Raw genomic sequence first — 60,948 nt, forward strand, 5'->3', positions numbered from 1 at the left:
TCAGTACATGCAGACACGACATGAATAGCAAAAGCAGTAAAGTTGACAATATTAAATATCTTCTAAGCACACAGTGAATTTCAATTATATTTATCGAGCAGGACCATGCAGTTCCTCTATTGAACAGCACATTTGGAGCCCTCAAATTAATTGGCATTCTCTTTTAATGAAAGGACTCATACATTAGCCTCTGAGTGAATGTATTACAAACCACCTGGCAGACAAGCATGTGCTGATTGGGACTCAGTAAGGTGGAAGCTCCCATCCCAGTGAGTTACATCAGATGACATATGTAGGGGCAGATGGGATGGATAGTTCTTCCAGGTTTATTTATCAGGGATGGTGGCAGCATGTTGTACCAACTGATCAAGCCAGGTGCCAAATCAGATCGCAAGCTGATTGATGAGAACTGAAAACAAACACACGCCGGAATATGGAGCAGTGACAATCACAATGTGGTTGGCTACTTGACCCGAAACATTTTAGTACATTGTTGGAAACTGATAAACTCAAATGATGTGCTGAAAAACATATTCGATGCTTGCAGCTTATGGCCTTTATAAATTAACAATCTGTTAGTGTAGTGTTAGTTTCTAAATTACGAGACTGTACTGTAATCACAGATTTGCATCAAACATCTTGCTCGTACACGGCCACAATACTTGATGAGCTGAGAGCAAAAGTCCACTGGGACGCTGCTTGCTTCGTGTGGACTCCTAGACCATATGCTTCACTCTATTGCTTGCAATATTCATTCACTTCCCCTCCTTCATTCTCTCCGTCTCCCTCTCTATCAAGTGTTTACCTGGCACTCATCACAGAGTACACAACAGCCCTTAAAGAGTCGCTGGAGACTTCTCCTAACTCCTACTCCACTTCCCTTTCTTTCTAAATTTCATTCTTTCTCTCACCATCTCTCTGACATATACGCTTCAAAACCTCACACATCTTAGCTGCTCTCAAAATAGAACAACTGTTGGAAGGAACCAGAAGAGGTTGGTCCCAAGAGAAAAATGCTCCTTTACTTTTGATCTCCTTTAAAATGGGAGATCAAAATATAACAAAAAGAGTAAATCGGTTGAATTAAACGGTAATCGGTTGTCCTCCCTTGGGTCGTCAATACACAACCAGAATACAATATTGACAGTGTGTTGATAAAATTATGGTTTCAAAACTTCATCTGAAATTCTGTTTGTAGAGAAGTGTGATGAACCGCCAGTAAAGCAATACATGAAGAAAGTAGCATTTTAGAAAAGAAACAACCTTTTAAACACTGACAAACAATCCATTCTCTGTTGAGGCATTTTCAGTCCAAATTTCCTTTTTTAGATTTAATATTTGTATCATTCCCATCCGGAGCCTGCAGCGTTTTTAAGAAACCTTCAAAGCCATTGTTTCACTGCTTAATTTTTAGTAGAACATAAATAAGAAAGTAGAGATAACCCCAAAACCAGACGACTCCCCAGCAGGAAGAATTTGTTTTTGTCAACATCCCCAATAAGAGCAGAAATACAGTACGAGTTGTGTATAAAGATTGCAAAGGGTTGGACAATTTCCAAGAGAAGTTCAAATTCAAAAAGTATACTTTTGAATAATTAAAATACACACTACTGCACTGTCTGAGCCGAACAACTCTTTGCTTTGAAGTGAGTTCTGATTATATGACTGGGGTGAATATATTTTGTATTTTTTAGGATATTTCGGTGAACCAGAAGATAGTATCCAAAAGCAAAGTACACAGTTTCTAACTTGTTACGTTTTTTTTGCTGGCTTCCACCGCGGCTATTTTAAAAGCCTGACCGATGTGACATGTCACGCTGACCCCTCTGCCCTGATTCCCTTCCGTTGTTTAGCAGTTAGTCACCTACACCGCTCACTTTAAATCCAATCAGAGCTACAGTGATGAACAAGAAAGAAAAGCCCTCCCCACTCCATCATAACTGTCATCGTAGCAAGAGGCAAACATGTTCTTCACAACAAACAGCATACATCCATCACATATACAAAACTCTTGAATTAAATGTCAACCTTGCTTTTTTGTAGCTAATTTTAAAAACAAGTGAGCAGAATCATAAGTGCAAATTATGAGCGTTTTATATTGTATTATATATTTAATTATATGCATGTTCAACATGCATGCTGGGAGCACATTATGTAGACAGCGGAATATAGATGCCAGCGTTGTTTCAGCCTGGCTTCTTTCATGGGAAGCAGGACAAGATGCCATGAAGCAGAACAACAAACACTGGTTGATTATGCTAGTGAGGAGGTTGATTTTGGGATTGGCATGCAAATAAATCATTGTTTTGGCTGTTCAGGCAGTTGTCTGTTTTACTCTACAGGTACAATGAAAAAAAAAAAAAAGAAATTAAACAGTCAGGATATTTATTTCAGTAATGGTGTCACCACCTTGCTAAATTTATAACCCTTTTAATATGGCAGAAGATGGCAGGAAGGAAAGAGGAAAAGAGGGGGAGACGATTTTTATCTGAAAGAGGAAGAATGACAGTTCCATTACCTGAGAGTCGCAGATGCTGCCTGCAATTCACCAGGTAGACTTTTTTTCTCCCCAATGAGTGCTTATCAATACTGAAGGTGTGCCCTTTTGAACCATCAGCAGTGAAGGCTCTCATCGATCACACCCTGAAAAGTCAATCATGGTTTTCACTAATCAAAAGCCCCAAAGATTTGAGAGTGGGCTTTGGACTGCACTCACATGGAGCACTGTGTGAACCGTCACACTGGATCTAATAAAGTGAGTCTGCTCGAGGGCAGTGTCCATATTGATAATTACTCACTGCAGCGCATCCCAGCCCAGTGGTTTCAAAACAACCCCACACATACTGGAATATTGAGCCGTGCAATTGTTAGAGTATTGACAAATGTTTCACATTCCCTCACTTCAGTCCCTCTCACTTATTAATCTGATTATTTTGTACTGATTATTTGATTTGTTTGTTTTGTTCATATGTCCAGAAAGCCTGTGGAAGGTTCATACCTGTTACAGACAGTGTCTTCATACAAATACAAAATGTTTGTACTGTATCTAATCAACAATGACCAATTATTACTGCCAAGACAGCCACTCTGGCTCCCATTCTGTTGATGTCAAAGAGGCTAATGGTTCTCTAACGCCAATTAAACTTCAAATGTAGATCAGTTAAACACATGTAAGCAATCATCTTAGGGGCCGTCGGGGGCCCTAATCTAAAATCGCAGCCAAGCATGAATAATCAATAGCCAAATATTCTGCAGGAAAAGAATTCAGGGATCACACTGGCACACTTCATTTCACATATTATTTACCTCAACAGTGACCTCCTCTCATTTAGGTACCAGTATATAAATGTATCAACTGCAGCAGGTTCAAGTACTGAAGTATGTCTCGCACTAAAGAAATTCTTCAATTAAAGGGTGTAGAACTTATGAATCATAATTTCTTATTCCTATATAATTACAAACTCACATTCTAAAATGCATTGTATCCATTCAAAAATAAGCACATCAATGCATTTATTTTCCTTGTACTTTTTATTATTGTGAATGTGTTTGTTTAAAAAATAAATGTCCGATATTTAATTTCCAGATTTGTATTTCAAACATCCAGATGAATAAATGACTTAATCAGAAGTTAGGTTTGAATACTAAGCCAAACACAAATAGATTTTCATCCTGAGAAAAAACACTGGGTACAACTTAAGCACCAAGAGACAAAGACACCAAGTATCTCTGAACAGTTAAGCTAATATCATCTAATGTTAATGGCCTATATTTCAAAGCCGAACGACTGCATACCCAAGAGTCAGTGGGTTTAAACTTTAATATCTATGAATAATTAAAGCTCTGGGAGAGACCATTTAGCCAGCCAATAAAGATGAAGGGAACTGCCATGTTAAATGTTGAAATTTGCAATAGGCCTAGAATAACGTTCAATTGGAAACTATTACACTGATTCCCATTCTGGTCAACAAGGTTAAAAGCCATCAGACCACCTCTAACACCTCCCCCCCCCCCCCCCCCCCCCCGTATCTAACTAGTGCATAGACAACATGCGACTCCCAATTGTAAGCCACCTGCCCTACCTAATAATGTGTATTTAACTCATGAGCTTGTTAGGGGTTTGTTTGAGCTTTATAGAGCCTCTGTAGTACCAACAGGATTACACAGCTCCAGAATGAGAATGAGCCTGAAAGGCGATGCCTTTGCTGAGCAAGCTATCTCAGCAACTACAGAAGCCAAGCGTGTAAGAATGTCTGTGAGCGTGCGTGCATGCCTGAGTGTGTGTGTGCGTGAGTGACTTTGTGCCTGAATGTGTGTGTGTGTGTGTGTGTGTGTGTGTGTGTGTGTGTGTGTGTGTGTGTGTGTGTGTGTGTGTGTGTGTGTGCGCACACAGTCTGACAGGAAGAGAAGGATCATTGAGATAACTAAAGCCTTGGCAGAGTAAAGCTACACATTTTAAAAAGACTAAATAGTGAGAGATGAATTAAAAATCGCCTCATCATCGAGCGTTGATGCCAAGTGCCATTACACACAGCGGGAGGAGAGAATGGTGGGTCTTAAAGAAAACAAGCACCATCCACACTGTTGGCTTAATGCGAGTACTCCAAGTCATCATCTTCGCAAGCATTAATGACATTTGCCATCACTACTGGGCAAAAACTTCATTACACAGGCATGTATCCATAAAGACTCAAACTAGGGCCGCTGGGTAAAGCAAGGCTGGCTCTTTTTCCAATAGAATCCATAATGAGTTCTTTTAAAGTCATCGACTTTTGCTGGATACATTAAAACAGAGAAGAACTAATTTATGTTTTCAGATTACAAGATGTTATAGCTGCCATATAAAAAATGGTGCATACTGAGAATCTAGCAAACTTTGACCTCGAGCAGAAACTACAGTGTTGTGCTGATTGGCAGAAAGATTGTCATGGTATTTGTCAACACAAAGGAAGTACACCCAGCCTAGTCATGTCGTGGCAAACACTCCCGTTTTCTCTCAGTCACTTCCTGCCATCTTCGGCCCTCTCCGTCCTTCAGGCTGACATGGAGGGCAAACAGAATGAGCTCGGGTCGTCGACCGACCCGTGATGGATGGGTTTGGGCATGTCGGGTGTTGGGCCGCAAGACGCCACGCTCCAGATAAATGTCTGCGCTTAAAGTTTTTAAGCATTCTCTTCTCCTAATAAAGATGTCTATCATCTGTGATTAGTAACCTTGTCGACCCGCCAAGTCGGCACCGAGCAAAGGGGTGGAGGGCGAGATCAGCAAGCCGCAAATCAATCACGCATAAACAACACGACAAGATGAACTCGCCTCTGATAACAGTTCCGAGGGAATATTGCGGCATAAAAATGGATAATGAAAGGCAAGAAGCCATGCCAGTAATAGCATCAAGCTAATAAAAGAGATAAGCAATCAAATGGGAAGCTGACTTGCGGTAAAAGGAACAATATCAGTTCTCATTCTTTCTGATGGAACAGGGAGGGGGGCTTTTCATAGCTGAAGTAACCCAGATTAAAAGAAAGTCTTTTCAAAATATCAAACTTCAGACTAGAAGCTAATTAAAACCCAATAACATTGAGACAAAGACGCCTTGGCTAACAGGCAGACAGGTTGCTGCATTGTGTTGGTATTATTTATTAATATATGAAAGCCTTTTCAATAATATTAACTACATGCACTTCCGAAAGTTATGATTGCAATGTGGGGGTTTTTTTCTCATGTTTTGGAAAAGTGCATCCTTAACTTTCAATTTATTCCCGTCATGGCCAGACTTCAGAAGGTAAATGAGACATCGTTGGACATACAGTACGATGGCAGAAGTATTTACTGATGAGAAAATACATCAACATGTTAGGCACCTATGTACACATATCTAAATACCAACTTATTGTCAATGTGGTAAATGTTTCCTCATGTCCTTCTCCTTGTTATGCAAGCTCACAAACTATGCTGGGTAGACATCACTCCAATACATCTTTACATAACAAGTAGTTGTTTGCTGCTATATTAATGCTCTGAATGTCATATATTGCTCTTTTGATAAAATGTATAGTCAAATTGATCCTCTTTGTATAAATGACAAACATTGGGACATTCATTCACAACCTCTGGGAGTGTCCCAGGATCTCAACATGTTGGAGAAATGATCACCGAGGCAGAATGAGGATTTAGCCAAAATGGTGATGTGACAGTCATGTGCTATACAAGGTTATTTCAACATACACGGTGTTCCATTTTATTTATTTCAATATTATTTTTGTATTCATTTTTGTTTTCTCTGAGAATGTAAAGGGCACTATGTTGTTTAACTTCAAATGTAAAAAGGTACAAATCTGTTATATTCAACCGGTTATGTTCCCTCAGTTAAGAACCATTTTGAGCCAACACTAGGCACAGACCAGCCTGACAACAGCACCATGTTTACTCCGTATAGGAGGGGAACTGTCCAAACCAGGAGGGGTGAGAGAAAGGATCAGAGGAAGGGGGGTGAGCTGACAGAAGAAGAGGGAATTGGCAGAAAGGTACAGGACAGGAGCTATGCGACTGGAATCTGCGTCATCCTCCTCACTCCATCAACTCCAATACACACGCTCAGATGATGCATGAAAATCCATTTATGCTACAAGCCGGGAGGGAAGACGACGCAGAGGAAGAGGGAGAGAGATACCAAGGATGGATGGAAAGATAAATGCGTCTCTACTGGTTTTGTACAGCCAAAACCAATAGTACCGCCAAGCAAGTAAAATATCACAGTTAGTGTCAACAATTCATTTTTGGGTTCTCAATGGTAGATTAATCTGAGACGCTCTCAGACTTCATTACAAAGTGGAGGAGGCATGTAGATCACACACTCTCTTGATGATCGGTAAAACCTAAGCCATTAACAGATGGATGGCATAGTCTTGTGTTAAGATAGTTGAAATATTCTGTTATATTATTTTTTTCAGTTTGAAGTTGATCAACAGAAAAATGAGTAATTAATCGAGTGTCTAGATTCAGGCAAGTTCTTCAGTTGTTCGACTCGCTTGTCTGATGGAACTGATGCGCTTCTCTTCTAATCAATCAGCTGTCTGCACAGGCTACATCATAGCTGTCAATTTATTCACACTATGCACGGACAATATCTTCATACCGAAGAGAAGTTTTGTGCTATGCCTCCTGTGAAGATACGGTATTAGTCTACAAAATGTCAGAAAAATCGCATGGATTAGAGACAAAGACGACATCTTTCAAAGTGCTTTTTTATGAACAACGGCTCAAAACATAACTGTAAATTGCTTCAGCACTAATTACCACAACATTTCTGAAGTCACCTGTTACCTTGTGATTAAGGAGAGCGGAGACACTATGAATAAACGGAAATGTGTCAAATCCACAAATTTAGGATTGTGTTATGTGGGTTACATTCAAATTTAATCCAAACTATAAGTAATAAAATTACAACATGTCCAAGCAGTAATTATAGTCTGAAATTGAAATGTATTGTTGATAAAGGCATATGTAAATCAAGACTTACCTACGTTGATTTGAAAACATCTGTATATTCGGTTCGTTTCGACTGTTTCTAGAGCTAAATTAAAGCTATCAGAAACTTGATCCATAACCCTTATTTTATGATGCATACAATTTTTCTTTTTTGTAACTCCAAATATTGAGCCCAGTAAATGCTGTACGGTGTATACATTGAATGCATTAGGGGAGTGAGGGCCTGAGAACTGCTCTTTAGAAAGTGGACCTTACAAGAGATCACAAGGTGCTTGAGTAAAAATTGACTTGTATACACTTACCTGCTGCCAAGCCACATTAAGAGATGCATTCAGCAGGTCCATTCCAAAGCGGTCCGGTTGTCTTTTGTTCAACAACTTTCCTAAAAAAAAAAAAAAACAAGTGGTTGCTTGATTTTCATATTAAAATACAATAATACAATAAATTATGAATTATTTTTCATGGTCAATAATGGATGAGTGAAATGAAAAAGAAAATTCCATTTCGTGTAACAAAAAATAAAAACACCAGAAAACAATTGGAAAAAGACTGGATATGGATGTGGTCAGAAGGCAAGAATGCCGATGACGACTGCGTCAAAGAAAGTAAGCAATGTTACAATACCTGTGATACCTGCTACCAGTACTGCCACTGCTACAGAGATAATTTGTGGCCTCAACTTAATTAAAACGTCTCCAACTTTTGACTAATTTGTGCGCTCAAGAGAAGTGTATTTCCACAGAGAGCCAGTACAGCTCACCCTGCTGCAGTCTCTACCTGGAGTGATGTTGAATGCTGTTAAGATACAGTTACACACGCTTACATTTTGTGCAACCAGCATCAGACTGTGGTTCATCAAACGTGTTGTTTTGATCAATTGTTCTACAGAGTACTGTACATTCTGCACATCAACAGGCATGCTGTTGATGCCTCCAAAATTTCACAAAAAAACTTCGCTTGTAACTCCCTCAGGACGTCCGTTCTTGTACCAAGTCGCAGACAACAATACGTGTCCTCTGAGGAAAAGGCTCTACGAGATACCGAAACTGTCAGTGGGTCATGATGGGGAGAACTCTGGGGTTCATGACTTTGGCCTCTTTGGGTAGTTTTTTTTGATAATTGCATGCAGGCGTTAGCAGGATTCCCTGCATGGCTCCGTATTGCTCCATGTCAGCATATCACAGGTTAAAGTATCATGACATTACTTATTAACTTCGGCACCGTCCTCATAGGCTCTCTCGCCTTCTGACCCCATCCGATCTCAGGACTTTTTAGTGTTAGTTTTCTGGCGATTTCGTTTTTTGTTTTACAAAATAGAAATAAAATGCTTTGCATTTCAATCTTAACTTTTGTATTCTAAAATCAAATAATCCCTCCTTTTTTTAATGCCCGTTTCTGAATGGAAAATTCAAAAGACCAAAAGATACACAGACCCACAACAAACAGGACAATAGACAACAACTTTTTTTCTATTAATTCTAACTGTAGCGGTCCTGTGAAACTTCTGTTGCCTACACCTCTCTTCTCCCGATTGGGCCGATAGCCCTTTCATGACTGAAAAATGACATGGTCTGCTAGCTGTGCTTTGACTGAAGCATTCACTTTGTCACATTTTTCACATCGTATAATCTTTTGAACATGAAAAAAAGATCTTTGCATTTGAAGAGACTCGTCCCCCTTTTTAGTGAGAGAATTGACAGCCCCACTTCATAAAAAAATAGTGTTTCAACAGTGAAAATATGTTGGTGGTTTATTTCTGATAAATACCTCCTCCAAGTGTATGAAATATTTCCTGGAAGAGCACTCAAATTCATGAATAGTATGTCACTTGGGATGTTCTCAAGCTCCCATCTCACATGTGGACCCAGGTGTTGGACATCCTCACTAATTGCCCCCCATGGTTTGCCTGTCTGTAGCACACCTGGACTTCAACAAAGCACACCAACAGTTGTGACTGTCATGAAAGCAAGTCTGCACGGCTTGTCATGAAGAACAGATTTGTTTATGACAACCCCCAGAATTCTGTCAATGAACTATTTAATTGCTTTGAAAACATTATTTTTAGTGCCTTTTAGATAGTTGCTAGAGTGACATATACATTGATGTATAAAACAAGCGCAGTTGTGCATTTAATAATGTTTGAAACTTGAATTCTTTGTCCTTTCTGTGCTAGTGTAATCATGGTTTACCTAACATTTACCATAACCCATTTAAAGGCAGAGCTCTTTAATTGTTGAGACCTCAGAGATGGCCACATGATGGTTTCAGGGGATGGGAAAGTGCTTGTTTATCAAAGCTGGGCTAGTGTGTGATCTGACTGTGTCAAAAGTCCATTTATCTTGCTGAACAAGGTGGCAGAAGCCGGCCAGGATTAAAGAACTGGGTCTCTGGCCGACTCTCACCTTCAGCGCTCTCTCAACTCGGAATGAGAGTGCTCCATCATCCAGCGTGCTCTGTGACACCGGCTGGGAACACGGGGGGAAAGAGCAATGGGGTGTCGCGCTCTCCACAAGCACCTTCCTTGTTGCGCGACCGGGCTTGCTTTGGTTTCACCTCACGCATCAACTGCACATAAACAAAGAGGAAGCACCTTGGTGATCAAGGCCATTACCACTGTCCATAATAAACAAGCAGGAGTGTTTTTGTGCGTTGTTAAATTACCATGAAATTAATATAGGTCCATGCGCCAAGATATTGGAAGTTACACAGTGTGCATCAGGATAACCACTATATCAACATTATTTAACATAATTTCTCTTAAGTAACAAGACATTACTGCACCTGGTTCCTTGTTTAGCCTTAGAAAAGGCGAGCCCGCTGTCTGACTTTCTCTCCTTCAACTTGTTTTCTAACAAGAAAATGCTTGCCGTTGTTTGCATCACATTCATTTTAATTAGTGATTGCGGCCATCGTAAGACACACATGCATTTTAATTTAATCTAATTACCTGAAAAACAGGACTCTATCCATAACTGTCACTTTTTAATCATGAGGTTCTTCACAAGAGCAACTAAATGAGTGAAACTGGAGGACTTTCTCCTGACAGTATCACAACCTCTTGAGCAATATCATTTTGTGGATTTGTGAAAAAGAAAAAAAATGTATGAACCACATCATTTCCAGTCAGCAAGAGCCTTTAAATCCTTACTATTAATTGCCATGCATAGCATGTACGCACACCTTTTAAGATACAGAAAAATATGTATCTGGAATGCATGGGGAGTTCTTTCACATTTGCCCCCAAACAGTCATGCTGAAAATCTAAGGCAAATTTTCATTTTACGGCCCGTCAGCTCCCTGATACAGAGCAAATGAATGCAGCAGCAAACAAATCTATCAAATCCTACATCAAAACAACCGTGCTCTCTCTCCCTGTGACTTAAGGACACAGACATAGCAGAGGAGAGAAGTGAGGGAAGAGAAAGGAAAAAGGGAGGAGAACTGAATGTATGACCCAACCTGCTCACTCGAGGAAAGCCCTCAGCAAGGAAACCCTTTGGCTCCAATCCCAACAAAACTCCAAACTATCTGAGGACAGTTCCCCAGCCTCGCTAATGGTTCATAATTAGGACACCAGTTGGGTCGACACTACAATGGGACCTGTCTGTTGACCTTATGCGCGTCTCCCTCCCAGATCCTCCAACACGCTCCAGACAAACGCTTATTTTCGTTGCCGACTGGGAAAACAAAAAGATCGTTCAGAGGCCTTGGTGCGTGAATACGACGAATGAAGGTACAGGTTGGAACAGCTACAAGCGCACTGACGTATAGGGCAGTATCAGTGCAGTTCAATGCTTCTCCTGAGGCATTACGGTGGGTTGAAAATGTCAATTTCATGCCATATAGACTTTGATTAAAGAGCCTAATGGATACCTGTCGGGAACATGACAGGTTAATCAGTGTCTTTTCATAAAGCTTTTTGTCCACCTCTGCTTGAGCGTCCCTTGCCTTCAAAAGGAATGGCAAGAGAAGAAATGGAAAAGACATGCACAAGATGAGACATTAGAGCTATAATTAGAGGCACACGTTTGAGCCACGGTGTCTACCTCAGTGGATCCACTAAATGCATGCTGCATATTGATGTTCCTGAGAATGCTCCCAGGCACTCGGATTGTTCTTGGTCCTCGGAGCATAATGACATAACTGGACCTTTAATTTGAAAGGACATGGGTTGATTCAATAATGAGAAAGGTAGTCAGAGGTACACCTCACACATGTGTCGACAGAGAAATCAAAGCCAACACGTGCTCCCACGTCAATTTTATATGTTTGAATTATAATTTAGGGACATTTTCATTGCAAGCACAGATTAAAAACTACTAAACTTAGTCTCTCTTCAGAGTTTTTTTTTTGTTTTTTTTCTGCAAGTCACTGCACTTGAAATGATGACTTTGGAGAAATTAATGTGCTGCTGGTTACTTTCAAAAGGCTCAGTACTGTGAGGGGGAAATGCAATCAGTCATCAATTGCCATAAATTTCATTGCAGAGTGAAGAGAGACTGCCACAGTTGTGCTGACACTGTAAAATAGTTTGACAGAGCGCAGCCTGGTTTTACAGTTATTTTTTTTGCAATGAGCTTTTCCATTAGGAAAATATCTACTCTGAGTCTACACCGCCACAGAGGTGCTAAATGTGTGTGTATATACTCCATGTGTGTATGTGTGTGGATATGTATACGCCAATGTGTGTAGTGTGTGTAGTCACAGCAGCAAAAGAGAGGAAGCAGGCACAGTAGATGAGGTCATTTACAGTTAGACAAGTGCCACTGAAAACATTTAATTTAATAAGCCATAACTCATTGCGTCACCAGGACATCATACTTGGCAACCTGAGTGATGGATTGCACTTTAAAAGGCAAATGAATACTATCAGAACTCTTCTTTTTAATGAGCATGTGTACTAAATCACATCACCTGCCACCTTACAGACACCAATGGAGCACTGATGATCACGCCAAACTCTTTGACAGATTAACATGGAGTTACGACAAACAAACAACTGCATCATGGATGACAGACATGAAGGTAATATAAGCTGGAGGAGTAAACGGGGTGAACCAATTCTACCCATGATCAACCTTATTTTAATTAGGAATATATAACATTTTCTTTATTTCTGCTTTGGACAATATCTTTAGCATCATTTCAAGGTGCACTACCAAATCCCTATTGCAGTCATTGCTAAAACTGTGACCTATTTGGGTATCTGGGTTATGTTGATGTCTTCGCTCAATGGAGCTGCAGGTGTCTGCTCAATGTGACAGCTATCACTGGTAATGCCAACTACAGAGTTTTACAAATAGAAAACCTTCCATGCCAATTGCTTTCTGATGCAAATGTAGCCGGTGGTTAACCCAATGGTTTCATGCCATTTTTAAATCATTTCCTTGATATTTGAAAAACAAAAAATTATACTCGAGTGACAAAGGCAAACAACTCTGTCCACTTACATAGTTGTCTCATTTCCAAATCTAGGTGCGTAATGGTCTGTGCACGACATACGATTCAAATGAACATAGAAAAAAGCCATGGTCAGGTTATCTTGTATGCAAGTCTCATCTGTTTTCCCATTGTTATGGTTTGCTGTGGAACAAATGTGAACACCTTAATGCCTTTGGGTGGGGTCTGCATGAAAGGGTTAAGGCTCCTGTGTCCTACTGCAATTCAGATTATCAATATACACCTTAGAATTCTGAATCAATTCAGTGTTTTTAGTAGAGAGGCAACCTAAAAGGACATGTCTTCAGCTCTTAGGCTCTGACATTGTGAAAATATATATATATACATTTCTACAAAACTGTGTGCTATACATACATACATACATACATACATACATACATACATACATACATCAAGAATAATGTGTTGTGTATGGCCGAAATAACAATTGGGTGTTGAATTAGATTTTATTTTTGTGTGATGCCCTTTCCACTGTACACGACACATTTTCCTTGTACTTTACTGTTCTCATTACCACTAAGGAGGTTATGTTTACCGCTCGGTTTGTTTGTTTGTCTACAGGATAACAGAAAAACCACTCGCCCAATTTCCATTAAAACTTGGTTATAGTGTGTAGCATGGGCCAAGATAGTACCCATCAAATGTTGGAGTATTTTGGCCTTGGAGCTCTGCGTTCTCTGAGGGCCATTCTATTTCTAGTTATCTTTTTGTTTAGTTTTGCCACTGTACTAATTTCAGACAATTTTAACACATTTTGTGCATCTAAGTGAATTTAGCTGTCCACATCATTTAAGCTTCCCATTTCCATACTGCAAACCCACATTTGAAATGGCAGATTTTATAATCAGCACAGTATATTGCAAGCATCTGAAACTAAAAATGTATTTTTTCCAGAGAGCAGGTCAATGGTTAGAGGCAGGACAGCGACAGTATACAGAGTCCAATGCAGAAGCCTTTTTGCCACGGTCACACCACCCCACGCAAACACACACTTTAATCATTTAGATTCCCATTATCACAGCTTCCTCTTCTCATTACTCAACCTAGTTCTCCTCACTACTGAGCCATGAACCAAAATTAATTCATTACCTTGTCTTCACCAAAAGATTGCTATCTTAGCAGGATTTGAGTCCTCATTTCAAACTCAAACATTTGACGTTTTTGATATTTTCTCACAAAACCTTAGATTAATTAGAATAACTTGGATGAAACCGAAGATATGGGCAACAATATAACTGCTCAAGTGAATATGGCAAAGAAGAATAAGACTACAGACTGAGGCAATTTCATTGAGACAGCACAGTGTGACTGGGGGCTTCCCATCTACAGCAGGTTGTCAGTCACAGGAACCTGTGCCTAGCGGCTCTGAACACTGTGTGCGACCATGCTCGGCTTGTTCTTTTACTCTCCGCTTCACTCTGCCCCTCCCGCCACCCATTCTCCTCCTGCTTCAGCGCATTTCACATCTAAGGGAAAACAAACAAGCAATGTCATTCCTCTATTATTTGCCAGGAAGCCCACTACTCAAGTCTTGACACTTGCATAATGAGAAGTAGATGTACATGAAGTCCCTTCTCAGATGAGAGCTCTATTAAATGATCTCCATCACCAGCCCAAGGAGTTTCGTGAGTTTGTTGGATCGGGAAAAATACACAAGGGTAAAATGTATGGACATTTGCTCCAGCACAATGGCAAATATGTCCTCTGCAGCTGCATTTGATGTGCTCTTAAAATACTTTTCACAATATGTGTTGACAATCCATTTTTGGAAAATGTTTTTAGTTTTATTTTATCAGTTGTACATCTCTTTGCAGTGACCTGGTTGGATCCTCATTTTAGCATGCTAGCTACTAGTGATGGGGTCGGGTCGAGTTAGGGTGAGCTGACGAGAAAATGTTACGGGGTCGGGCGGGCTGGTCGAAAAGTGACAAAGCAGCATTCCAAGTAAGTTAGCAATAAATTACAGAAACATCGCGTGCAGTATCCCTTCCCCTCCGTCTTCAACACACACGATGAGCCGCTGCACATGAGACGCTGGTTTGTGTCCTTATCGTCTCAGATCTCAGTCCTGACAATTGTGCTACGACAACGCATAAAGCTGGTGGTTTGCAGGTCGGGTTCAGGTGGTTGATCAATGCATATTTTTGATGGTCGGGTTTGGATTTAGTCATAACCGCAGTAACATAATGTCACCGTTTCATAACCATAACAATTGAAGAAGCTACCATATCTAAGGTGTCCTGTTTCCTGCATTGTTGCTCTGTGAAAACGAGTTTTATGAGACATGTTTGTGTGGACGGAGACGTCTCCTCTCATGCTTCTTGGTAAAACCTGCCCTGCGCAGCAAGCGCTAGAATTGGCTAGGCGTCCATGCTCATCAAATAACAGGTAACTTGATTCGTTCAGGTCCAATAAATGACCAATGGGCTGTCCTGAAACGAACGACTTTGACTACAGTGATAAAGGTCAAAGCCTAACTTTAACCAATCGTCTCTGCCTTAGAAATGCAGGGGGATTCATGATTGAGCGTGGGAGAGTCGTGCCCCGCACCTGAAGCGTAGAGAAGACCTGTAAAAATGTCAGAGGAAACCGACATTTCAGCTTTATATCTGCCAAGAAATTGCCTTATATCGCCAGTGTGGGAGCATTTTGGATATGACCAGGGAGTCATATGAGCCGCAAAATAAATGATTCATAGTTGCTGTTCCCCGATAATGCTACATTGTGAACAACAAATCCGTGTTGCAATCTGTAGGAGGAGCGCTAACTTTAGCAGCAACAGCTAACAGCTGTTATAACATATGGAGGTTCCATTTAGTTACAGTATGGTGCGTTCATAGGCCTATTTGAAATATTCTGATTAATAATCATAAAAAACGTGAAACTGTGACATTGGAGGAACTTCCCTAGTTGGGCGGTGCTGATTGGCTCTAATGGGTGGGTGCAGGTTGTAAAAAAATGCAGACCACCATTTGCTACCCTCTTCTCCAACCAACTTTTCACAAACAAAAATAAATTCCCTCTCCAGATGTTGGCTTAAAAACATACTAACACTGACATTGGATTATCTTTTTTTTCCTTGGATGTAAAATTGCTGCTTGGGCATATAAATATAGAAACAGTCTCAGGCGGCTCAACATTGATGCACTCTGGAAAGCAAAAAAAAAAAAAAAAAAGGAAAAACTAATTGGGAAACTCTGGGCTAGAGTGTGATTGTGACTTTGATCAATGACTGGGGAAACTCATTACCAGCGTGGGCCAGTGCGTGAGGCGGACCCTAATTGTGTGCCAGTCTGTAATTCTGTGCTGTAATTGACAGCTGGATGAAGCAGGTGTGCCCAGTAACAGAGTGGCGCGATGAGAGAGACAAAGGAGAAAGGGACAGAGAGATCACAAGATGGGATGAGGAAACAGGAGTGATAATGGATTAAGAAAGGCAAAGGGAGATTCTTACCTCTCCTTGGCACAGATATCTAAGGCTCTGGAGATGGAGAGAGGAAGGTCCTAAATGGATTTAAGTGTCCAAAGAAATAAAAAAAGTGAATAGAGTGTGTGTGTGTGTGTGTGTGTGTGTGTGTGGGGGGGGGGGGGGGGGGGGGGCCAAAGGAGAAGAAGTAAGAGGAAATCAGCAAAGTGGGCTGTCCAAGTTTAGTCTTTGGTGTTGAATATTTGAACTATACACTTGCGTATAACTAAGATCAGTTACACTTTGGCTAATTTCTGTGGCGGTCCAGTGCTTCATCATTTGGTGTTATGTAGCCACAGGCTGAGTTGTTCTTTTATTAAGGATGCACCAATCCAATCAGTATTGGCCCCAATAATGATCTTGAGGGAATGAGGTATCAGCCATGTGGTGTTACCATTTCTTCATCAGTGTCATTATAAAATGCAGTGTTTCAAAATGAGTTCAGTAATGGTGGGCATATGAATTCCACACAGTAAGGTATATAGTTTGTACATTTTGGGGAAAGTGAGACTTAGAATTGGATCATTACTATCAGTTGGTATCCTGAATTTAAGTAACAGAAAGCATAAAAGAGAAAAAGTTGGATCATCATCGTGCATCCCTAATTTTTGTTCATGTACTTTTACACACAGGTGACTGTTTAAGCATACAACGTTTGAAAAGAAAATACTGCAATAATACTCCTCATCTGCAGGTGGTGACAGTATTAAAATGGTTGCGGCTATTACTTTGCTACTCTGTAACATTGCCATACATCTGCAGATTTCATACGCTGTTGTTATTACTGTATGTTCTCAAGGTGCCGTGGGCAGGCATGTGTATAACTGGACTGACAGAGACTGAACAGCCCACACTTGTGGGGAGTCTGCAGTGGGCGGAATGTGACTGAGTTCAATTGTGAGTTGCAAGCTAGTTTAATGATCTAATAAAAAAGCACTGTCCAAACAAGGCCCGTCTGGTTGCTTAAAGTGATACACCAATTCATGGAGGGTTTTTTGCCATCTTTTGGCAAGCTCCCATAGGCCAGAGGCAAAGAATGTTGAATTCAATCAAGCACACCATAATTCCTTGCAATGTATGAGTGGGGCTGACTCACAGGCTTCTAATGGCTGCTCATAATCAAGCACCATGATTAAGCACTTGGGGAAGTGGGCACACAGTGAAAATCCTTTGGAGATGTCCTTTCCCTTAGAGCTAAGTACACTCATTACCTTGTGACAGCGGGTACGTGGGTGCTTCATTAGCTTTTATGCCGGTTTGCCTGTATTTGCTCATAGTTTTTCTGATTTCCATAGAGTGAAAAGGCACAGAAAGAGCCCTTGAGTGTCACATTTTCAAGCCTGTATGCTGGCTATGAGGTTCCAGGAAAGTCTCAAACTACAGTAATTGCAAGTTTCATGGTCTCACTCCAAGCAAGAAATGGAAGAACGGTAATTTTTTTAAAACCAAAACCATCCATTTTATAATAGTTTAACATAATACAATATCAACCAATTCCAAAAATCTCAAGATGGTACTTATAATAGGTCATGGTCAGCACAAAGTAAACCAAACCTCTCAGGACTGTTTGATTGTGGACTAATTATAATGTTAACCCTGCCGGTAGAGACTTGACTGTGGCTAGAGGCCAGACAGTGGATGACATTCTCCACATGGCGATCTACATTAGATATCCAGACAGATGCTTCAGCCACACAGACTCATTAGCAAGGGCCATCCAGCTTCTGAACCACTAACTACAGCTTTGACCACAGCCATCTGTATCCTAAAAACATTGTGTATCCATTTAAAGAGAATCATTCAGTGAAATGTAGAGTTACCTGATACTTTGAAACATTGATATTTTAAGTCTTTCCACAATAAATACAAGTAGTGTAGTATTTTTCTTTGAGATATAGATATATATATATATATATATATATATATATATATATATATATATATATATAGATAGAGATAGAGATAGAGATAGAGATAGAGAGAGAGAGAGAGAGAGAGATGATAGATGAGGTAATTTCTAAAAGCATGAATGTATCAGACAGCCGTTGCTCAAGAGTATCATACCATCTACACGCATCGCTCTGCTCATCAATACACAAGATCTAAAGTTTTTAAAGTTTGGCTCAACATTAACGATGGTTGTTACGATGGGTGTGCAAATTTAGACTTTGCAAACGTGGTATATGAATGCATACACACAAACGCTCACACCATTGCCTTGAGGCACGGGGGAAGATGGATTGCCACTAAGTGTCTTCTGAATCATATTACAGTCCATAGATTAGAACCATTATAGGTAAACCTCCTGGCAAAAAGATTAGTCTAATTAGTTCTCTCTTCAACTATGCTCGTCTGTGGTTGGACACATTCATGATGCATTGCCTCTTTGAAATTTAGAGAAGCAAGTGGATTGCCACTTTAAATCGAGTGTTTTACATCTTCCAATCTGTTTACCCTTGTCATCATAATGAGACTTGAAATACTTAAATGGCTCTCGAAGCGATTTATTGATGACGATTTGCTGAATATTTGTTCGAGAAAGCTTGGCCACAAAAAAAAAAAAGAAATACTCAAGAAACAGCTGAGCTGCTGTGACTCTTTCACATCAAAAGACATTTTCCATCAACTCGGAGACAGTTTTTTTCTCCTCAAAATATGGATTTGATGATACTCATCTCTCACTCCTAAAATAAGCAGACAGATGCCTGACAAATGCCCTGATATCTATCAAAGTACTATCTCCGCGTCTTGTTTTTTTCCCTATCCATGCAGCTGTGACAATACATCACGGAGGTTGATCCCGACTGTCTAAAAGTCTGCGGAATGTCACACACGTTTTCACACAGGTTGTCAGTGAGTGTTGTGTAGATGCATGTGTGGTATGTGATGCGTTAGTGTTTGACTGTGTAAAATGCACACAGATATGTGCACAGAGCACTACTGTGGTTTGTGTGCACGTGTGTGTGAGTGCATGTGTGTACACATCTGAGCACAAGCCTTATCCAGAAAGGGATAAATCCAATCCATTACCTGGCGGGGCTCAGGGCAGCTCAATCGATGGGACTCTCAGTGGCTGCTGATGAACTTCCCTCTCTGACAAGGTGTATCATTCAGACCTGTCGCAGACCAAGACTCTGTCTGGCATTTCAGAGCACCAATGAAACTGAAGGCCCAAAAAAAAAAAAAAACTGAGCAGACAGTGTTCACACTTCAGAAAGTATGTCAACAACACATTTGGGTTTCTAAATGGTTTCTCCGCCACCAGTAACTTGAATGGAAGCAAGTAGAGCGATGTGTATCCATCATGTCACACACCTTAGCACTATTGAATGCATGTATTATCAATTCATGTACGGGTCGGACATAAACTGTAATTATATTCAATCGTACTTAATAAAAAAACACTGAATAACACGCTTCTGGCATGTCGAATCTGTACTCATCTAGAAGCATATTTTCTTATCATCTGGCTGCCACTTCCCTTCAATCGGAAAAAAACGAAAAGGATGGAGAGATGGAGGAGCAGTCAGTGTGAAGGAGGAGGAGGAGAAGATCAAATGGCAGGGCGGTTATGAGATGTGTGTCTGATGCCTTTTCAGACTGTGCTGTTTTGGCCGCCGCACCAGTCAATCACGATTACAATGGCGAGGAGAGATGGGAGCAGTGGTGCAGAAAGAGCAGGAGTGATAATTACAATGCAAGGGACAAGATAATGGGAACACGCTGCACTCTCCCAATCATTTCATGTATCAGCTGCCGACTGACCCCCCCCCCCCCACCCCCACCCCCCCTCACTGACAACCAGCAATCACAGGTCATATTTGTGAAATCCAAAATGGATTAATTTGATGAGAGCAGTGGGGGTTGTGATCCGTCTCGGTGTATGCACGTGTTTTTGTGCACAGTTTTGTCAAATGTCAAAGAATATTTACTTGTACTTTTCCCTATGAAATAAGCACATGAGCATGACATTACCATTGCAGCATGAAGAAGCGAAGGGCCATGAGCACTGCTTTGTAAGCAGCTTGTTGCATTGAGGACACAAGGCATCCAATCCTGGATCTCAAAAAGGACTCAAATTTGGGCATTTACCTCTAAAACAACTGCAAGTAATTTACATTCATATTTTGCTTTTCAGCCATAATCTCATCTAGTTGCATAGAAAAGTATCACTTTCACAGAAGTATATAATTATTGTCATCCATCAGGTCATCACAACTTTTTTTTCCAACTATAGTGTCTTTAATGTGTGTTAAAATGATATCTTGTGCACCACTATTACAGGTCATGCCTTACTGCCTAAACCTGGCTCCCATTATGTGTCGTCCTTCACCATGCTAGGAGCAGTACATGCTATCCCAGTGCCTCTCTTAAGTACAGTCAGCTGAGAACATTAATCATAGGATCGTCTAAATTAAATTAACCATAAAGCGTAAAGAGGCTTAATGAAAATTAAGTTGTTTATGATGTGCATGATTACAAGGGTATCTGCTCTGTACTGAAAGTACTAGAGATGAGCAATGGCATTCCAGCCATTTGAAAAGGGACAACTCTGATCACTCAGTTGATGCCCAAAAGCATTCAAGCAAAGTATATAGGCACAATCAATCATGGCACTGTTATTGAGGGAAATATTTTGTATTTACTGGCGCAACATCAAGTGGGCCGAACTAAAACTGTCTTTTTTTGTTGTGAAATATGGCATGTGTAAACTCCCTTTTAAGATCAAATAATGAATAATAATATCAGTCATTTTAGCCAATGTTATAGGACTAAATGGTATACTATGTATATTTACACTTGACTAACAAGTGCATTGACAATTTGTAACAATATTCCCAGTGCTAGTGTAAACGATGCTTTGTGCTTTGACCATATACAAACGCCTGTATTAAGCTTAATAAGTTGTGGCGTGCAAAGGAACCAGAGAACAAAAAACACACCGAATACTAAAAGTCTTTGAGAGCATTAATTGTGTCTGCTTGCACAATGTCAATCAACTGATCCTTGCCACCAAAGCTGTTCACACAAATACATGAATGGATGATGGAGATTACATATTGGTCTGTTTAAACAAGTGTCAAAGATAAGGTTGCTTTTCCTCCTTGGCATCAAACAAATGACAAAGTTGCTAAGCCATTTCATGGTTAGAAAAACTAAGCATACTTTGAAAGACTCAAGGGGAGATTACCTTGTTGACCTCATATTCAAGGTTGGACTCTAACACAAGACGTTGTACCCTACTGTCCCACTAGAATGCAGGGTTACTTGTGGTTCCTAGAGTCTCAAAAAGAAGGATGGGAGCCAGAGCTTTCAGCTATCAAGCACCTCTTCTGTGGAACCAGCTTCCACTTTCAGTCCAGGAGGCAGACACACTCACCACATTTAAGAGTGGGCTTAAGACTTTCCTTTTTGTTAAAGCTTATAGTTTAGATGGCTCAGTTTTGGTTGGTCCAGCCCCTAGATATGCTGCTATAGGCGTAGACTGCCGGAGGACTTCCTCGGATACACTGAGCTCCTCTCTCCTCTTCTCTCTCTCATTACTAACTTTGCTGAAGTCTTTGTGCTTTCTCACCTCGCAGGTTTCCATTGATCGTGGTTACACCTGGACCATGGTCGTGGCTCTGGCTGACACCCACTGCTACTATTATTATTAGTCACATTTCTATTAATATTAAATTGAACATTAATGCTTTTAGTATCATCATTATTCTATTATATCCACTGCTGCTGCTGTTATTAGTAGTCGTAATTTTTCCATCATTATTCTGCTCACTACTTCCATCATAAGAATCATTTATATCAAATGCATTGATTGTGTTGTAATTCTACGATGTTGTTCATTCTGTACACATGACATCTATTGCCCTTCTGTCCATCCTCCTCTGTTGTTGTGTACATGTGTACAGACAAAAGGAAGGTTGAAGAGAAAGAGACCACACAGAGCTGCCTGAGGGAGAAGGCAGAGCTAATCCGTGGTTATCAACACTTTTAAGCCTGCAGACTTCAGAGCCATTTGCAAACGCTCTCCATTTCTATTTCGCCTTCCCTTTTCACTGGCACGCAAAGATGCTTGTGTTTCCACCTGAATCCGTGACAGACTACTGCAAGGGGTAGCGCAGTAATGGTTTCCAGGGAGACAGCAAAAGCAATGCTCCTAGATGCACAGGGATACAATGCGTTACGCCCCATTTCTGCTCCCAGGCACAAACCCCCGAGTCGTCTATCCAGCGAGCTTCGACTTGAACCCGTGTTTGTCACATCATCTCAGGCAATAGGAACTGATGATACTGTTCCCACTCGCCAATGAGCCTCCTAGTAACCATGTTTGTTATTAATGTACAATGAAAAAGGCAATTGTATAAAACTAATCAATTCAGAAAATGTATTTAAAAGTGTTCTAAAAAAATACTTCAACTCTACAGTTTCTTTTTTACATCCCTGGATCTTTATAATACAATAAAGTAATAATATTCCAAATAAAATGATATTCTAAAATGGCATTTTAAATTCAAAGAATATGTTAGTCCTGCTACTGCAATCCTGTATCAGTACTCCTTTGAAATATTCAACATTCTTCATGTTTTTGTTTTCCAGCCTCAATGTGCTTCAAAAGGTAAGTAAAGCCCATGACTAACCTTAAATGTCAAGCCAAGTAATATTTCCTTTTAAAGCATTTATAGAATACATTTGTGACAAATAAATGTATCAAATGATATTGTTTTTAGGATTTCCTTAAGTATAGTAAGGGTAATTCACTGAAAACATAATGGTTAACATTTACTACACAGGCCTGCACGTTGAAAAGACTCTTGAGTATATCATGAAGAGGTAATTTGCCCTATAAAGTAAGAGGAGTACGAGGTAAAAATGACAACAGTGGACACATCTGTGGCTGGAATAAAATAAATTGTTGCCGCAGGACAATAATGCATTAATGTTGCTTTGTAACATTCAGTTACTGACACACATATCACAAGGCATGTCATTAGTAAGAACTAATCAGAAGAAGATTTTGGTCTCAGTCTCTCTCAACAGCCAAAATCCTGAACACACACACACACACACACACACACACACACACACACACACCCACACACACACACACACACTTTCAAAAGGCATGACAGTGATCTTTATGTATGAATATTTACAGTTTAATGTTAACTTTAGGGGCTTAGCGATCAAAGCAAACAAAGCATGTGAACAGTTTTCTAAATTTGTTTTCAAAAAACGATTTGCTCGGGTCAAAACACCAACATGCAATCAGTGTTGCCTCTGAAAAGCAGGAAGATTATGGAAGGCACAAAAGAAAAACATTCTCAGCTAACGAAAAGGCTTGAATTTTCAAATTGCAATCAAAACTATTCAAAAGTCACAGAAAGAAAAAGTTAACAGCAAGCACTTATTAAGGAAAGACACATTTCAAGTTCAGTATTGTCTCTCTCTTGCTCTGTACATTTTTCTATCATTCTAATCCTTGTAATAGCTTTCAGAGTATTACAGAGTCTAAGCTTCCTTTTTGCATGATATTGATTTGTTGCAGGTGAGGAAAGACGATAGCGGTTTGTTGCAGGTGTAGAGGAACAAACAACATGCCTGGAGAAGGCAACAAAAACGGAGCAGCGTCATGTCGTCATAGAACAGCATCTTGGGTTGAATTTTACATACAGCAGAGGGGAAAATATCATGAAATAAAACATGTACTATAAGGAGACAGAAACGAGAAAGATGGAAAGGCAGACAGCAAGTTGAGCGTTCAAAAAAAGTGCTGCTATATTTTTTTTATTTTCCAAAAGAGAGCCCTTGCCTCTCACTCTTGTGCTACTGTTTCTCTGCACCATGCAGTCATTATTGTGATTTTGTTTCATGCAGGCAAGTGGCAGAGGTTCATAAGTGGAAGTGGTGGAAACGGGCAAGTGGGTTTGCCAAACCGCCTCAGGCCAGACTTGGACAACACCACAATACTTTGATGCCCCCTAGTGATGAATTATGGTAATGCCAAAAGGACACATCCCATGAGTCGAATATTAAACTTGAAAAAGAGATGCTTGTAAAAAGTATCTATTGCCACCTATGTACCCTGCAGCTTCTTCTCTCTGTCCACTAAGGTACCCTCTCAAGTCTGAACATTTGGCAAATCCCTGGAACAGACTACACCCTCCTGCTATACTTCAGCATGCTCATATTTAGGATTCCACCGACCTCACAGGGTGCCATTTTTTAAATCTTCCGAAGCAATAAGATTTCACACTTTCTTCTGCCCCAAGTAAGAGGGCCGCTACCCATAATCCTGTTCCTACTGCCTGTCAGGATGACAACGCGAACAGAGGCCTGTGGGCTGTGTGTGCATGTTCATGTACACACATGTACACAACTGGACCAGGGTGGTCTGCTCAACAACAAATTCAGACAAGACAGAAAAAGCTGAAAAACGTAAAAGGGAGAAACACCGTGAGGAAAGGAAAGTAATATTTGGAAAAAAAAAAAAGAGTGGAAATAGACTGATAACTGAATTACAGCAAAAGTATTTGTTTAAACTTGACAGTTTCAAAAGCTATATGGTACATCAAGTTAAATATGAACTTATAAAAAGAAAAACAACACTATATCTCTACTCCAGCCACTTTGCCATTCCTCTTCTTACATTGAAATGTTTTCCTCAAAGCTGAAAATGCATTACTTTACAAATGTTGTCACCACTGCTTTAGCACTGGAGAACATACATTTCAAACTTGTTTAAAATGTGTTACTACTGTGTAGTTTCACCCACGCAACAGCCACCATTACCAGAAGCCAGATCTAATGCTCACAGCTAGTTCCCCTGATGGTCACTAGATACCACCACCAAGAAAACGTCATGCGTGTCCAGCTAGAACACAAAACCAATGTCGACACAGCACAATATCAATGGAATAATGCTATTGGCTCTAGTCATGGAGACTCAGGTGAAGACATAACATTGTAAGTTAAATAGAGGTGAAACTTAGGACTCAGTCACACCAGAATGTTACAGAAACATTTAAGCCACCTGTTGGATCATGCATCCTGACCGCCAAGCACACCACAGGTCTTTCTCTGCAATTTCCAGCTAAAAACATTATGAATTCATCATAGTATGCTAATGTGCCAACGCTGTTCTTTCATCTTACTGCAAATATGGGTAGCACCAGAAGCTTGCTAGCTCGTTAGTGCAATTTCCAATGGAAACGACACATTTAAGAAGAATGCAATAACTAAACAGTAGCATGTTACATTTTGTTGCTAAATGGCTACGATAAAAACAGATTCATATGTCAACGTTCATCACAGTTGGTGAGTATTTGCAGTATGAAGCTGCTTACACTCTGGCTACTTTATTTACCATCTGGCCAAAAACAAAAAAATTCAAGAACACATTATCATTTGTTCCATCACTGTCTGCGAACTGCAGATACAGTAATACTTCTCTTGAAACAGCAATCAGAGGAAAATTAAAATTAAGCTCTGAGAAAACAGTGATATTGCCAGTGTTGCCAGTTTGGGCTATGTCCCGCCCCCGAATGCAGACTGGCCAATAATAGCGAAGCATCGGCCAGATCTGACCAGGGGCCGACAACTATCCGGCTCTCTCCTATCTTATCAAACAAGCTGTCACTTTACGGTCAAACACACATATCCACAATTCAGTAAACGTGTGTTGAGTGTCCACACATTCATATTGATGATTAATTTAATTACAGAAATATTTGATAGATGAGTTCGTGAGGGTGAAGAGAGGACATGTCCTCATTGACATGGCAATCTCTGTGTTTGGTTGTCTGACTACACTCGTAGTCTTGCGGGTTTTTCCTCTTTTTTTCTTAGCAAAACGGTACAAAATAGAGCTTTGCGATAGCGTATGTATCTAACATTTTATCTTTGGTTATTGGATGTAGGGACAAAACATTTTATTAAATTAAAGCACACCATAACTCACCAATTGAGGAGCTGGCACAGTCCGTTGTCGACATGCTGAGGACGGTGTCGATGTCTACCGTTTCATCGGTGGAACTGTCTCCCCAGGGCCGAAGAACTCGTGAAAACTGCGCAGTCTTTTCGACTTGAATAAGTTAAAACACACTTCTGTCAATTCTCCAGCAAGTTAACAATTCGTGTCTTTTTTTTTTGGTTTACAAAATTTCATAAAGTCACTTTCAAAGGACAGTTTTTGGTAATTGCACTGGTATCGTTTGGTTCTCGACATCCTCGCAGTCCCAGGTGTTGCTAATTAGCAGACGGCGCAGGTGCTTTTCCTAAGCTGCGTTCATGCACGCCTCGTAACTTGCAACTTTGTAGCCCTACTATACATTTGTATACACTCGGGAAGAAATTGCCACAATACAATATCTTAGTGACTATTATGAAAATAAATCATGGCAATAGCAATGTTAACTAAATGTAGCCCTATCTGTTGGCTTGTGCTTTCCGTTATTCAGTGTTAATGAAGTTTGGTGCTGAAAATACAAACCCACGCGCTTGGTAGATGGAATTCCCAGTTCAACAATATATCGTAAACACAATCTACTCCAGGGCTTTTAGATGTTATTGAACTCACTTTGACTCATATAAACGCTAAAATCCCAAATAGGCCGTGGTAATCAATGGACGTGTTGCTCTGTAGATCTGTGCTCAGTGCTGTTACCCGTGGCCAGAAGCTATATTGCAACAATAATGATGTACTGAAAGGCATGATTGTCAGCTTCCACCCGTCCTGCATCAGGGCGACTAGAAATGTGACATCCACCTGTGTATATTTAGTTCCAACAAGCTGTATGTACCATAAAACGCCATTAATTTATTATCATCGTAATGGTTTCTGCTGCAACCACTTTCATTTCAGGGACTACCCTCGTAATTACTTTGTCAGCCAAATATTATTGCTTACTACCCTGCTGTAATCTACATACTGTGATCTGTTTGCAATTATGTTACAGCATTTGCTATATCTGCCCCTTAATGCCACATATAAGTTTATAGAAAGCTCATTGTTAGTTCTGTGGGCTACAATCATATGTAAGATTTTTTTTGCCAGCCTTTAAAGTTACACAAATGCACACAAACAAGCATAGCATGAAGCAATATAACTATTCCTGTAATCTGAATGTGTAATTTCACCAAAAGTGGACCAAAAGGAAACGTTTTTTACTGTGGAAGAAAATCAACTATGTAAGTTGAGACTGAAACACAAGGGATACGCTGATTTAAGGAGGGTGTTATACAAAAAAAACAACTAAACATTGAATGAGAAGTCGGCTAGAGGAATATGGCAAGAAGAGATAGTGCAGAGTGAGGGCAGGGGGAAATTTAGCAAGAAGGGAAAGACTGGAGTGAGTTGACAGAGTGAGAAATCATATGAGGATGAAGGATGTGAGGGAGCTTGAGGGACAGTCCGTGAGAGTGAGGGTGCAAAAGGAGGAGAAACGAGAAAACAGAAGTCTGACTCTGACAGTGGAGCACTGAGCTCAGCTGATGGCCCTTAATGAAGTAAGGCAGCTGCGGAGGAGGAGCCCATACTGACAGGCCGAGTCCCACTCTGACGGATGGTGGGGAAGACACACACACACACACACACACACACACACACACACACACCAGAAGACACCAAAGATTTAAGCACACCAAAACTATGATAGACGTGCCACGCAACGAGTAGCAGAGCACTGAATGACAGAACATTGTCAGGATTCTCTGAACGCATTGCATGGTGAGCATTTCCCCTTTTCTCCCTGTTGTGAACATCGGAAGATTTATTTTCCGGTCCGGGACTGACGTTTAAAAAAAAAAAATCATTATCCCATCTTAATTGTATTTGTGAGTTGTCTTCTTACAAGTGGCAACAAATAGTTTCTTTGATGCAGATGAGAGGGGTGAAAATCCATGCTCTAGCTGTTTTTCTAAGTCAATTATGCGGTTGACATTTTGGTACAACCAGACAAGTCTATTTGGTGTCCACATGTTTGTGTCTTTTTGACAGCTTACTCAACTTATTTTAGATATTTCCGACATTGTTGAAGATGCAATACAATCTTGAAATACCTGTGGTGAATCTTCCTTATTGTTACTGCTGGAGAATGAAGACATTTCCAGGGGCAATGTGCTAGAGAATGAAAATGTACAAAAATGAAATGAAACAAGTTCCACCTGGATAACGTCTTAACAATGGAAAGCGTTGGCCACCTTTGTGCACAAAAGGCCTTTGGCCTACTGAGATGCAGAGCGACGTTAAATCAACACCGCATGTAAAGAAAGATGCAGTAAGGGCTTACCAATGAAAGGAAGTAAAAGTTATAGTGAAGTGAATGTGAATGTCTCGATCAAGTTGCAGCTTTCATTTTGGTTGCAAAGTCCTCTACTTCCCTCTTGAGGATGAAAACAGTATGTTTATTTCACATTCTGAAACATCAAAATATCAGGAGACACTTCAAACAGCCCGGGATCATTGAGAAGACATCAAAAAACAACCACATTATGTTAGAACACCCACATAACACAACAGACCTGAACTATCTTTTTTTCAAAGTCAAAACATTGGTGTATTGACTCCACTGTGCAGGCGGCTGTAGAGTTACTCTCCGCAAGGAATTCATAATGTGACAGAATGGCCCAACCGTAAAATAAGCCCCCATCCCTGGGTATTGATTGGACTTCAGCATTATTTCAGAGCTCATTAGTGGAATGAAGGTATATTGAATCCACTGTGTTAAATAATTCAGTTTGATGTTTTTTGTAACAGTTTGAAGTAGGGCCGTCATAACAGGAAATCTTTAAAAAAAAAAATACTTTCTCTCAAATGAATCATTAACTTTGTTTATTTTGCGCTTTCTTTCTTTTAGGCAAATGAAACACTCAAAATACAAGTATAGGGAGGTGGAGAAATAATCTGTAACCAAAGCTCTATATATATATATAGAATAATTCAAGAGGCTCTGGATTACTTACACAATATTATCATGTGTGGTATTAACATTATATCAATGTTATTTTTAAATAGCATGGTTATTGTCAATACTGGTACATCCTAACACCCCTAGTTTGAAGACAGTTAACATGGGTTTGACCAGTCCTTGATCAAGATTATTCAAAGTATACAGTGTCATAGAGCCAGCTAACATAATTCTCTGAAATATGTATATATTATACCGTTTAGTTTGAGTATGGAAGTCTTTTACGCTCGATTAATAACAGAGCCACTTATCATTATCAGATTAGACCGTTTCAAGTGTAAGGTCCTTGTAACAGTTTTTGATTGGACACTACCTCATGAAAATATACAATATTGCTCAGTAATGCCCTTTGAGTGTAACGAAAAAGTTGTATTTGGGGAAAATTGCGAGGTCCTATAATTGAAAGGGAAAACAATATCTAGTGAAAGTAAACAATCTGGACAAGAACGATATATTTGGCATCCAAAAGATGCTATAAAGCCGTTGGAGGGAATACCAGTCCAAGTTCATTAAGGTGGCCATATGTGGCACTTTTTATAGACAACAATTCAATGTGGTTTATGTAGGATTCATTCAAAAAACAGAAGCATGAGCTTCAAATTATGAAATGATTATTGGATTAAGGGAAACTTGACAGCAGAGAACATTGAGGTGTTTGGTTTTAAGTCAATGGTGGCGTATAGAGACTGTGGATTTTTAGTTGGGTAGTCAGTTCTTAATATTAGAAGGTGCATTAGGATACATGACAGCAGGTGGCAGCAAATCACCAAGTATCCCAGCATTAGAAGAATACAATGATACACATTTATTTTGTAAGTTTATCATCAGGACTCTATATTTTCATAATTTCAAAATGAGCATTTTGATTAGAGACTAATTTCCTCTAAATAATAATTCAAGATCTGCATTGTTATTTTCTAAATGTTGTGCTCTTAAATATAACATAGCTTGACACACACACACACATATGGTTAAATAAAATGGTTTATTCAACATTTATTAATCAATAAAAATAAAATAAAATGTTGCAAAATTTCTTTCAAATCACAGAATTGTACAAATCATCGCTCCAATCTAATGTGGTCATGACATAGAAAAATACAAAAGGCACTGTGCATTAGAGTCTGCTGCATATACAAAACATGTTGAACCCAAACGTAGTCCACTACTCAGATCTGAAACATTATCAATAACCCCTCTCAAAAAAAACTAAATAACCAACGCTCATCTATCTCTAGATGACAATTTTACATGTCCATGTCCTACAAGTGCAGACTCGCTGCTAATAGGAGCTATTCTTAAGAAACAGGACAGAGAACTGCATAATTGATTTAAAAAACAAAGAAAAAACAAAGCTTATCACTGCACGGAGTGTGAAAAGAAAAGTAATCTAACAGAAATACAGTGCAAAGACAGAAAACACAGTTCAGGACGTGTGAAGGTGTGCATGTGAGGAGATAGGGATGTGCCTGGTGTTACTTTGTCACATACTTTTCTACCAATAATCAATCAATTAACCATACCCATCACCTTAAAGACACCAGAGGTATTAGTCCTCCTCTGGTTGAAGTTGGATGAGGGGAGAGACAAAAGAAATAACTTCACGTCTTATTTGCAGAGGTCAATAAACTCCACGTACCAACAAGTAGCAGAGGTTGTAAGTTTCCCTGGCTCATCAGACCTGTGAGGACGTCTCATCATGTGGGTGTCCTGGAGCTTCATATTCACACGGATCCTTGGGATCCATTTTTAAGTCGTGCCAAAAAAAGTGACCAATAGGGTGACATACTTTCCAAAATCTACAAAAAAGGTATATTATGTCAAAAAGAGATAGATTGGGGCAGACAAGTTGTAAGACAAAAACATGGGAGTATTTAAATAAACAAATTAAAGCATTTCATGAACTGCTGGAAGTTGGGGATTTCTTCACGTAAAATAAAACGTTTAATCTCTTGTGTGGTAAAGTGGCTTTTTGTGACACATTCTTTACGAACCCCTTGGATTTTGAGCTCCAACAGTCCAGACAGCAAAAATGTTTTCGGCATGTTTCTGTCTCTGTACCTTTCTGGTGCTCTTTACTGTGCAAATTCACTATTCATTCAAAGCGTTTAGTAGTTCATACCAAAACAGAAGGATAGCTATTAAGGACACCTGCCATTCTTTTTACAATCTCTTTGGCATCCAGTTTCATGTCCGACTTTCTGTATGACAAGTATAGATGCTAACACACATCGCAGTCAGAAGGAGTCAAACTGTGTAGCAGCCATAGTGCATAGCAATTCTTTTTGGCATCCAGTCACCGGATTACACAAGGTCCATTGATGCTTTTGCTAAAATCATAGGAAACCGTGCTCATCAAGTCCTTTTGAAGTAATCGGGTTCCACTTTGCAGTAGTCTTTGTGGGAGGATAGCCTGCAAGACAAAAGCCAAGGACTGAATTAATCCAAACATTTACAAAAAGGATAAAAAAAAAAAGTTATGCAAATAATATTATCATTGGTACCTAATTCTGATCTGCTTTTGGAAAGCTCTGGTGGTTGAACATCTGACAAAGGGAGCCTCCCTTCCACGTCACTCTCCCCTGATGACGTATGGTCTTCTGCTTTCATGTAGGCGGGTCTCTTGTGGTACTTGGCCCTGTAAGTGTCCGTCATACAGTTATCCACAGAAAAGTACGTGGTGGGAAGAGCCATGTCTGTCAGACCGGGGGAGTCCGTGCCATCGTTGTGTCCGGGGTTTGGACTGGGTAACCTGTCGTCGCTCTCGCTGGCCGACAGATCGTTCCGGTCCTGATCCGATGACCCCGACTTGGAGCTGGCGTCTGATGAAAGCCTGTGCTCGGCAGGTGTTTCAATCCAGCGACGCAGGGTGGTGTGCGAGAGTGGGGACAAGCCATTTTTGGGTTCGTAGCGGGGGCTCGACCGCGTTGGCACTTCCGGCGGTTGGGAGTGGACGGCAGATGGGTCGGCGTAACTGTCGCCAAAGGTCTTGGGGGGTAAAGGTGGGGGATAGTTGTGCGAGAAAGGGTCTGTGTGGGCAAGAGGGCCAGTCTCTTCTTGTTCAGAGAAGGGTCCAGCGAGGTCATCCGAGCTGTTCCACTCAGAACTGCTGGTCTTCGCTAAGTAACGAGGCACGGGGCTCACAGGGCTGCCGTCCACGCTTTCCTCGTGTTCGCTGTCCAGACCATTGTTCTTTTCAAAAATGCCAGGAGTGTACCGGAAGGCTCTTCTTCTGTTACAGGGGGGAAAAAATAAACAGTATTTTATTTGCCCTCGTGCCAAATCAACAGAGGACTTACACAGCGCTCTTTTAAAAGACCTTTTCTTACCTTTGTATTGGCTGACTGGAGAGGATGTCTCCGTCCCGTAGATCTGGAGATTCTCTTCCATGTTCACCTAAACAATAATGGAGCCTCATGAGCATTTTTATATCACAACACACTAATATGTAAATTCATGGGCATCACTAGCAGATGGTCCAAAAAATAGAGCGATGTAACATCTGCCGTTGGGTTTTTTATTTGAACACGGCTACAGTACTTTTTTTTTTTTTTTTCTGTGTCTCTCCAGCAAAGACATGTTATCTAACAGGGGTCATGGGGAGGCCCTTTGCCTGGTGCTGTGAGAGGAAGTATCAAAGCAGCGAGTCTGGCAGAGCGCCCTCAGGCCCCCTGTGTACCACTCTGACTGTCTGATCCAGCCAAAGAACGTGGCCCCTCAAAAGGGAATTTGGGTTCATATCCAGCTGGCTTTGAGCTAACAGTGCTAATAAAACAATAAGGACCCTGGATGAACTCGAGCAGATTTAGAAGTTGCATCACACGCATACTAATGAAAGCAATGAAAATTCTATCAATCCATTCGGGTCAATCACATCATAATCTGATGTCAATGAATTATGCTGAAATAATTTGGAGATAATAGCCGATTTCAGCCATTAGATCAGCAAAAACCACATGTTTAGAAAGGGCTCCCTAGGTGTGGAGCTTAGCCAAGTTAGCAGGGTGGGTGTGATTTACAAGGCCTGAGACAACAGCTGACTAACAGGACAAGGAAGAGAGTGAGTGGCTGAGGACCATCTGTGATGTGTCAGCATACCCCCCCCACCCCCCGTGCTCTCTCAAAGCATTAGTGGCTAAATCCTTTGTGCTGGCATGCAATTACGCCAGGGTCAGACTCCAGACTCCAGATCCCCTCCACAACACTATTGCATTTTTAAGCTGCTAAATCCATGTGGCAATTCACAATTTGATGACGCTGATCTGCAATGTTGGCAAGCAATTGCAACAATATCATTCTCAAAAACAAAAACAACAAAAAAAGGATGCCTTTCTGTCTCATATTTATGGTCACATCACCGTTGCCAAGAGAAAGCTTGGAGGAGAAGGCAGCTGGATGAGGAAAGGGTAAGGCGACTGTATTGCTGGGTTGCCCGTCAGTTCTCGTTGAAATCAAAAAGATGTTTCAGAAAACAGCTATCAAATAATCGCTATAATTCCATCCAAATTTTATTCAAATCAATTCTTCAGGTTCGGGGTCTGGCTTATCTCCAGAAAACATTCATCTCAGTGGAATTTTTTTGGGATCGCTGCTGTAGCTGCGGATGCCAGCGAAACAGATGTACTCAAGGTGTCCTGCTGTTTACACGGCCTAGTGCACTTGCCTGGGAAGCCGTCCATGTACTGTGATTGCATGGATTAGGCTAAGGTTCAGCAGCATTCAGTGTACTATCTAAACTGCACCAAACAAAATTTCCCATTTGCTTGTTAACTTGAAAGCAAGTTATTTATTCAGATAAATGAATGTGAAGCTTTCTCATTTGCATTTTTTTTTTTGTAGCACTTAATAAATGCGTGAGCTTTCATTGGTTGACATATTAAGAGCCATGCAATGCGTGCGACTATAAACTCATCTTTTAAACACTTAAGGACAGAGATACTCTACTCGTGTAAATTACTTACAGGCCGGTCTCTAATCCCATTTCCACATAAAGCATAACTCTGAGAAAGGTTGAAGAGAGGCACCTGTTTGGGGCCTGCCGTTATCCACTAAAAGTTATTCAGGACATTTAACTGAGGGGAACAGAGAACATCATTTCAATTATACCAACTGTCAGGGTGTGAAACTCCTAGAGGAAATAGAAAATGGGCCTCTGCACAGACCATGAAAGCAAATCCAAACTAGGTTTTGAGAAATTGTACATGCAAAAATTCCTGACAGCCCTTTGAAGTTTTGTTGATGCGACGGAAAAAAACAAAAACTCTACACATTTCAGTTCTAAGGCTGTCAAGTTGAGATTTGTAGTTCTCTGAGTTCTGCTGTCTGGGGTACTTAAATTTCTTCAACATCAATCAGACTCACAGGCGTATTTGCAGTTCAGCTTCTCACTGAGACTTGAACTATGCGGGGAAGAGAAATCAGCCCTGAAAAAATTTCAACTTTTTCAGACAATTTTATCGGTCAGTGGCCAGAACTCACACCGTGTTGATACTATGCCGAGTGAACTTTGAGTCACAAGCATCGTTTCAGATAGGATATACATCTCATAATAATCATAACTTAGGGTTTCACACATACATGAGTGCCAAGTGAAGTACACAGCTCTTCTGTTTATGTAATCATAACAATCAATCATGTGCAAACTGAGCCGTAAGAACTCGATGAACTCTTGATGAGGTCTGCAGGAGCCACCGGAGCCAATAAGGTGACGAAGAGAGGTCCCTCGTTTGATGCAACAAACGAGCATAAGAATGATTAGTCACAACGGCAAAGACCCACCCGCGTGTGTGTGTGTGTGTGTGTGTGTGTGTGTGTGTGTGTGTGTGTGTGTGATTTGAGAAAGGATTTTGGACTTAAATGGACAACTGGAATCTGCTCAGCCTTCACTGAAACTGCAGCTCAGGCCAGACTACCGCCGCTGAACTCAGGCCAAACGGCCTTAGGACACATTAACTGCAGCTCCTCAATACCATTTGCAGACAGCAGGGCGGAAATTCCCCACACTGATTTTAAAACGGCTCCTGAAGAACCAAACTCAAACACCCTATCAGAGATAAGTTTGGGTTTAACAATAAACAATTCAGCATTGCGAGGAATTCGTCAGATTAATCAAGACTAACTCGAGATACAGCTGAAGATGCTTTTCAAATACAAAAAGAAGTGTCTCATACAAAAATGGAACACATTCTACAAACATCTTAGTATAAAATGTAGGTTTGTGCGATCAATTATGAACAGATCTTTAGAGAAATTTAAACAAAAAACAAAATGGTCACAGGCAAAATGACAAGACCAGCATTCGACACTAAGCACTCATGCTTGTTTCTCCAACTCACTGCACTTGTGCAAAAGCTATTTTCAACTCTGAATAAAACTCAAGGAAGACAAATTATAGCTGCTGTTTCTATGCTGCGTTTTAGAACTCTTTGGGACCTTGAAATAGCTGCAGTGCTACTAAATGGCATTTTCATTGCCTCATGTTTGAATACCACCTTCTGACAGGCCCAGTCGTGGCATTTTCTGCCCGGCCGGGCACAGCTGGGTGGCCCCTACAAGCACACTCATCTTCCCCTCTTATTCAGGATTAACTCAGCGTGTTCCTCTTGAGGGAATTAGAGAGGCTTGGTTGTTTTTTTTGAAGATACTTCTTAATTTAAAAATCTATTTCCCTCCCTTTTCTCTGTGCCGATACTGTGTATTACAAGTAAGCTAGATAAAGAATGTGAAGGCTGTCCGGGCAACAAACCCCCTAGTGCTATTCATGCCATCTAATATCCCGCCTTCCTGTCTAATAATGGTTAAAAATAACCATTATTGCAACATTGTGTCCAAAACTGATCCCCAAAATGTTGTATCCTGTGGATCCAGATAGCAGTTTATTAGTTGGTATTTATTATCTTCGCGTTCCTTTTTTCACCCTTTCCTATTTTACCTTTTATATGAGTGAGGAAGGACAGACGACCTGACACAAACCAGATGTTTTTTAAATAATGTCAAAAGACTTGATGTTTCCTTTAAGCCCATGTAGACTTCTCTGTGTGCCGCATAACATAAACTTTACTCAGGAAAAAAAAAGGTCAAGGCCAGTCAGTGAGGAACCAGAGCACACGTATTTCCATACAGTATCCCAGTATCAATCAGGCTGTGACCTTACACTACTGATGGAACAATAAATCAAGGAAATTGCTTAGTACTATCTTAATGTTTCAGATCCTCACGACACGCAGAAGCCTATTGGGCAGAGGACATTTCTTTAATGTCAGGGCCAAGCCTTTGGGAAAGACGGATTTCATTTCCACCATGTAACACACAGAAAACCTATATTTCTTCTGGAGTTGGATGTTTAAATTACAAAATGATTTTCCTATTTTTGCTTCAATGAATCCATCAAATATCTAAATATATAACAAATCCTACCCACTGTATATCTTAAACGTTAGCTCTCTCTGAGGACGTACACAGGTGCCACCAGTGATATACAGAATAAGCAGACGTTGTTAAACCAAAGTTATTGGTGCGCAGAAATATGAAGTGTGAGAAGTACTTACCAGTGGAGTATGGAGAGTGCAATATGTCAGCCTTCAAATCATCACTTCTTCTCTGAGGGAAGTGATCCCTAAAATACAAAATCAATTCAGTTATTCATTCACTGTGGATATATGTTATCAGCATTGATTGTGTGGTGTAATCTGATACTGATTCTTCATTTCTACTGTATTATTATTTTCTTTGGTGTGAAGAAAACATCTTATTGCCAAAAAGGAGTGCTTATGTTTTCTTTCCCCTTGTTGTTACTGTGGGACAGGTGTGGTTTCTGTTTGTAACTGCAGTGCGTTGTATGTGCTGTTAAATGTTTAAAGATAGTGTAATAAACCGAATGAAACTGGTTGAAAAAAAAAAAATCATGCCAAAATTTTACCAAAATAAAATTATGTGAATTTCATACACTTTTAGTGACTTCAGGCCTCAACCCAGAACAAAAAGGAGCAATTCACTGCCAAGAAATAGGCTTGAATAATTAACTTGCGGTTGAGGAAGTCAGCTATCTGCTGGCTCTCCCCTCCGAGTACAGGAGATGTCAGCTAGTTGGGATCATTATCTCCAAACAAAACCTGTACTACAAAGCCATCAAATGACAGCCAAACATAATAAGGCTGGCACATCTGCCTTGTGTGCATTTATGTTAAATGGGTCTTGCTATTCTTAGAACAGTTTGTTTGCAGTGTTTAATCATTTAAAGATGGCAGCACTTTTTTTAGACTCAAATCCATAAATGAGTAGGGTATGGGTGGGATGACAAAGCAGAGTTCTGACACTTGTATCAGAATTGTGGAACAGACATTTCGGTCAGATATTGCCGAGCCAAGATTTTGTCTAAAAACTCTATTTTACCTTGTGAGATGCAGCTCGGGAATGGTGCGCAGGTCTTTGGAAGAAAGGTTGTCTACCACAGGTGAGTCCAGATTTGCCGAGCCATTGCTTAGTCTGTCACTACTTTCATAACCGGATTCCGTCCGCTGGATCTTCCAGTTGTCATTCCGCACTTTAAGAGCCGCTGAGCCCTTTGACCTGTCCTTGTCGCTGTAGCCGCCCCGGCCATCTGAGTCCAGCGAGCTTCGGCTGCCGCCTGTTTCGTGCCTCTGCTCGTCCTCGTAGATGGTCATGAGGCTCTTGGGTTTGTGTTCTTCTCTGCCTCCCCACGTGAAATCTCTGTCGAGCTCTCGGTCACGGGAGGGCGACTGACTGCTGGGTCTTCTCCGCGGGCTGTGCTGCCTTCGCTCTTGGCTGACCGAGTTACCACCACCGACGCCACTCAAAACACTGTCCACGTTTAACGCCTCGCGCATGGGCTTCCAGGGGCGGCTGGGCCTGCTGCGGCTGTTCCCTCCGCTTCCAGGACGCTCCCTGGAGTCCTGGCTGCTGTCGGTATCGTACCCGTTGGAGACCTGGTCTAATCTCCGGCTGTGGTGACCACTGCCGATGCTGGGCACTCTGGGCAACACTTGGACCCTGGAGTGAGAGTGAGGGGGCTCATGCGAGGACCGTCCACCAAGGTGGGGCGTTCGCTCGGTCCGTATGGGACCTTTTCCTTGGCTGCTGTACAGACGAGTCTCCAGGTGTTGTTTGAAGCCATTCTCAGGAGGAGAGACGGAGCGGGAGTAGGTCCTGTCCTGACCCGGATCTGCTTTTAAACAAAGGAAGTTTCATGAGAGCTTGAACAGACAAACACATTCAAAATAGATTTTAAATCATGATTCAAGACTTTGAATTTGAATTAGAAATATGTAATATCTATTGAGGCAGGATTTTGTTTTTTTTAACTTATATACAGTATATCTACTTAAACTTGTCTCACCTTCAAACTGTCAAAAATCTGTCTATCTATCCATCACCTGATGCCAAAAGACAGCGTCATGAATAACGATGCCAAGACCAAAAATTGACTTTCACTGACACCTTGACACAAAGCTGTGCTAAAGCACAGTGCAAGTTGGGCGGCAAGAGAGAGAAGGGCATGACGACAACGGGGTTACTGACATTTATGTGTGCAGGTGACAGGAAGGTGTGAATTACAGCCGACAGGAGTCGATTTTCTTCCATAGAGTGTACACAGAGGGTAACCAGCTCAGGTACAGACAGCCATGCAGATACACATGACACAATGTGTATTTGTGTGTGTATAGGCATACATGTATAGGAATGACATGTCTGTGTGTGACAAATTATGTCTGCTTTTACAAGGACACTTTCAGCCATTATAGCCACTTTCAGAATATATGGCCAGGGATCCGTCCTGGAAACTAGTTCCTTCTTGTCAAGCTATAGATGCACCCACACACACTTATTTATCTTCCCGGCAGCGACATTTCTGATTTCAATCGTCTGCAAAAGGTTTTGTTTTAATCTTGGAAATACAATAAAAAAGACTATTCTATTCTATTTCATTTGTATTGGAGTCATCATGTAAATGACCTGGAGAATGTGATATGCTGTAACGTCACGTTTGAAGGAACAAAGAGTGAATTTAATACTTCATATAACTGTCAGTCCTTGGAAAGCCCGCAAGAGATACAGTTCCTATTGCTTTGGATTTTGCTGACTTCGTGCTAGAGTTAAATCACTATAAACATTGCTCTCTACGTTATGGTATATATATATATAATATACACCTGTGTGTTTTAACAGTACACAAGGCTGTGGACCATGTTGGAAGAAGGGTAAAAAATGTCTAAATTAATACTTACAGAAATCATTCATAAATACCTTGGGGCTATCCCACAGTCCAATATGAGCAGCAAAGTTGCTTAAGCTTTTCTTGAGTAGACTTTTTAGCAAAGTGCTAGCCTGGGCATGAGCCCCGCTGCTGTAAATTTATACTACTTACATTAACTGTATTGTCACCTCCAGCCTCCCCATTCATCACGGCAGAGACACTAGCCTCCTTAAGCGGACTGCATTCAATCATAATGGGACGTGAGCTTGCTGCTAACACAGGCTACCGTTGTTGACATGGTGGATTTGGGAGTGTGTTACAATTGTGCTCCATAATCCCTTCACTGACACTTAATTGAAAGCAGTGACGTACTAAGAGAGTATTAAAGTAGTAGACCAATCAGCCGACTGATTAGAACCAACACACAGTGTGTGGGGGTCAATGGGACATGGGCATATTGTGCCAGGAATATGAATTTCTTTTGAGTTAAATTCCCCCTCTAATTAAATCTTACAGTATGAGATCTACTCTATAGTGTATGTTTGTAAATGTAAATGTAGACCACAGAGAGGAGGACCAATGGCTCTGAATATGAGAGAGTGGGATGAAGGCAGGCTCCAACAGACGTCAGCACTTAATCCCCTTTCTGACACATTGCTCCCGAACCGACGGTTACATAAGGGCTGGGGAAGTGGAAGGCTAGCCTTTTGTATCTTAAAGCCTGACAGTTATCATGTGTATAAGTCCACATCTATAAATCCACACACTATCAATGTGCGACCAACCTCTGTGGCGTGACTCCGGCCTCCGATGACCGCTCCTATCAGGCTCTCTTCTGGATGGATGCATCCCACGCATCTCTCCTGCTCTCTGGGCAACTTCTCGTGAAATATCCCTGAGGCGACTCTTGGGTTCGCTGGTGCCAATTTTCACTACAAAACAAGGGAGATGACAGGTAGAACCATGAAGAATTTGGCACAATTTAATTAGGGGGGATATAACGAGCATGTAATTTGTTTGTTTTTTCAATCTCAGCTGGAACTCTTCTTCATCAGGTGGGGTTTTCCACTACTGCAGACACCATTAACATTATTATTATCACAGTGTCTAATTTATTGTCACTACATCCTCTCTCTGCTCACTGTTTTCCAGCACCCCCCAAAGCACTGAGCAATTGGAGAGAGTGTAGACTGATGCAAACTTTACAGCACAACATTGTGCCGATGTATGCGGTGCATTTTCTGCTCCATGAGGAGAAAGGCGGCATGGTGGAAACATGCCCATGCAGAGGCTTCCCTGCTCTGTCTCGTCATTATTAATGAGGAGTCATGACACTGGAAGACATGACCACACTGTGGGTCTGTTAGCTGTCTGAGAGTTCTCTGTGAAGAGAACATTCATTTAAAAATAAATAAATAAAAAAATACATTTGTGAGACTCAATATTCTGTTTAGCACAAAAAAACAGAATGTGTTATAGTTCACAAGATGATGAACAAAAGTTGAATTATTTAGACTTTTGAATGTGGTGCTTCTGAAAGCTCAGAGTGACTCCTAAAAACAACATTGTTTCATTGTCTTTCCAATAAAGTCATTTACTTTTCTCAATTTATCTCTTCTTCCCAATTTACACTCTTCTCTGTACTACATTACATTACAGTCATTTAGCAGACGCTTTTATCCAAAGTGACTTACAATTCAGAGAGCAATTTTGGGGTTAAGTGTCTTGCTCAAGGACACATTGACATGAGACTAGCAGAGCAGGAGCTGGGGATCGAACCGCCGACCCTCTGATTGAAAGGCGGCCTGTACTAGCATTTAAGTGTGTGCAGAATTGGTAAATCTTTGTGACCTGTCTCCTCAATGAGGGTCCCTAATCCCCTCTGTATAACCAACATGGCCAGATTGAGTTCTACAGCGAAGATATTTAATTATCTCTTCTTCTGGTTGCTATGCCAAATCTGTGTGCACTCTCTGTGGCCAAAAATGTTTAAAAATCAAGGCTACAAACTACAACCAACGCCCAATGTCTTTTTTTGCAGCACATTTCTTTCATTGCACATTTTTCACTCTTGATCAGTGCAAGGCACTCCACAAGCACATATTGTGTGTTAAAACCATAGTTTTGTTAAGGCTGATACTTCTTTGTAATGTTGAAAGAATTTCCTTCAGAAAAAGAGAAAAAAAAAATAATAATTATGCAGTGTGTTCCTCCACATCTTGAGTTACGAATCTCCCTCTCTTTGCATTCTCAACACTTTCAGTCTTCTCATATTTCCCCTCCTACCTGGTCCCCGTTCTCCACTGGTCTGAATGCTGCCCCTGCTGAGGGTCGAAAGGGTCTTCTGTTTGAAAGAGCCTTGGCCTAACAGAGCGTTCAGATTCTCCCTAGTGAGGTCCAGCTTCTTGTGGGCTACAACTGGAGACTCTAAGCCTGTGGAGGAGGAAAAAAGGAAACATAAACATTATTAAAATGTCAAGGTTATGCCATTTATGCAGTCATTTCTTTTCCAAAACACTTTGTTCCTAAAGTTTTATGATAAAGAAAAAATGTATTTGAAATCAACAAATACACAGACTGCACCTGACACTAAGAAACTGAATTTAAATTACAAAATGCTCCCTCGGTTATGCAGGATCATCCAGTTTGGTCCGGCGCCCTGTCAGCTCTGATGGGCAGTGAGCGGCTGCCACAGCTTGGACCTGGGGCACGGCCAGCATGCAGAGTTGGAGGAGGATCTTTAAAGGGGATAAAAACCTCACCAACCAAACAAATCCAGGGATGTATAATCCAAACGGCAGAGATATTCAGCTGTCATCAACAAATTTTCATTACTGCCTGCAAAGGCAAAAAATATGATCTGGGATTTTACACGTCCTATAAAGAGTTGGTTTTTGTTTGCTCAGGTTTCTCTGAATTAGATTTCCATTTTAAGTGATTTGTAAATAAGTGTGTGTGTGTGTGTGTGTGTGTGTGTGTGTGTGTGTGTGTGTGTGTGTAGAACTCAAAGGGAGCCATATGATGCTCAACTTCGAGTTCATATTTATATTTTGGGTTTTTACTTACATGCATTAATTAAAAATATATATATATATATATATATATATATATATATATATATATATATATATATATATATATACATACCTGTATTCACCCACCTTCTGTCCAAAGCAGTTTGCTTTAGCGCCTGTCTAATCTATGAGAAATGTTATAGATTAATCTAAAAACAATCCCCAAAATTGACCATTTCAATTAAGTTAATTGTATTTTGGCAAACTGTAGGTCAGTATCAAAATGTGCTCCCCATATTCTTCAGAGTACACTTTTCTTCGATTGTAATCAAAAGTGATAGACTAGCATTTTTTTTTTGACAAGGCAGCAATAGTGGGCTGCAGCCAGAAGCCTACAGGCAGATGAACAGCATCGGGTCTCCCTCCACTGCCCGCGCTGCAGTGACACAGAGCCGGTTGAAAACCGTCAGTTTCCCTTCAAACACTTAATCAATAGAATTTCTAAAGTAGCAGGCAGATGATTTGATGGTTTTATTAGTGTATTTAGCAGCAACAAGAACAGAGGATTTCATTTTGTATTTGTGATTTAAAATATTGATTGCATTTTCAGCGTCAATGTCATGGATAACGTTAACTAATCGCGGCAGCCACAGCTTGTCTCTTTTAGCCACCCACTAAAAAAAGCCCAGTCTGCTGTGATTGACTCGCAAAAAAATAAATATGGTGCACCTTCACAAAGGAAGTCCTAAAGCCATGAGAGGAGATACTCAGATGGGAGCGGTATATTTTAATGAGCCTGCAAGTGACAGAGGAAAGGGAGCCAAATGAAGGGCTAGTTGAATCACATGTTTGTTCTGGCTGTCTATGCAGCCCACGAAGAACTGACAGGGTCATCTCATTTTGCAGTTTGTGGATTGGAAGGCACAGGTATGTGCACAAGCACTCAAAAAGTCTCCTTTTCATAATATGTCCCCTTTAAATGTGCGCTGAGGGAGTAAAAGCACCACTTAAATCAAACAACAGCCTTGCGAGAAGTTTACATAAAAATATCGTGTCTTCTTAAATTGCCACCTACCTGCAAGAACCACTCAACACAAGCTATGTTTGCAGAGGCATGTGGGTTTTTCTTTTATTTCCTCCACATCGAGCACTATTCTTACAACTATAAATAAAAAAAATAAAAAGAGAGGTAGCTGCCGTGCTGAGCTTCATATTAACGGGGCTTTTACAGTCTGGCACTATAATCAAATAGGTCATTTGGGATGGGATTATGGTTAATGAAAGCAAAGAATAACACATAACATTAAACAGCAATAATAACAAAGATATATGTATCCCAAAGGAATTTCATGCTGTCATTTTTATAAAAGGACACCTCATCTTCCCCCATAGGTTATAACTGTGTTGCCAACAGAATCTCTACATGTTCATAATGATGAGGACTTTTAAATGTCATCATTATTACCTCTGACCTATTATTTATTAGGGTCATTATTCCAGTAGAAGTTGGCACAGTGGAAACAGTTAATGCAGAACCAGCACTGATTGAGACAGGTCCTACCTTGCATTTCTCCATTGACAGGAGTCTTGTAGTGAGAGTGGCTGCTGTTCTGTCTTAAGGTATCATCAGTGGCGATAGCACTCCCGTCTGGGTTGGCGTAAAAGAGGAGGAGAGGCTGGAAGTGACCTTTGATACATTTGCTGACCACATCTTTCCATCTGGTGCCGATCTACAGCAAAAGACAAAAGGAAAGGTGCTCAGATTTAAGCACATTGGACATAGTTCTGCACCATTACGTGGGATAATACACAGTGAAACTAATGTTTAAAAAGACTACCTTTACTGTTTACCAATAATTGGTCTACATCCACATGCTGTCTTGGGGATCAATCAATTTGAACATATAATTATAATAATTTATGCTAAATCTACTTTCTTGTGCATAGTCTAATTTGTGAGTAAATATATCACACTGAGGCCAAATAGCCCAACCACATTAACTAAGCTGGGTAAGGTGCGTGTCTCGCCATGAAGGCACCACAAAGGCAGGCTGCAGGCTAACAGATGCTTATGTGCTCCTTAATTAAGCAAATGACGGTGGAAGGGGGGGGGATGTGATAGAAAAAGAACTAATGCAAAGCAAAACAAAGAAATGTTGCAGAGATGGATATAATAAAACAAAATAGACTGTTGATGTGAACGCTTACTGGACTGTAAAAGACTTTAAATCAACAGCCATGCTCAGAGCACCATGAGGCTGTAATGATCTTTGCACCTACTTGTCTGAATGTTGTTTTGGCTACATAAACTAAATATGTAGCTACAACACTAATCCATGCCATTACCTACAATTTCATACTGATGCAGCAACTTTAAATGGCAAACAAATTCCTGTGTCAGGTGTCTAGTTGTACTGTCAGTTACAAGAAAAGTCTTTTTCCCACCACCAGCCACTAAGAATGAGAGTCGTAGGCACAAGTACTGTAACTCACACTTCATGTATTCATCTGTATTTTATTATCATACACATTAAACAAATGTTTTACACACTGGAGAGGCAACGATCAGGCTACACTGCTGGAGTCATTTAGTGGCTGGGATTTGGTGAGTCACAAAAATGTTAGCAAGTTTCGACCCAGGTACGGACTTGGCAGGCGCTGACCACCGTAGCTCCTCCATCTCAGTCGGAGATGGGGGGGGGGTCTGCACACACAGCACAAGCTACTGATGGATTGACACAGAGCCAGCCAGCCGCTGCACCACAGTGCCCGAGAAAATAGTGAGGATGTGAAACAAAAGAATTCACAGCCTCTCTAAACTGTGTACACACACACACACACACACACACACACACACACACACACACACACACACACACAAAACCTGTTATTCACGGACAGACAGCATACACATGTACACCATGCACCTCAGCATTCTCAATGACACCTCAACTTTAACCAGTGATGGGATCCATAAAATAATCTTTACTGGTTATGCTTCACTTCACTACTGCAGTACTTTGTAATGACAGAGTTGGGGAACTGCAGTAGAAATGGGTGGGGGGGGTTAGCTGGCTCTTCAGTGCCATAAAGGCTCAGCAACCCAGAGGCTCATGAAGGGCAATCGATGTGGCCCTTATTGGGCGATAAAGAGATAGGAGACTGAACATTGCTACTCGTTGCTGCTGCTTGTAAAGTAAGACCATGTTCCATCAACTCAGAAGAGCACATGTCCATGAATACATTTCTGTGGTCCATTTGTAGACCAATGAGAGAAGATTTTGATGCAAGATGCAACATAACGAGCCTAATGACTAACTCTTAAATTCACTGTAGACTCCGATACAAAAACATGAAAATAAAGCTTTTCATGTGTTGAAATAGCTTATATTAATTATGTTGTTGTGTATTACCAATTATTTTTTACAATTAACTAACATCTTTTTCCAAGTCTGTGTAATTGGAATTTCAAATCCACATCACACACACCCACAATTTCCCAAAGCACAAGGTGGTGTCTTACAAACTGCTTGTATTGTCTGACTCACAGTCTAAAATTTAAAAAAACCCAAATCTATTATATAAAACAAAGAGCTTAAGTTAAGCAAACTGACAAATAATTCAAGCACTAGGGCGCACCGTCTCACCTCTTTCACCGTGGCATCATCAAAGAAGACCCATTTGGAGGACTTGGTGTGAAAGGCAAAGGCACAGTAGTGACGGCTGGAGTAGCAGATCATCCCCACTAGCAGCAGCTCTCCCTTTTTGGCATGCTCGTCTGTCACCCTGTAGAAGAGCTGTGTCCAAAAACACACACATTAGAGTATATATATATATATATATATATATATGCGCAACAATTAATCATCGGCATCAACATTATAGTAAGTGGGTAGGCAAGTGAGGAATGTTGGTAGCTAGTTCTCCATCACTAACTCCATCTGTTTATAGATTAAGGTCTGAGGGAATGAACCGGCATTGATTTTACGATCAGTACGAATAAGTGCTGGTTTAAATCAGCGCCCTCATAGAGCTTGATATCTAGACTAATTCTACAGTGGTCCACAGTTTTCTTTTTAATTGCCTGAATACCAACATAGAGTGGTCATTTCTTAAATCATTTCTTGATAAATAGTGTGAAAAATATCAGCAAGATAAAAAAAAATAATGAAAAACTAAAGCGTTCTGCATTTAGCAGACACGTGGAATAAGTGTTGGTTTCTTGTTTCTCCTGCCCATGTTTCCAGCACAGCCAGTTCTCTGTCTCCCTCTCACTCTCTCAAACAATGGATTTCAAAGCAAACGATGGGGGTGGAGGGCTCACGTTAACACCCAATAAAGTTGTGTGAAACGCTCCTTAATGAATTAAGGCCTTTGTGGCACACTAGCGGGAGGGGGCGGGGGGGTTCTGACAGATTCTTCTGTTGGTGTGCTTTGGAAACGGAGCAAGACGGAGCTGTCAAATAAACGGGTTGAATACTTCAATGAAGAAGTTATGCAACACGTAATGGGCATTGTAACTTATCTGAACTTCACTTATTGATGTTTAATGCTTGTGAAGTTCACCCAACACAGTGCACTACTGAGAAATATTTAATAAGTTGTGTGCCAATTTCTTACATACATATTTCATGTGAATACTGCACACAACCGTACCATATTCATGTGTGTGAAGATGTGCTTTTAGGGACAGACAAGGAGTTACATGTGCACATTTGTGCATACTTATGCTCAACAATGCGTAACTATAAATACTGCAACAAAAGCGGTCTGAACACATGTTTTATCCCCGTCTCAATGACGTCTATTCAGCCCATGTGTTCCCTCAGACAGGCATGCGCAAACACGCTTAGGACAACACAGAAATGAGGGGAGGGGCTTTCTGACAAGCTGACCCAAGGCCAGCAGGGGCTTTTTGATCAGTGGCGCTGGCCAACTGGGCATTGGGTGTTGACTGCTTACGCAACAGCGACGACTTACAGAGAAATAAATCCCCACTTTATTTCCCACATATGTTCTATTGCACAAAAATAAACTGACCCTAAAACTGAAAGAAAAAAAAACTGAAATAGCAGCTGTGTGAGTGAACACATTTCTGATGCAAACTGAAGCATGTCTGCAGAGTTATTTTATATCCTGTTGAATTAATTAATTCATCTGAAAATGTCAGTGAGATGAAATGGTCTAGCTGTACGTCAATATTCATGCTGGAATTCCCGAAAATATTTTAGAGAAGTTAAAAAAACAAAAAACAAAGTGTAAAATGTACATAATATGTTGGTGAAAGGAAACTCACTGCAGAAAGACTGAGATGAGGCCCCAGCGAGCGGATAACATCTTCTGTGAGGTCTGACTGGTCAGAGTCCCAGACGAAGCCGATGGTAACTATCTCTGGGGAGTTCATGAGGACCCGCCTGATCCTAATCTTCTGGCCACAGTTGCTCTGAGGAAGAAGGACAAAGACATATAAAACAAAAAGGCTAGTTTTACCCAAAAGCAAATTCACCCAATTACCAAGTAAAGATATCTCAAACTAAATACTTGAGAATCACTACATTCCCACAGAATGATGAAGGGATGACAGGTTTCAGCAGGACACAGATGCATAAACAACAATGCTCTTTTTAAAACACTTTGCCACTTACTGGACAGTTACGAAGGTCCCCTATCGTACTTGCTGCTTGTAACAGATCCCCGAATGACTCGTCTCTGCGCTGAAGCGTCTGTTGACTGAAAAAGATGAGACGCATTGTCAGCAGAAGCATGGGAACGAACAAGCGAGGAAGAGGAAGGCAGACAGAGACAAATGAAGATTAAGGCATGTGGAGAGGAGCTGTGTGTGTGTGGAACGTCAGCAAAAGAAAAGTTATGGCCTTGTGAAAATGTGCAGAGAGCTCCATGAAAACAGAATGGGGCCGGACAGATGCCGATGGGGAAGCAAAGAAAGTTTCATATCGCCTGTGCCTTACCAGAGTGCGGTGGTGGAGACATAATGCACCAGCTCTGTGAACGGCAGTGGGTCGGAGGATGCCCCACAGCTACGGCACACGGACTGCAGAGGGGAGGGAGTCGGAGACCAAGGCGGAGATACAAAAAAAAAAAAAAAGGATGTGATTTCAGCACACATTTCTGCCGTCAGTGACTAATTATCAAGTCAGCATGTCATTTTCCAAAAAAAGATCAGAAATAGTCACAGTGAGGAAAAATTAAACAAACAAAAAAAAAACTAATTTATATAAACTGTGGCAAGAGATTATGACTCATCTTGCTGCTTTCCTTGTGATCAGTTATAAACTGTGGGCTTTGTAGTGTCCAACTGAAATGAATTAATATAAGTTATCAATCTCCCTCTGACCAAAGCAATCCTCATTTAGGCTTGGTAATATTTGCCTGATTGGGTGCTCTGAAGTCTAGGTGGAACAAAATCCACAGACTGCCCCTAGGGGATTTAGTCCAAAGGCGTATTATCGGTTTGATTTAGAGATAGAACTGGTCTGGGACAGGGACACAGTCAGTGATGAGCATATCACAGCCATGGGGAAGGGTGGTGTTGTGTTGGGATTTTTTGGTACACCATCTGTGTTTTATCTGGTGGTGGTGGTGCTGCTAGTGCTGCTGCTGCTGCTGCTGCTGCACTGTGGAATCTGACCAGAAACCCCTTCCATATTCCTCTGGGTCGACCCAGTATCAAACCATGACGGATTGGATTCCTACTGTCTCAGACAGTGATTCATGTACCTGTCTCTCTCTCTGTGTGTGTGTGTGTGTGTGTGTGTGTGTGTGTGTGTGTGTGTGTGTGTGTGTGTGTGTGTGTGTGTGTGTGTGTGTGCTGATTAATCCTAACATTGGCCAGCATGTTACGCTTGTCCACACATTACTGTTGAGGCTGTGAAAACAAACACCGTTTGAACTAAAAAAAAAAAAAGATAAAAAAGGATAAAGTATAATTAAGATTTTTTTTTTCACGAATTTGATATGTCAAAGTAAAAGAACATAATAGTTCCTCTGCTTTTTAACACCATACTGACCTGCTCATAAAGTGTCATAGCAAACTTCTGATGCGTGATGCAAGACTTTGAAGTGCAGGCATCCGTCTCCTCAGGCACAATGTGCAGGTGGATCCTCTCCAGTATGTTCTCCTGTGACACAATGAAAGGTACATCAAGTACGGGACAAACTATTTACAACACTGTCGTAGTAAAACCACCTCTTTACAAGCAACACATGCCATTTTTTTTTTTTTTTTTCCAACAATGCAGGTATTTCCGAGAGCAAAACTGCACTGCAGTGGGACACATCGTTACATATCAATAGTTCAAATGTAGTCATTTTGTAAACCTGACAGCAGAAGGAAGACATTTAAACAGCAAGTTATCCTGCAATTCAGCTCCCACCTGTTTCAATGGAGTGCTTGTGAGTTTATAAAATATTAAGGCTGCAAGGTAGACCTGCAAAGGTTACAGGCACAACTTCACAGCCGGTTAATCTGACACTGGCCAAGTCCTCACATAAATTGTGCACTCGCACGCTGCTGCCAATGCATTACATGGTGAATGCTCAAGGGCAAAGATCTGCGTAGAATTAAGAATTAAGATTGTCTATAAAAGATAAAAAAAGTTACTGTTGAGTTTTAGTATGGGGAGTTGGCAGGCAAAGAAACTAGAATTACCGCTCGTGGTTGTATGCCCCTGACAACCAGTCAAGTTGAAGTTTGCATCCATGTTTGTCAAAAATGTCATCATTTTATTTTGGTGGAAATGTATGTGAAATTGTCAGAATTATCGTATGAATTCTTGAGTTATGGTCAAAAACGTGCTTTGTGAGGCCACAGTGACCTCTGACCACCAAATTCTAATCTGCTCATCCTTGTTTGTGCGAGATGTAATGAAATTCCCTCCAGGCGTCTCTGAGATAACACATTCGTGAGAAGGGAGCGGACTGATAACCCGAAAATATAACACCTCTGGCCACAGCTATCACGGGCACAGAGGCATGAAAAAAAAGCACCAACGTTGCTTTCTCTGCTTCTATCTTCATTATGTGTTACATTTAACTGTAACTTCTCATTTGAGAAGCAAAGCGACACGCATGCTGTACATGTTCAAACGTGTGCAACCCAGTGTTCACTTATAGAACAGTCCTTCTGTTCACGAAACATATGCTTCTCTCTCGTTGTTTATCCAGTGCAGTGTAATTGGACTTCCTAGGTGGATAAACAATGAATGAGAGATGAAATCAAGAAACATCTGGGTATACTGTTATTTAGAGGTGATCAAAAGCGTGAGGAGAAAATAAACTAATTAAGCCGGATGAACAACAGAAAACAAGGTTAAAAAATGAAGGACAAAAAAGCTACAGCATCGGTCCTACATTTGATGTTTTAAATAAAAATAAAACAAATGTAAGAAAATTACACTGCAGTTAAGGAACAACACGTTCTGCCCAAGCAATGCTTAGTTGTGCCAAGAAGAGCAGACAGACTGGAACTGATATGTAAAAAAGATGAAGGACGCATAAAATCGACTTCAAAAAGGCACAGAAGTGATGCAACCTAATATCGTACAAAACAGAGAGGTTCAAACGCAACTCTGGCGCTTATATAACCTGTCATGATGATATTTAGCGGCAATGTGGCAGGGGTTGATGGGAGGGGAAGGGAGGGACAGAAGCTCTTTCAGTGACCTCGCCAAACAGTTTGTTGCAAGTGCGTTACCCGAACCGTGTGGCAGGGTAACACACACACACACACACACACACACACACACACACACACACACACACACACACACACACCCCCCCCTCTCCATGCACTGGTCTCCCTCCACAGGACGGACGCGTTGCCACAGGAACTTACAAAGCACTCTGCGGCATCATCCATGAAGCCCAGCTGGAAGCGGTGCTCGTCCTTAAAGGTCTCTGCCAAGGCGTGACGCAGGTTGTCAGAGGGCAGGGCGCGCTCCCGACTGTGCTGGAACTGGGAGAAAATGCCCTGAAGAGGAGAACAACAACAACAACTTGTTTGCACATGGGAGTACGAGACTTTTTTTTTGGTTTATTAAAAGCATTCGCATTACACAGTCCGGATATGTGAGCCAAACAGTTGGCACATTCGTAATGACAAACGAGAACTAAACCTTAATGAAATCTCCCATTAAAAAAATAAAATAAATAAAGCTTCTGATTGTATTCTACCTTTAATGCACAAAAGATGCAGGATTCTCCCAGACAGAAGTGTCCAGGTAGCTGCCTCAAGCTGCGTCTGAAGATATCCAGCTGCCATAGTACCTACACAAGGGAAAGAGGAGGTTACCTTGATTCTTTACACTGAACATGACATTAGAGCATTGTTTAGGTGGGAATTATCTTATGTACTAAAACTTGACACCCGTGGGTGTTTTTGTGACGCATGGCAATCAGACATCAGGACTAAGTCTCCAAGGCCATGAGGCTGAGGAGTGGGCGAGGGGAAAGAAACAAAGCCGCAGGTAATGATCCTCTTCAACCAGCTCATCGGTCGTCTCACCCTCTGAGTCACGCTCACAGAGAGTGACCTCACTGCGGGTCTGTCTGCAATAATGAACTAACTCGCCAGTAGACCAATAGTCAGAAAAAAGACAGTGACTAAGCTTCAAAATAAATAATGGTCATATTTTCAAGAGGGTGGTACGTGGTGTACAGCTCCTGGTGGAAGACTGCAATAAGTGAAAAATTATTTGAATAAGCAGGTGCCAAATTAAGAAAAAAAGTGTATGTACGTAAAGAGCACGTTGTAATACAGTTTTACCTAATATGAACATTATGCAAACTACAATTTAAAGCTAAAATATTGTTTTAATGATGTAATGCCAGTCTGGCCATCACTCTGGTAAAGATTGACTCAACAAAAGTAGAGAAACACAGGAAACTGTATTCATTCCAAAAAAGCTCAATGCTCCTAAATCCAATTAATTCATCTTTAATATGAACGAATCAAATTATAAACTGCTACATATTATGGTTCCTAACAAAGGTTGCCTACACATAATGATTTGTTTAAATAAATCTATAAAGAAGTAATACAGTAAATTAAGAGGATACAGAAACGTCCTTGATTCCTGCTCACATTTGACACACTTACTCACTGTATCAACAGGCACATAACGGATAGCTTAATTATTTCAGGACATGTTGAATTGGATCCAGACAAAAAAACAACAACTACCAAAATCAACAGGACACACCTACCTGCACAGCGCTGTTGAGGAAGCAGCTGTTCTGGCCCGGTTCGTTCAGCAGTCCTTTGGTGGGGGCCAGAGACAGCATGCTCCCCGGTTGGTACGATTTCCCCAGATTGCCCCCCGGCTTCCTGAAGAACTTGACCCATGCCATTGGATAGAGGGGTCTGCCTTTAGACAGGTGGGATAGTCAGACGACTAGGATCAGATCCCTCGGGCCCTGAAGGAGTGACTCCCCAAAAGTCTGGGGTTAAGTTATTCCACGAGCTGCAGCTGTCACACATGGGCTTCTAGTCCATTTCTGCAGCTCATGTAGAAGATCACGTAAAGGTTTATCCCCCCCCCCCAAAAAAAAGGAATAAAAAGTCAACAGAAAAAAAAGGTTATAATCCAAGTCTTTGTTTTGGGAAGCCTTTGATAATCAGCGGTCTAATGCTTATGATAAGATGTGTTTTGACTACGGAGTTACATGCCACGGTCATCCTGTAGTCTTGATGGCGCTGCACAAACAGCGTCAGAAGAGATAATTTTGCCACATGGTCCTGATGCTAGCTCAAGATGTGCAGCTGCACTCAATGGTCCCTCTCAGAGGTCCATCCATAGCAAGGACTTATCCAGGCTGCACAGGAAACACGGCTGGGCTGTGTTAGAGAGAGAGAAAACAAGATTAAATGAGACTTTAGCTGACATTATGGAGTTTATTATCATTAACGCTTTTTTATTCTAGTATGTGAGCACTATTGTTTTCTAGTATGTTCACTCTCTTCACCTTTACTAGACTGTACTAAGACTACAGTCTTCATATCGCTGCTCAATCTGGGTTAGATGTCAAAAAAGCTTACATATTAACTTTTACAAACACCCTTTGCACTGGAGGCATGTCAAAAACTAAAAAGTTGCCCCAGCTGAAGTTGCACATTAACATTCAGACAGAATCATTTCAGTTTACCAAACAGTAAATGACAACAGCCAAGAGACATTTAAAGGAAACAAAGGTAATGTTGACCTGGAGCAGGCCTTGTATGAACACGGTAGCTACAATTAGCTCACATTCATTTTCTATATGTACATGATTATTTGGAAGAATAGCTAAAAAGGAGGAGGCAACCTCCAGCATTAAAGGCCTCCTGTCACTACTGACACGTCTTCATCAGCTCTCAATATTGATCACCGATCACCACATTATCATAATTGCCATCGATTAATCTTCTGCTGAACTGCCCTGTAGATTTTCTATACAGCTGTGTTCCTATTGTGAAATAAATACGCTGCAATGTGTTTTAAAACAGTCAAGTTTGCAGTTGCAGCTCCAGATGTGAGGCCAAACGAAAACAGAAATGTGTGACCTGAGGATTTTTAAAATGCCCATACATAAAATAGTCCTCAAGTTTCTTTTGTGTCCCATTTTGTCAGTTTTCCTGGCTTTGTCATTCTTTTCTGAACTTAACTACAAAAGAGTACTGGCCTGACCTATTTAGAACATGAGAGGAGCAGCGGAGGACATTATAACAGACCATTGAAGATGCAGTTCAATTCATGAAGCCTGCACTCTGCACCTACTAAAGCAGCGCTGAGCCCAGTCGACTTTGAGAGGTTTGATGGATGAATATGTTTGTGCTGAGTGAGACAGTGGAAGCAGTGTCTAGGTTATTACAATAGTGAATGCCGCGAGAGGGACATACTACATAGCCACGGCCTGTCTGTTGTAACATGCTTATTAAGGCTTTTATGGGATATTCTTTCATGTCATGCTAAATTATACAAAGTTCGTTGTGTGTCTTTATGGAAAACTGAAGTTGCGTCAAAGCAAATGTACTTTCAGCAACAAGAAAGAAGCAACAATGAGCAAGGGTTCCTTGTGTGACCCATGGTGATTCAGCCTCTTTTAGACACCTAAAAAAAAAAAAAATAACCTTACAGAATGAACCTCAAACATTTTGTTATTCAGTGTGAGGACAAAAACAAATACTGCCCTACTTTGCACAAACAATGAAACTTCCCTCTTGCGACAGCCTCCAGAAGCACATAAAGTTTCAGCCAAAACCAGTTGGGCAACATTTCCATCCTGATATTTCAGGAATCCACAATGAACGATGATGTTGCAACAATGTTACCTTTCAGTAAGTCAATGAGGCAATCTGAAGTTTAGTACTTGTGCGTATAGTACATGATTGAACTAAACATGCTAAGGTTTTTGTCTCGGTCCTTTGTGTCTGGACTCCATAGCAATCGGCATTCCAAAGCAATCACTTAAGCTCACAGTTGCTTAAGAGCTGGATTAGTTTCAGGCCCACCTTTACTAATGACATCACATGCCCAAACATGTTGCCACTGTTTGTATGTTTCATCATGAGACATCTCCAGGCACATACAGAACATCCACGAAATAAAAAACTGTATTTCTTCAACCCATTATTTTCATATTCTAACTCTTGTCCTGGAGAGATTGAGCTCTTAAAGAGATAGTAACACCTCTGCAATAATTAGATTATATATAATTATAATTACATATAATTATTGCACTTTATCAATTATTACTATCACTTTAAGAGCACAGTGGCTCCAGGACGTCACAATTCAACAATTCCCACAAACGGGTACAAACAGCCAACATAACCGTGTGGCATCGCTTCCATATGAGTTTGTCAGCAAGCAAAGGCGATGCCACACATCAACATGTCCACATTAATCAAGGTCTACTTGATGGCATGGGAAATTAAGCCAAAGCATGTACTGTGGCACTGCTGACAACAGCAAGAGTAAACACAGGCCCTGCCTTTCTGGTCCTAGAAATATTATTGCATCATGGTGTTCCACTTCAAACTGACCTCGCTCATGTTAAACTATCTTTTAGTCTGAGCAGAATTGCCACTTGCTGACTACAATTCAATGACATAATTTTCTCTTGAAAAGATTATGCTCCGATACCTGAGAGCAAAGAGAATCATTGTTTATGTTTGCACTCACTTGACAATAACAAACTTTCACTTGCTATTTCATTTCCCTTTTTGGTAAGATGAGACCGTTGCCGAGGAGAACTTGGTAACATTTCTGCCACATCTGTTTTTTCCGCAAGAAATTAGAAATACATTCCGGGCTTATCAGATTAAGCATGACACTTCATCTGACAACATCATGTGACCGGCACCATGTAGTTTTTGCACTGCAGGACTGGCGCACATTTATAGACATGGACTGGCTGAGCTACAATCCGGAGAGGTTAAAGAGGCACACACTGAGCAGGTATGCAGATGGAAAGTGAAGCGCTGGAAATACCGATGCACATTGTCTGAACAGCCGGCTATGCCAATATGAAGCCGATTTTCCTGGATTTCATATGCTGCGGTTTTATAATTTTTCATTAAAAGACCTATTCTCAAACATTTTAAACAGATCCCTCATAACTGACTTCAACTGAATGCAGCCATGTGATATATTGGCCTCCTTGTTTATAAACCTGAGCGGAGAAAATGACTCAGCTGGTCACAATATTGTCCAACAGCCAGGTTTGTGTCATTACCCAATGCAAGCCAAGACATCTGTTGACACCCTTCAAGTCTTAGCTGTGAATGAAACTATTTTCTTCAGGCTGATTTCCTTACTTTCCTCACAAGTTTGTCCAATTTTTTTTCTTCTTCATATAACCCTGTGGGTTTATCTTCACATGATAGTCAGCTCTTTGTTCAACACTGATCTGTTAAATGACATTAATAAACCAAACATTTTGTAATTCCTGGGTAACAAATGGCCCAGATACGCCTGGGTTTTCAATTCAGCTATGAGCTCAAACACATGAAAGAAGTGGGGTTCAATCATTTACAACACTGTAAGATCAAGAGCATCGTGGAGGAGATATAAAATCATTTGATGTCATGACTGCAGCAAAAAGTTAAATTCAAGGAGGTAAATTATACAAAAGCAAAGCACCATACTTAGAAATAGCAGAAAAAAGGACAAGCATCAAGTGCTCCAACTCATTTTCATTGTGTAGACGTTCATCCTTTTACTAAAATAACCAGATAACCCCTGCACAGAGGGAATACTTGTATACTCTTTTCACCTGGTCTATAAAACAACCATTGTACATTTACACAGATACAGATTCTCTTAGAAGATAGATCGTTGGTTGGTGGGGAGCAGTTTCTTGCTAAAAAAAGAAGAAGAAAGAAGTAATTCCTCAGCAGCACCAGAACAGGAAGTCCAGTCTTCCTTTATAAACAAAAGCTTGCTCAGACTTGTCAGGCAAGGACCAGGATTGACTTTGTCCTTGTCATAGGGACGATGCTAAGGCTAGCACCTTGTAGCAATCAGCCAAAGAGCGTGCTGTACATCAGCACCTTTGGCGAGCCAAGGGAGTCCGTAAGAGGCAGGCATGTTTGGTGTGAAGGCATAGGGAGTCACTGCTATAATCTATCTATTAGTGATCTGTTGATGGATTGCCTCATTAAGAATGATTCAATTGATCTCCTTCACATGGTAATGAAAAGAGTCCCAGATGAATCAATCTGTGGTCAATCGAGTCACACTAATTCAATGTGTGTAAGATGTGAAAATGGATACACATGGAGCACAAAGAGACAATGTATATGAAGAGGCCTTTGTTGGAACAATTCAGCTTCCAGGTTCGCTTCCTATTACCCAGAAGAATGCCGACAATTCTCTCTACATCAGTTCTTCCAAACGCTACAAATGCATTTCTTTAATAGGTCATACATAGCCTTTAAATAAATGTGTAACACTCCTTTTCCTTAATAAAACACAACTTGCCCCACTGCACGGTACAACACTCAGCCTCTCTATAACTCCTGAGACACTAAGATAAATTGTGCGCCCTCCCTTTTTCTCAATGCAGATCAATATATCTTTCCGTCAAGCTGGTGAATTATCCTCCTGCATGACAACTGAGAGCGCTCCCCCGTGTTACTCCTCAACTCTGACTCACTGTTGATGAATGGCTTTCCTTACTGGAGATCACGTTCAACAGTAACTTCGGCTCCCATGGTAGCACGGCATTGTGCATCCTTTCATCCTCTAGTTTTAGGAAAATTAAATTAGAGATTAATATATTATAATATGTTATATTAAATTGACAAGAAACTTGTAAATAATAAAATTGTACCGTCAGACAGATCATTGTGGAGCTTGGTTGAGTCATAAATTGTGACCTATGAAAGTTGTCAAATGAAGAATCTATATATTGCTGTCTAATTCACACCTACGCTTGAGAGGGCCACACAGACACTTGTGTATGTAAACTGCTGGCTGATAATATGATGACATGGTTTCTAAAATTAAACTATAGCGCTGCTAGAGCAACAAACAAACAAACAATGTTTTAAGATAGAGACTTTAATGTCAAACTAATTCTATGAACAACCATTTCTTTAACGGATCATTTGTGGGGCATTAGTTACATCTGAAAATTACCTGGGAAGTGTTACGCCTGGGAACTCTGTGAAAAAGCAAGGAGGTATCCAAATGAATGGAATAAAAACTGCTGGACAACGTAACAGATTGTGTTGTATTTGGGATTATAAACTGCTGCACTGCTCCTATTGCTACATGAACTTGTTATAAAATATACTTATCTTAGTTAGTTATCCTACTAAATTTAAAATCATTCATTGTTACAACTTGACAATTAACATGTGGCCATTTTCCATGTTAAATTCGACAGAGTGAAAAAAAAAATTATAGATATTTTGGATGCGGTCTGACTTATATGGGAAACACAGGAACAAAGTCACATTGTTATAGAGAAGTCTCACAGATGACCTGTGTTTTCCTTCGAAAGTGGTGAACTAAGTGTCTGACAAACTTGTTTTCTTCTTCACATCCTCTCCACTGTCGACACAATGTTCTAATTTTCTATGATTTAATGCTTTCAGGCTTTCCACAGTTCTTCTGTCAGTCTGGGGTTTTTTTTTAATTAAAAGTTGGGTCTGGGCAAACACACAGGCATCTGAAAATATACAAGGCACAAGTAGTCCCTGCATGTACCGAGAAAAAGCAATAAAACACGACCCCTGCCTGCCGAAACACTAGAAACGGTGAGACTGGACTGTAACATTCCCTACGGACTGCAGACATGGTGTGAGCCTTCAGGCAACAATGCAGCGGTCGTTTCCTGTGTGGGCTTCCTGCTCAAAGGCTTGCCGCTTTCCAGCACACGGTGACCGCATTCAACCCTGTGAAACTGAACAGGTCAACCACACCACGCTGAGTCACCCATGATTACAGAGGGAAAAGGAGGAACACAAAAAGCACAGGTTCCAGGATCCCATACTGCAAGGAATCTGATTGAAAAATAGCATCCTCCTCTCCACTTTTACAATTGCTTCCTTAATGCCCCCCACACACAGACACTTGCCAATAAGTATCATGATAAGTAACAACTTTTCATCTTCAAAAGGAATATTATATCTCTACCTATCTATTAATAAATTACTGCAACTAAATGTAAAGATGCAAACCCCTGAGTCAAGTGTGTATGGCTTCATCGAAAGCAGATCCACACATGGTAAATTGAGCCATAAATACCTAATAAAAAGCACACTCACTCCAAGAACTCTTGCTCCACGCGCTCGCAAACAAAGTAGCGACAGAAGGTTTTGCGTCATGTCAAAACTGGTTCTTCAGCATGCCTCCTCACTGACTTCACCACCTGAAGGAAATGTTCCACAGCCCTCAACATACAGGATGAGCGTGCATGATGTCTACAGGGCTGATGATCTCACTGCTTCATCACCACTGTGCTCATGGGACTGATGTGTGCTGCGTGGGGGTCTTCTCCAGATGTGTGCACTTATATTAGGTGCATAGGACGAGAGTCAGCAAAGGAGGCTCTCCTCTGAACTTCTGAATGTTTTGTCCGAATAATACAAAATAAATTAAAAAAGGGTGTGCAAGAATTACGCAATGTGAAACCTCTCAGTCCACAACCAAAACACGCCGAGAGACTTGGCAGTTCAGTTTACACTGTGCTTGTTTATCCTGAAGTGACACAACACCTTCAAACATAGAGGGAAGCTGACATTTAAATACACAGTAAATACACATTTGAACAGACTAAGGAAAATACAAAGTGAACACGAGATGAGCAGTCACTTAAGCCTCGTTTGCGTTGCTCTAGATACATATTTTAAATATTTAATGATAAACCGGACACGTAGCTAACTAGCTGTCCACAACAATGAGACTACGGACGACTTTTTAAAAAAGAAAATGTAATATATGGTCCGACTGTAAATCGAAATGAACCATAAAAATGACTGAACACGTCTTCTGGTGTTTTATACATTTACGCACCACACTGTATTACTTAATACCTGTGCTAACTAAAGCTACCTGGCCAACTGGAAGCAGAGCTAATGCTAGGCCTACCTGGTTTCCGACTTACCTGAGTTCCAGGTGAAACTACATTTCCGCCCCGCGTACTGCAGCCAAAACACACACAAAAAAACAGCAAAAGTTTGAAGAACTGTCTCAAACTCAAATAAAGAGCTACTCACCTCGGAGCGAAAATAAATAACCAGAAGTGCGGTAATATCCTCCAGTGAGAGCAAGAGTTGAAGTATTTTCGTTGAGTTTCGGGGAGAGGAGGGAGGGAATGAGGAGCCGAAGGAGTCGCTGGTTCAAATGTAACGTTACTTCAAGGCAGTGACGGACGCTGGAAACTAAACCGCCACCAACGAAAGTATTGCGTCCACGCCGCTTGAAACTTCTAGCGTTTCTAGTATTTATTTTCTCTTATAAAAATCCCACTTAGGACACAGCAGCCGTCTCGGTCCACTTGCGATATATTCCTCAGAGGCGTGCGGCTCTGCTGCAGTTCGCTGATGCGCGGCGGTAGTGAGCAATGGTCGCTCGGTCGACTTCGGCACCTGAAATACTGGATTAGAGATGTTTTCAGCGCTGAGATGTCAAACCCCGCCTCTTCAACAGTGTATTTACTGCAGTCTGCCATGCTACTGTACACCACTGCCACAGCTACACACACACACACACGCGCACCAACACTTGCAGAGCGGCAACACTGCTGGCAGACACGATAATGTTTCTTTATGGTGCAGGGGTTTAGAGTTAGATCACAACATTGCGTAGTTTTACTTTACAACGGCAACACTGC

The 60,948-nt window shown here is 40.9% G+C and overlaps 1 protein-coding gene across 2 annotated transcripts; it reads right to left on the minus strand.

The window, feature by feature from the left end:
• Positions 1-30,345: 30,345 nt before the first annotated feature.
• On the minus strand, positions 30,346-60,689 carry LOC137874611 (inactive ubiquitin carboxyl-terminal hydrolase 53-like). 2 transcript variants are annotated; one of them, XM_068713427.1, is made up of 17 exons: positions 60,332-60,689; positions 52,831-53,461; positions 51,799-51,891; positions 51,461-51,595; positions 49,635-49,745; positions 48,576-48,658; positions 48,252-48,336; positions 47,903-48,049; positions 46,254-46,403; positions 44,168-44,336; positions 41,879-42,025; positions 40,378-40,524; positions 37,771-38,560; positions 36,927-36,994; positions 32,709-32,775; positions 31,884-32,611; positions 30,346-31,792 (listed from the first exon to the last, which is right to left on the minus strand). In XM_068713427.1, exons 2-17 carry the CDS (start codon positions 52,972-52,974, stop codon positions 31,716-31,718), a joined length of 3,141 nt encoding a protein of 1,046 aa, XP_068569528.1. In that variant the 5' UTR covers positions 52,975-53,461; positions 60,332-60,689; the 3' UTR covers positions 30,346-31,715. The 2 variants fall into 2 exon arrangements, with proteins under 2 accessions (XP_068569528.1, XP_068569527.1); XM_068713426.1 differs by having other exon boundaries at positions 37,771-38,563.
• Positions 60,690-60,948: the final 259 nt, after the last annotated feature.

Source organism: Cebidichthys violaceus, unplaced genomic scaffold, assembly GCF_023349555.1.
Source record: "Cebidichthys violaceus isolate CVI_PGR_0920_01 unplaced genomic scaffold, fCebVio1.0.p SCAF_19, whole genome shotgun sequence".
Lineage (NCBI taxonomy): Eukaryota > Metazoa > Chordata > Actinopteri > Perciformes > Stichaeidae > Cebidichthys > Cebidichthys violaceus.

What these genes read in the sequence shown, in the direction of transcription:
- LOC137874611 (XM_068713426.1), bottom strand. Translation starts at nt 52,974, where the DNA reads ATGGCATGGGTCAAGTTCTTCAGGAAGCCGGGGGGCAATCTGGGGAAA. An exon ending in CCCGAGCTGCATCTCACAAG is followed by an intron (nt 36,995 to 37,770) that starts GTAAAATAGAGT and finishes TTTGTATTTTAG; the next exon opens with GGATCACTTCCCTCAGAGAA. An exon ending in GCACTCTCCATACTCCACTG is followed by an intron (nt 32,776 to 36,926) that starts GTAAGTACTTCT and finishes ATTATTGTTTAG; the next exon opens with GTGAACATGGAAGAGAATCT.